This window comes from Grampus griseus (assembly GCF_964374135.1).
Source record: "Grampus griseus genome assembly, chromosome: 1".
In the NCBI taxonomy this organism is placed as follows: Eukaryota; Metazoa; Chordata; class Mammalia; order Artiodactyla; family Delphinidae; genus Grampus; species Grampus griseus.
The window spans coordinates 61,236,242-61,306,960 of NC_139017.1; the positions used below are offsets into that span (position 1 = coordinate 61,236,242).

The window sequence follows — 70,719 nt, forward strand, 5'->3', positions numbered from 1 at the left end:
GCACTTTAGTTCTTCTAGGTCTTTGTTAAACGTATTTTCTCCATTCTATTTCCAAGATTTTGGGTCATCTTTACTATCATTACTCTGAGTTGTTTTTCAGGTAGACTGCCTATTTCCTCTTCATTTGTTTGGTCTGGTGAGTTTTTATGTTGCTCCTTCATCTGCTCTGTGTTTCTCTGTCTTCTCATTTTGCTTAACTTATTGTGTTTGGGGTCCCCTTTTCACAGGCTGCAGGTTCGTAGTTCCCATTGTTTTTGATGTCTGCCCCCAGTGGCTAAGGTTGTTTCAGTGGGTTGTGTAGGCTTCCTGGTGGAGGGGAATGGTGCCTGTGTTCTGGTGGATGAGGCTGGATCTTGTCTTTCTGGTGGGCAGGACCACGTCCAGCGGTGTGTTTTGGGGTGTCTGTGACCTTATTATGATTTTAGGCAGCCTCTCTGCTAATGGGTGGGGTTGTGTTCCTGTCTTGCTAGTTGTTCGGCATAGGGTGTCCAGCACTGTAGCTTGCTGGTTGTGAGTGGAGCTGGGTCTTAGTACTGATATTGAGACCTCTGGAAGAGCTTTCGCCATTTGATATTACAAGGAGCTGGGAGGTCTCTAGTGGATCAATGTCCTGAACTCGGCTCTCCCACCTCAGAGGCACAGGCCTGACACCCGGCCAGAGCACCAAGACCCTGTCAGCCACACAGCTCAGAAGAAAAGGGAGAAAATAAGAAAGAATGAAAAAAAAATAAAGTTATTAAAATTAAAAATTTATTAAAAATAAAAAAGTAAAAAAAAGAAAGGAAGAAAGAAGAGAGCAACCAAACAAAAAACAAATCCACCAATGATAACAAGCGCTAAAAACTATACTAAAAAAAAAAAAAAGGATAGAACTCTAGGACAAATGTTAAAAGCAAAGCTATACAGGCAAAATCACACAAAGAAGCATACACATTCACAAAAAGAGAAAAAGGAAAAAGATATATATATCTACATATTAAAAAAAAAGGAAGAGAGCAACCAGATCAATAAACAAATCTACCAATGATAATAAACTCTAAATACTAAACTAAGATAAACATAAAACCAGAAACAAATTAGATGCAGAAAGCAAACCCCAAGTCTACAGTTGCTCCCAAAATCCAATGCCTCAATTTTGGAAACATTTGTTGTCTATTCAGGTATTCCACAGATGCAGGGTACATCAAGTTGATTGTGGAGATCTAATCCGCTGTTCCTGAGGCTGCTGGGAGAGATTTCCCTTTCTCTTTGTTCGCACAGCTCCTGGGGTTCAGCTTTGGATTTGGCCCCGCCTCTGCGTGTAGGTCGCCTGAGGGCGTCTGTTCTTCGCTCAGACAGGATGGGGTTAAAGTAGCAGCTGATTAGGGAGCTCTGGCTCACTCAGGCCGTGGGGGGGGGGGGGGGAAGGGGGAGGGAGGGGTATGGATGCGGGGCGAGCCTGCAGCGGCAGAGGCCGGCATGATGTTGCAACAGCCTGAGGCGCGCTGTGTGTTCTCTTGGAGAAGTTGTCCCTGGATCACGGGACCCTGGCAGTGGCGGGCTGCACAGGCTCCCCGGAGGGGAGGTGTGGATAGTGACCTGTGCTTGCACACAGGCTTCTTGGTGGCTGCAGCAGCAGCTTTAGCATCTCATTCCTGTCTCTGGTGTCCGTGCTGATAGTCACGGCTCGCGCCTGTCTCTGGAGCTTGTTTAGGTGGTGCTCTGAATCCCCTCTCCTTGCAAATCCCGAAACAATGGTTTCTTGCCTCTTAGGCAGGTCCAGACTTTTCCCCGGACTCCCTTCCGGCTAGCTGTGGCGCACTAGCCCCCGTCAGGCTGTGTTCACGCAGCCAACCCCAGTCCTCTCTGAGATCTGACCTCTGAAGCCCAAGCCTCAGCTCCCAGCCCCCACCCGCCCCGGCAGGTGAGCAGACAAGCCTCTCAGGCTGGTGAGTGCCGGTCTGCACTGATCCTCTGTGCGGGAATCTCTCCACTTTGCCCTCTGCACCCCTGTTGCTGCGCTCTTCTCCGTGGCTCCAAAGCTTCCCCCTTTCCACCCCCCCCCCCACCGTCTCTGCCAGTGAAGGGGCTTCCTAGTGTGTGGAAACCTTTCCTCCTTCACAGCTCCCTCCCACTGGTGCAGGTCCGGTCCCTATTCTTTTGTCTCTGTCTTTTCTTTTTTCTCTTGCCCTACCCAAGTACCAGGGGAGTTTCTTGCCTTTTGGGAAGTTTGAGATCTTCTGCCAGCCTTCAGTAGGTGTTCTGCAGGAGTTGTTCCATGTGTAGATGTACTTCTGATGTATTTGTGGGGAGGAAGGTGGTCTCCACGTCTCACTCCTCTGCCACCTTGAAGGTCCTCTCAAGGGTAGTTTATATTTTTCTAGTTGAACTTAAATATGCAAATACACACTTAGCCACAGAAACACAGAACTCTCTGTCCATGTCACCAGACAGGTTAGGCAGAAGACGAAGTCATCTCTGCCATGCTCAGGTCAGTAAGCTAAATCTAACCTTCTGCCTCCTCCCCCACCCCCTCCCCACTTCCTGCTTCAAGGGTTCTATGGGCTCTTCTAACCGTGGACTTATTAATTTATAAAGTCAACATCACTGAGAGTCTGTTTATGCCAACCAGTCTTCTTGGGATACAAAGATGAATGAAACGAAGCCATGGAACATAGGAGCTCAAATCATAGATGCGGGGGGCAGATAAGTACAAGGGTAATCATGATTTAATGAGATTATGCCTGTGATATGGAAGTAAAATGTGCTGCTGGAATACAGACGAAGGGTAATTTAATCAGTTTGGCAGTGGAAGTATGGAGAAGGTGTGCAAGATGAGTAAAAGTTCATCACGTAAAAAAGAGGAGTTGTCATTGGGGACCAAACCAAGCCATCATCCATTCATTCATCCATTCATACCTTCACTCACTAATTTTTAGGACTGTGATAAGCAATAAACAAGACAGACAGACTTTACTTTTTTTTTTTTTTTTTTTGCAGTATGCGGGCCTCTCACTATTGTGGCCTCTCCCGTTGCAGAGCACAGGCTCCAGACGTGCAGGCTCAGTGGCCATGGCTCACGGGCCCAGCTGCTCCGCGGCATGTGGGATCTTCCCAGACCGGGGCACGAACCCGTGTCCCCTGCATCAGCAGGCGGACTCTCAACCACTGTGCCACCAGGGAAGCCACAGACTTTACTTTTAATGGAAATTTTAATACACATGGGAGTGTTCTGGAAAGGGAAGCTGAGTGAGATGAACCTCTCTAAGGAGGTGACACTTAGGCTGAGACCTAAAGGAAGAATAAGCATTAGCTAGGTGAAAAAGAGTGGAAATATGTTCAGGCAGAGGAAGGAACATGTTCAAATCTAAAAGTGAGAAAGAGTTTCATGCTTATGAGAAACAGCAAGACGTCTGGTGTCATTGATGCTAAGAGACACGGAGGAGAGTGCCATGAAATGAGGCTAAGGAAGTAGGAAGGTTCCAGACATATTAAGGGATTCCCCCAACACACACACTTCCTCCTGATATGGCTGTGTGCAGAATTAGGGGGAACACTAAGAAGACAGAGCCTGAAGTTTAACTCTATGAGTTGAGTTCAACTCTATGAGATTAAAGAGCTTTGGGCTGGGAGCTCCTCTGCATCCAGTCACTTGGTATGGGAGATGTGGTCTAGGAAGAATACAAGTGTAAGCCAACAGAGCTGCAACCTTGGTATACTGTAGCCGTGTCACATGAAGGCATGGGATTCTCCTCCCTTAAAGACTCACCATCATGGCTGGTACAGGGCCATGGATCAACACAGATGTCACGCAGCATCAGATAGGAATACATCAGTCAAATGTGACCATCCTACAAATAAGACGCCATATAACACTCAAAGGTGGCCAAAAGAAAGGACCCGATGGTGGCCTGGCATATTCTCAAGTTCCCCCCTTCTTTTGGCCTTTGAATGCAGATTGACTATCTTGGACTAGGCGACCACTATGGTCCTTAGGCCCAAAATGGGTACAGATTGAGGCTCAAGTGGTTAGTGTGAATAGTAAACAGAGGCAAGTCCTTATTTTTATTTCAAACTTGTAACATTAATCATACAAGTTACACTAAATGTTTTTGATGCGACACCATCAAAAGCATTTAGACTAGGAAATGTAAAGATCAGAATTACGTTTGTAAAAGATTACTTTGAATGCTGGTGAGTTCAAAGTATTCATGGAATACTTTGGAATGCATTAAAGGAGAGAAAGAGAATAAAGCCTGAGAGACTAATTAGGAGGTTTTATTAGTTAGAAATGCTTTCAGCTTCAAGTAAGAGAATACCCAACATAGTTTAAACCTTGGTTTAACAACAAGAAGTCAGGAAATCAGGCATCCCCCAGGTATGGTTGGGCAGCTCAATAATATCATTAAAGACCCAAGCTTGTTCTATCCTTCCACTCCACCACTGTCCATGTGTTGGCTTTTTATTCTCTTGCTTGTCCCCTCATGTTTGCAAGATGATTGTCTTACCTCAAGACACAATAATCTTATTGAAGGCAGAGAAAAGGAGGAAGGAACAGTGCTAGCCACCATCTGTTCCTTTTCTCAGAAAAGCAAAACTTTCCCAGAAGCTCATCACAGATGTCTCCTTACATCTCATTTGTCAGAATTGGATCACAATGCCCCTCTAACTGCAAGTAAGACTGCAAAATTGAAAATCTGGATTGTACGTTATAATTCAGTGCCTGAAGCTAGAAACATTGCTGCCTGGAGCAAAATTGGGGTTCTCATAGCCAGGTGAAAAGAGAAATGACTGTTGAGTAGGAAATAAACAGCAATGGTCACAGAGGCAAGAGAAGAGGGCCCCAGATAAGATACATTGGAGATAGAGATATTTAAAAGGTGGAAGTTACAGAACTTGGTGATGGGATGAGGAGAATAAAGGAGGGAAAGAGGAAACCGTTGATTTCCAGGTTATCTGCCAGTTTGGGCAGCCAATGGATTATAATGTCATCAGAAAATATGAGGAAAAAACACAGATGTGGGGAAGATGAAGAGTCTACTTTTAGACATTTTGAGTTTGAGGAGTTTGCATATATCCAAGTATTAATATCATGTATGTAGGTGGATATATCACTCTGGAGCACAGAAGTAAGGTCTGGGCTATAGATATGGATTTGGGAATCATTGGAAGCCATGGGAGTAAAGGGGTTTATTTAAGAGGATGCCTTGGGTTACACAGAAAGAAATACAACTCAAACAAGGTTAAGGAGAGAAAAAGAACAAATTTGGCTCACACAGCAGGAAAAACATAGGATGGGGCTAAATTATGGTCCAAGAGCATCTAATACTGATACTCAGATCTGGAAGTTGGTTTTTTTCTCTTCCCTCCAGCTCCCACTTTATCTTTTATAAGATAACAAACCATTTCTGTGTATATTACTTCATTATATCCTCATGACTATCCCTTGAAGCAGGTATATTATTATCCCCACTTTAAACATGAAAAATCAAAGCCTAAAAGATTAAATGTCCTGTCCTCACTCAAGAAGGGAAAGGAATTTAGATTTGCAGTCTGCAAGGGACATGAACCTTTGACTCTCAGAGCTCCTAGACCTTTAGCTATGGGCAGAAAGAGCCTTTCAACGAAGCTGTAAATTATCTCCTTCTTGTTGTCATGTAGACAAGCATGAGCGATGATTGTCTCTCTCTTGCAACAACTCACTGAAGGTCAGCAGGAACTGACCAACACAAGTCAACATCCCAACATTTTTCTATCAAGCCCCCTAAATCACCACTCCTGGAGTTGTTTGACTTTTGTCAACAACAATCATGGGAATGATTTGAGCATGTATAAAAAATGAATAAGATCCAGGAAAGCAGAAAAGATGGAAGATATAGAAAACAGAGGTGTGAAGGCGGTAGAGCGTGGGATCCGTAGCGCCAATGGAAAGACTGGCCTCACAAGCTGCCGTCCATTGTAACAGGAAGGCCAGAAGAGAGAATGGGAAAGGATGCAAGGAAGATTGTATATGTCTATGTCAGCTTGCTCTACCCCATTTCAATACCTTTCTATATTACCTTACTCTGTTATAGAGGCTGGAAAGAGCAAAACTAAAATTGCTGATGTCCCTTGCAGAGTTCTAGTCAATGGGAGTAGCTGAAATCCTAGAGGGGGCTTTCCCTTCCTGAATAAAATGGCAAAGCATCTCTAGCAGTGGGCTTTTCCTTCCCACCTTTTTATTTCCTCTCTTTTTCTTGACTGGGCATTGGCTTTGATGCCTGGATATCCAGCAGCTATATTGCAACCATGAGGAGAAAGTTCACACACTAAGGATGATGGAACAGGAAGACAGAGCCTGGTACATTAATGATCTCCTTGAGCAGCTGCACTTGGTACTATCTATCTCCACACTTTTTGTTTCATTGAGGAAGGAAGGAAGGAAGGAAAGAAGGAAGGAAGAAAACAACTTTCTTAGTTAAGCCATTATCTGTCAGGGTTACTATTACTGATAACTAAACATAAACCTGGTTTATGTATACCCCTGGGGCCTCTGGGTTGCCTCCTTTTATTCCTGGATGCACTCCCCTGACAGCTGTGGACACAATACTAATGGCAGTAGATGCTGGGGCTCACTGGGCCATGCCATAGAACATGTGGGTATCAAGACTCCTGTATAAGTATGACAGGAGAGTGGAAGGAGCTGGGTTAGCAGACCTAGAGGAGCTTCTCTTTGGAAGGGAGTAGGGAAGGCAAGAGAGACACGCTGTGTAGCAGAAAGAGCAGTTGACTGGGATTAGTTATCCTGGTCCTAGCCCTCAGCCTGCCACTATCTGTGTGACCTCTCTGGGCCTCAGCCTATAAAATGAAGGATTTGAGCTAGATCAGTGGTTCTCAACTTTACCAAAAGGAAGAAGAACCCTATATTTTTTGAAAGACTTTCGATCTACCTAACTGCATTTATCAAACTATTCATATTCCCATGAGAATACTCTTGATATAATTCCAGCCAAAAGCAAAGAAAAACAACTTTTAAATTTAGCCTGTTTAGTCTTATCATAGGATAAAATTTCCATTAGTTCTTTAGAAAGTTGTAAATGTTTCTCGGGTCCACATTATTATCTTTGAGGACTCGTCATAATCTAGGGATTCGCCTAGGAGAGCTCTGAGGTCCAATTCCCTCTCCCATGATGCCGGAGCCCTGTGCCCCTTAGCAGCCAGTGGAGGTACATTTTCCATTCTGCTCGTAGGCTCAGTTCTGATTTCCAGTGCCAGGAGCTATCTTATTTCCTTTATGAAAAACAAGCCTGTCCTAATGGCCCATTCCTGCTGGCCTGAGAGTACCTCATTTGCCCTGAGTGTCTGCCAGCCCTCCTCAAAGGTAATCTTTCTCTACCTTACCCCACCTTCCTCCTCATGCCAGGAGGGAGCTGTCTCACCTAAACCTTCATCTCAGTTACCCTGCTGTGCAACTTTCTGACCTGAGAGACCTGGAGACCCTCTCAGCCAGTCTGAGGAATGAGCCCTGATCCTTTCCCTCAAGTAGCTCCCTCTGCTGCTGAAGAGAGAGGGGCAGACACTCTCAATCCAGTTGAGTAGATGCTGTCATGGAGAATCCAATTTGCTGCTGAAGCACTTAATGGTCAGTTCTGCTTGGACGTGGGAAGGCCAGAGAGAGGTGGGAGAGAAGGTGATATCTGAGTAGAGCCTGAAGGGTGAAGGGAGAGCCAGGGCAACATTTGAAGATCAGTGCCACAAAGGAAGGTTGGGTTGGGCTGGGGAAGGGCGGGGCTTGCATGCTAGTTCCTAACTCATTTGCCTGACAACTTTATTTAAGGCCTCCCTCCCTCCCTGCCTTCCTTCCTCTCATAAATATTTATTGAGCATCTTTTTTGTGTCAGATATCCTTTAGGTGGTAGAAACAAATGAATAAGACATGTCTTGTCTTGAAGGAGCAGACACTCAGGAGGCAAGGATATATCCACTCTATTCCTGCTCCTTAGAAGGGACTGATAAGGATTGTTCCTCCCACCCTCTCTGACCCTGACACCTCACTGCTCTAGAGGAGTCCAGGCCTGGACAGAGGATGAGTGGCACGCTCAGAAGGCATGGGCAGTTAGTGGAGAGCCTGTGGTGGGATCATCATAAAATAATCCTCAGTGAAGCTGTAATCCTAGTGGATCCTGGAGGAGAGAGGCCAGCACCAATCAAGTCTGTTCAACAAACTTTACCAAGGATCTCCTTAGCCCAGTGCTACTATTGGAGTTCCCGGGGAGAGGAAGTATTCCTTTCCCCTCAAAGCATGCACATTAAAGTTGTTGAGACAAATACACAGTGAGAATGTTAGGGAGAGTAAGATAACTTCCCTGGGAGAGGTACAGAAAGCTCAGAGACAGGGAAGAGCCTACCCAGTCAGAATGGTTAAAAATGGAGAGAGCAGCTGTTGGGATGAGCCTTCTCATCAGTTAGGACAGCCTTTGGCTACATGTGACAGAAACCTGATTACTGAGGTTTAACAAATAGGTGTTTGTTTTTCTCTTGTAACAAAAAGTGTGGAGGGAGGCCCGTGCAGGTCTCAAGGATGTCGTCAAGGACCCAGGCCCCCTCTGTCTTCCGGGCCAGCATCCTTAATATGCAGCCTTCTTGGGTTGGAAGTTGGCTTCTCCGCCCCCAGGCATCAATCACATCATAGACTTTCAAGGCAGCAAGAAAGTGAAAAGCAAAAACACATGCCAGATATATTACCGCTCTGCCTCCTCCTTTTTTGTTAAAATAAATGTCTATCTCATTGGCCAGAACTGTGTCACATTATCACCTCTAGCAACAAAGAAGCCTGGAAAATCATTATTTTTAGGATGGCCCATTGATCTCCCTTCTCCAAACAAAATCAATGTACTGTAAATGAGGCAGAAGGGGAGCACAGGTACGGGCTGGACAGCAAGCAGTGCCTGCCACAACCCTAAAGAATCAGTAGAACTCGCTAGAATGAAGTGTGGAAAGACTTCCAGGCAGAGGAAACAGCAGGAGCAAAGGCGCAGGGTGGGAATGTGCCAGGCATGTTTGGGGCACCACGAATATTCCAGTTCAGCTGGAACATAGGGAGTGACTAGTGGGAAGAATGGACTCTCTCACACCGTCCCAGCCCACCCTTCCCCCTCCCCGTGTCCTCAAGTCCATTCTCTATGTCTGCGTCTTTATTCCTGTCCTGCCCGGGACTAAGTTCTTGAACAAACACTAACATGGCACTCACTATGTGTCAGACACTGTGCTAAGCACTTTCTATATAGTAACCAGTTAGTCCTCATAACAGCCCCATGGGTTAGGTACAATATTAGCAATGTGTTACAGATAAGGAAACTGAGGTACAGAGAGGTTAAGTAACTTGCCCAAGGCTCCACAGTCACTCACAGCAGAGTCAGATTTTGAGCCAGAGTCCATGTTCTCAAGGACCTCAGTGTGAGGCCACTGTGTGGAAGCTTCAGGAAGTTCTCTGGGTCACAGAAGACATGCTCTCTAAGGGGATGGTCAAAGATGCCAAGGGCTAGGAGGGAGTTAAGCATGGACATGGCTGACCTCTGTGACCTCCGAGGACTGTCTCTCACCTTATGCCCTATCCAGGGCTGCTAGAAGTCTAAAATGGATTAATGGAAATGAAGGTGCTTTGATAAAGTTGGGCTGTGCTCCCTAAATACAAGGTCATGCCATTCCGCAGGTTGGCCAGCACTGGAATATCAATGAGGTCTTCTAGTGAGACTGAAGGTCAAGGACACTGAGAGGCAGGGAAATTATTTCCCTTCTGGCCCTGCCTGCCTGCTCTCCATTCCTGCCCTTCCCCAACTCCAGAAGGGTGAGTGGAGAGAGTGAGGCAGAAAGGAGTAAGGAGGCAGTCAACACAAGAAAAGACAGGCTGCCCTTAAAACGGCAACCAAAAGTCCCCTCCTGACTTAGAGGTTTGGTCTATGCGCTGAGCTTTTGGATTAAACTGAAACCCTTTGGCCCATCCTGCCTGCTGGGCACAGGGTTTGTTTTCCCAGCAGATCACTTCAGCCTGACCTGAAACTTTTCTAGCAAAGGGTCAGTGCAGACCAGGAAGAGGGCCTGGGGCAAGAAGAGATAGTAGCACCCATCTTGCATCATGGGCGAAGGCCCCGGGGGGTCTCTGGCATTTTGTCAGAGGAGCCAGGAAGGCAGCCTCGATTCCTACTTCTCCCCAAGCCGACAGCTGGGTGAGACAGCTCCAGGGCCCAGCCTGCAGACTCACTTCAGTTGTTCTGTTTCCATCTGTCCCTGACTGACTGCCTCAGGAGCTGCGGTGTGGTAGACAGAGATAAGCTCTCTGCCAGAGGCAGTATGGAGCGTGGCTGGGAAGATGTCTGGGTCCAGGAGGGGCTGTGTACAGGAGACATTATGTAGCCGCCGTCTAAAGACAAATTACAGGGATGGGGAGGATGGAGAGAAGGGACGGAGGTGGCTCCTGAAGCCTTGGGGAAGGAGAAAGGGAAGCTAAATTAGGACAGTGAAGAAAAAATAAACACAGAGAGTAGAAAAAGGAAGGAAGAAAGTAAAAAAACGAGCTTTTTGCATCCTCTTGGAGGGCGAAATAGAGAAGATAGCTTCACTGCTAAACTTCAGCAAGAAGCATTGGGTTAGATCTTAGATTTCAAGATGGGGGGGCCACCCACCCACTTTTATCCACTGGCATGGTTGCACAGTGAGACGTCTTCCTTAGAAGCTGGAAGAAGGATGGGTTCTGAATACATCCAGGGAAACGGGCTTAGGGACCTCCAGAAGCCGTTCTAAGTAGACTTCACAGTTTCCTCAGAGCCAGGGAAAGAAGAGAGAAGCAAGAACTGGGAGGAAGGAGGGCAGAACTGACATTAATTGAAGGCCACAGTGTAGACTGTCTGCTGACATTCTGTCACTGAATGCAGACACTGGCCCCCGTGCAGAGGCTAGATCTCTCTTTCACAAGAGAATAATCTGAATGCTATACAAGGTCAAATGGCAATTAAGTAGCAGAATCAGGATTTGAACTCGAGTCTGGCACAAATGCCCACGATCTTTCCACCAACGTACTTCTTGGGAAAAGGCAGTAGGAGGAGGCTTAGTGGGAGTCGAGGAAGAGAGCCTGCTATAGTGGAAAGAATGCTGAACCTCAAAGACCAAGGTCAAATATCTGGATCTGACGTGCAAGAGATGTCTTATGACCTTGGGCAAATAATTTCCATCTCCTAGTCTCAGTTTCGCATCTTATAAAGTGAGAGCTTGGGCTAGGTGCTCTCTAAAGCCTTTACTGTCTCTAAGCACATAACGTTTAGTTGGGAACCTGCTTCCATTTACCACAGTAGCCTTCTTTTTCCTACTTCTGGTATTATGTTCTATTCTGGGCATGGGAACTAGGGGTGGGTACCCCTTCCTGCAGCCCATTCGAGATTGAGGGCAGAGACTAGAAATTATGATGACACTTTCTAACGTGGTGTGATCAATTAATTAACCAAATAAATAAACAAATATGTATTAAACCTACCATGTGCTTGACATGGTGCTTAGTTGGTGATACAAAGGGGAATGAGACTTGACTTCCAGGTCCACGGAGCTTACGGGCTAATGGGAAACCCACATCCACAAGGGATATTGGCCGAATGTGATCAGAAATCACTAACACTTTATGGAAAAGCTTGGTAAGCCATGCCCATTTCAGCCCAGGCTCCTCCACTCAGAGACGTATGTGAGCCAAGGTCAAGGGTGTTTGGGACCACACCTTCTCTATTTTGTCAGCTGTACCTTCGGCCTCTTGGATGCTGGCCACCTCTGACATTGGCACCCACGTTGAAATTGTAGTCAATTGTCTCTGACTGTGGTTGGCAGTCTCTGGGGGAACCTGGGACAACTTGTTCATGGCCAGTGGACGGTGATAAGGGGCAAGCATGGAGCAGTGTGGCCGCACTCAGGAGGGCTTGAGACAGGCTGGGACCCAGGAAGGACCCTTTGCTGCAGTGCTTGTACCTGGACACACGTCTCCTCGAGCAACAGAACACAAAGAAACCATAAGGGACTAAAAATAAATGTGTGCATGCACAACTGGGGCAAATTCTGGACAACGAGATATAAAGAGACCAAAAAACCCAACTGCCACTTCCAAAGAGCCGGGAGCAAAATCAGGGGGTTGGGAGAAAAGCCCGGTATTGCGCGTGACCCCTGCACACACCACCACCTAAGCGGTGGGCAAACCGCTTAAGCCACCCCTCAGGCCTGACCCCTGGACACACCCCTACCCTCACCGCATATTAGGAAACAGCTTGCCCCGCCCCCACCCCAGCAAGCGAGCGGGCAATCAAGGGAACCTGTTGTTTGTTCTCGTTACCCTTGCTGCAGGAGGGGCCCCAATAAAGCCTTGCCTGAATTTCTTGTCTGGCCTCTGATCAATTTCTATTGATTAAGGAGGCCAAGAACCCTGGTCGGCAAAAGGCTGAACAACCTGACTGTGGAAGGGAAGACCTTGGGAGGACAAGACCACTGATGCAGAGGTAGAGGTGGAGGGCCTTCCTGCCAGAGGGGATGAGAATGTTTACAGGCCTGGAGGAGAGAAAGCAAGAGTCTTGTTCCAAGGATTGCAAATAAATACTTGAGTGGGCTGGAGGGTAGAGATAGTACTGAAGCGGAAGGCAAAACCAGCGGCAAAGGGGCTCAGAGGTGATGCTGGGGGTCTGCACTTTATCCTGAGAGTAACAGGGGAGCTGTCCCTCCTGCTCTTGTCCACAACAGCCCTTCTGTGGCCACTTCCCTTTCCTGCCTTTCTTTACAAGGCTCCCAGGTGCCTAGGATAAACTCCCTTTAAGCTTGGCCTGGCTAAATCTTGCCCATCCTCCAAGGCCCTGTTCAGATTCCCTTTCCTCCAGGAAGCCTTCTTGTACTACCTCATTTCATTTATTCATTCATTCAACAAATGTGCATTAAGGTCTTCCAGTGGGCCAGGCACTGTGCTAGGCACTGGCCATGAGCAAGCAGATATGGTCCCCATCCTTGCGCAGTCTGTGGAGCACAATATTTTGGAAACCTCAGTGATATCTCCTCTAGGTGCCCTGCCAATGAGGCTGTCAAGGACCCTTCCATGAGAAGTCTCCTCCCTCCTAGACAGACAGCAACTCGGGGCAGAGACCAGGCCTCCTCATCTCTGTATTCTGGAGGTGGTTGGCACAGTGCCGGGCACTTGAGACGCTCAGCCCGCGTTGTAGAAATATCTGGCTTTCCAACAGCTTTAAGCAAAGTGGAAAGTTCCCCTGGCTGACACCCACCCTTTCCCTATCCTCCCCAATTCCAGCACAGCTCCTCTGCAGAAAAAAGAGATGGAAGCTCCAGCTGAACCTTTAGCCCCAGGATGCAGAAAGAGAACAGAGAAAGGAGGAAACGCCTGGGCTGGATGCCAGCCCGGATGCCTTGGGCCAAGCTGGGGGTTCTTGGTCCTCTGCGCTCTGGAATGTGGCAAGGGCTTGCCAGGGTGGCTTGGAGCAGCTCCTCCCCAAAAGCCACTGGCTCCTCACCCTGAACAGAGCCACGCTGGCAGCTCCTCCTGGGCCCTCCTCGCAGTGCACTGGTGCCCCATGCTGGACAGAAAGCAGGCCCTGATCTCATTCCCTCCTGAGGGTTTGTGTATCACTGATGAAGAGGCCTCAGAAGGCCTTGCATGGGGCTGAGCCTTGGGCATGGCCCCTGAGTTTTCTCCACACTGACCTCTGACCACTCACCTGGACTCTCTGGGGTTTTTCCTGACAGTGTGGCAAACTCATTGTCAGGATAGGCTGACCCCCACCCCAGTATTGTCTTCCTTTCAATCAGGCACAGACCCACCACCTGCTGGAGGGCATATCCCAATGCAATCTTAAATTAAAAACAGGCTCCTCGGAGGTCAGTCCAAATGCCCACAGCAGGGCTGGGGCACCCTGTGTGAGCCTCCCACCTTCAGGGGTGGGGGAGATGAGAGTGATCATGCCGACAAGAAACCAAGGCCAGCCAGCAGCTTGCCACCTCCATCTGGGCAGAGGATGGAGGGCAGAGTCAGGGGGGATGGCGACTGAGGTGAGGCGGAAGACTGGAGGAGGATGGGGTTCTCCTGGGGCTGAGACAGAATGCTATGGAATGTAGGAGCATCCGTTTTTTAATTTTAATTTAATTTCCCCCCTAATAACAGGCTGTGTGCAGCTGCCGGAAAGAGAAAGGCGTTAACCTTCCAGAGCCATGGAGTGGACAGTCCTATCTCTGTGACTCTGTGACTCTGTGCTGGCCCCTCACCTCCCAGGGCATGAGCCTCCTGGAGGGACACCGCCACAGTCCTACCAAAGAGACCAAGCAGGGCTAGTGAGAGAAATGCTGAAGGGAAACAGGGTCAGGGAGCAGTGACCAAGACTGGAAGACGTCAGGAGGAAGCAAGGTCAGAGACAAGGAAGAAAGTGCAGGAGGGCAGCTTGAAGAGATAAAGTATAAGGAACGGTCAGATCAGTCAGTGAACAGGACTGAGTTTATCCACCAGAGAAAGGAAGAGCTGAGTGTCCTGAGACCCATGTGCTAGGGGTTGTGTCAGGGCCTTTTAGACACATATCATTTAACCCTCATTTCAGCCAGGACATGACCTCTTTTACAGCAGACTGAAATTTTGTAAGGAATTTCAGTAACTTGCTTGTGGCTCCATGGCTGAAGTGGTGGAGCGGGGATTGAATGCAGTCTATCAGATTGCAGATGGCTTCCCCATCACTCTGTCTTCGCTGTGAGAGGAGGCGTGGCTGGATCAGAGCAGACAAAAGGAACTCCAGAACTCTGGAAAATTAGGACTGACATCGACGTCTTCTACAACAACTCTGCCTCCAGGAGAAATTAGATTTCAGTGAGAACAGTGTCATGTCTTAATTAGGTAGCCAATTAATTTTGAAGGGAGGTCACAGAATCAACCAACCTTCCTTCCTTCCCTTCCTGCCTCTAACATTATTTATAGAGCAGTTACAACCTGTCGGGCATGGTCTTAAGTCTGAGGAACAAACACAACTAAGAACCAGCCTTTCCCTTGGGGAACTCACAATCCTTTGAGAAATTCCAGGAAACTGAGGCAGCTCTTTACACACACACCCTTACTCTCAGGACAATCTTTCCTGGTCTTTACTTCTGAGCTCCTAATTGGGGGCCCAGCAAAGCTCCTGCTTCTCCCCCCAGCCCAGCTCCCTCTGTTTTGAGAGACAGATGGTCAAGCTCTGGCCAAGCCTCTCCTTCCCCTTCTTCTCCCAGAGTTGCTCCAGAGGCTACAGCCAGAGTAGTCAGTGACACCACAGACAGACAGGTCTCTAAAAGCCCCGAGAGTCTTTGAGCTCCTTTCACATATCTGGACACAGCTGGGCCTGGGGCAGCCTAAATTCCCCAGGCCATAAGTCACACAGACTTCTAAGCCTGGAACAGATGAACATTTCTTTGGCTTTGAGCCTCTTCCCTTCACAGTCACTGACCCAACCGTCTCCTACACATAGAAACACTCACCACACCCCATTCCTGCTCTGCTGTGAAATCACAGCGCAGCCCCCAGAGAGTTATCACCCACATGGTCCACGCTCAAAGCGGTTGCCATCAGTAAACTCAGTCTGACAACCAAAAAATGTTTCAAAATAACTCAAGTTATTTGTAGTATTCTCAAAACAATACTTCTCAAAATCCTGTTTCCCCTCTCCCATTTATTTCTCTATATACCAAATCTGCTCCTGTAGCTCTCCTTTCCAAAATTCCTACCTCCCAAACTCCTTTTCCAGCTCTTCGTCTTATCTCCACTTTCCTCTTGATTCTGTAACACAAAAGCCCCAAACACAGAGACCACCCCTGGAGAGAGGGGAGGGGAAGAAGATGACTGGGTAAAGCCCTCTCTCCTGGGTAGGGGAAAGGGTGAAGGTTGGAAATATTCATGCGGTCATCACTTTTTCCCCATCACAGTAGCTGTCACTACAGATAGCCCTTACAGATCACACCAAGCCACAGCTGGGCAGGACAATTGCTGGACAAAGGGACCATACCAACCTGACTATCCTGGTCAGCCCTGATCTAAATATTCTGTTCCAATTCTAAGCTACAATGGGTTACCATTAGTCAGTTGTCCCAATTCTGAGTTGGAAAAATATGGTCACCATATCTCTGACCCACATTTTCTCTTGGTGACCCTAATATATCCTGACTGTATTAAATACTTTGTATATTGCTATAGACTGAAAGTTTGTGTCCCCTGCCCCAAGTCATATGTTGAAATCCTAATTGCCAATGTGATGGTATTTAGAGGTGGGGCATTTGGGAGGTGATTAGGTCACAAGGGTAGAGCCTTCATGAATAGATTAGTGTCTCTATAAAAGAGACCCCAGAGGGCTCCCTGGCCCCTTCTGCCATGTGAGGACACAGTGAGAAGACAGCTGTGTGTGAGTCAGGAAGTGGGCTTTTATCAGATACCAGATCTGCTGGTAACTTGGCGTTGGACTTCCCAGCCTCCAGAAAGATGAGAGATAAATTCTCATTTATGAGCCACCCAGTCTATAGTGCTCTGTTACAGCAGTCCAAATGGACTAAGACATATACATTGTTGATTCCATTAGTGTCTGCTTGGTCACCTGGAGACTGTAGGTTCCTTAAGGTCTCAGACCATGTTTATTCTCATTCTGTCCTAAGCCTCATGAACAGGTCTGTAGTGGTTAGCTAATGCTGCATAACAAATCATCTCAAATATTAGTGACTTAAAACAACAACAATCATTTATTACCTTTCATTGTTTCTACAGATCAGGAATCTGAGAGTGGCTTGGCTGGGTAGTTCTGACTCAGCTCTCATGAGGTTGTGGTCACAATGTCAGCCAAGGCTGCAGTTCCTAAAGGTGTGATTGGGTCTGGAGGATCCACTTCCAAGGTTGCCTAGCCACATGGCTGGCCAATTGGTGCTGGCTGTTGGGGGAAGGCCTTAGCTCCTCTTCAAGGGGACCTCTTCATGTGGCCTGGGCTTCCTTACAACATGGCTACTGGGTTCCAAAGGCAAACATCTTGAGACAGAGTGAACCAGGCAGAAGCTGAAGCTTTTTGTGACCTAATCTTTAGAAGTCACACGGCATCACTTCTGCTGTGTTCTGTGGTTCAGGGAAATCCCGAGACCCTGCTGATTCAAGGGAGGAGGGAACATAAAACCTGCCTCTCACTGGGTTCTAGTCAGCTGGTAAGGAGAGCTCATGGGATGGGATAAATATACAGATGTAGCCACGTTGGGATAATAGAGTGTGACCACGTCTCTGGCCCTTGTGAGCCCAAAACAAATGCTCATGTGTGGACTTTGTATTCAGGGGCACTTGGAACTGAAACAACCATGTCACTGGGGGGGGGGAATTAATTCAGAGTCCAAATTCTTCACTGCTCTCTGTGTCCACATCCTTTGCCGTGAAATCTTTGGTGTCCTCCCTACCCTGACCCTGGCCCCAACCACATGGCTTGCCTTGGCTAACAGGTTGTCAGCAGACGTGAATCCAGCAGAGGCTTTATAAGGCACTTGCATGTTTCTCCTGGGGCTCTTGCACTTCTGCCCTTGCCGTGAACATAAGCCTGAGCTAGCCCACAGAGGATAGGAGACATGCAGAAAGGAACCGATTTGTCTCAGCTGTCCCAGCTGAGGAGGAGGGCTGACCTACAAACATGTTAGCAGGGCCAGGGAAGATGAGAACCACTCAGAACCCCACAAGCTTGTGAGCTAAATGAACACTTCTAGTTTGAAGGCCTGAGTTTTGGGGTTGGTCAGTTATGCTGCATTTTTGAGGCAATAAGTAACTGACATAGCCCTCTCCTACTATCACAGAAAGCACCTCATGAGCTGGGAGCCTGTGTTCTAGGTCAGGCTCAGTATCTGTTGTAGACAGAATTAATGGCCCCCTGATGTCCACATCCTAATTCTCAGAGCCTGTGAATATGTTACCTTACATGGAAAACGGGACCTTGCAGATGGAATTAAGTTAAGGATCTTGAGATGGAGAGATCATCTTTCATTATCTGGGTGGGCCCAACTTAATCACAAAGGTGCTTATGAGAGGGAGGCAAGATGGTCAAAGTCAGGGAGAAGGTGTGATGACAGCAGAGGTTGAGTGTGTGTTCCTGCTGTGGAGGTCAGAGCCACAGCCAAGGAACGCAGGCAGCCTCTAGAAGCTGCAAAAGGCAAGGAAAAAATTCTCTCCTAGAGCCCCCAGAAGAAACACCATTCTGTTGAAACCTTGATTTTCACCTATAAGACACATTTCAGCCTCCGGCCTCCAGAAATATAAGAGAAAAGATTAGTTGTTTTAAGCCACTATGCTTATGGTAATTTGTTACAGCAGCACTAGGAAACTAATGTAGTGTCTAACAGCTATATGCCCTAGAAGCAGTCAGGTGCCACACTATGAGCCTCACCTACTCTTCTGGCAAATGAGGACGCGTGGTAGATTAAAGCTGGCCACAGACCTTGACTACCCCTCCTTTTGAGACCTGGGTTGGCCTTAGTGGCTTGCTTGACCAATAGAATGTGACAGAAGTGACATTCTGGAACTTTCAAGGCTTGTAACAAGAAAACTTACCTCCTCTCAGGTCTCTCAAAACACGCTCTAGGAGCCTAGCGGCCAGCTCCTGTCTTAAGGCAGGCCTATCTCCTAGGCAGCTGGCTACCTGGCTCAATTTTTAACAAAATGTCTACGGACGCCCTCTCCCCTAGTCCCTTCACACCCTGCAGGGGGGGTCCCAGATCAAATCTTTGGACAAGTGCCCACTGATTAACTGGACAGAGAGTCCATCTTCCCACCCAAGTAACAGCTTGGCTCTCCTACTGTCTGTATCATTCTTTCCATTGGCTTCTGGAGACAGGGCAGCACTGACTGCTTCCCTTGGAGCTGTCATCCCAGGCTCTGCCCCAGCCTGCCATTTCCCTGGCAGCCAGTGGGTTAGGCCTAGAGTTTGCTGGGGTTGGACAGGGTGGGGAGTATTGTTCAACAGAAGGTCTGGGAATTAGAGGGCCTAGAATTGGAGCTGGACTGGGACGAGGGAGAAGGGAACAAGCTCCTGCCTTTACTGAGAGGAAGCGTTGGTGCATTCCAAACCTTCCAACTCATTTACTCCAACTTCCCTTTTCTACAAGCTCTTTACGGCCAGGACCTCCATGTCTATATTTGCCAAATGTAGGAACACAGCTTCACCATTTTCAACAATGAAATTTTCAACCTTTCCCAAAAGATGCTATCTATAATTTAAAAATAGGTTTTCCACCTCCCCTCTTTTCATGCACTAGTCTAGCTATTTCCCATATATATATGTTATGCGTCACTCTGCATTCTCTCTAGGAAATGGCAGAGTCTAGGAGTTAAGGCTGTGGGCTCTGGAGTTAGACCTGGGTTTAAATCCCAGCTTGCCTCTTAACAGCTATGCAGGTGAGTTACTTAGCCTCTGTAAGCCTTGGCTTCCTTTTCTGAAGAATGGAGTGAATTATTTTCCTTACCTCATAGGGCTATTTGAGGAATTAAATAAGACAGACCACATCAAGGACATATAATAAGTGCTGTAGCAATTGTTATTTAGACTCTCATTGCTTGGTTAGCTCTGAATAAGTCATTACACAACTGACTTCTTCCCTGGTTCTTTATCGAGAAGACAAGAATCTGGGGAGATGGGGAGATAGGCACGAAGGACCTCGACCCAAGGCATTTCTGTTCTCCATTTCCACTGTGGGTAAGGTCAGAGGGGTGGGCTAATGAGTTCAGAAATATACCTGAATTTGACAAGAGACCCTGGGGCTTGGGGTAGGCTGTCATCCTCTCTGTTCTGTTCATTTCTCTGCTTTAGTGACAAGTCTTCCAGCCTCAGTCTCATACTCCACAGGGTAGGAGAAAATTTCTCAAGGGAAGGCTTAGAGAGAGCTGGCTTTGGAGCACTGAGCACGATTTAGAGAACCGGGAGAATAAAACTGTATGCCCATGTCCATATCTGTGGGTGTATTTGAAAGTGGAAGACACTTGAAAAAATGCAGAACTGAATGATGGTATTAACTGAGTCACCCCCTGCTTGCAGGCACTCCGACCTGACTCCCGACAAATAGGTAAATCCCCAGTTTCCCTTGGGACATGAGCCAGTATTTTTTAGCCCAGATGATGTGGAAATGTTCCCCGATGTTTAATGTAAATCCCTCCTCCTGCAGCCAGCCTAAGCCCTATTCTTCCTTCCAAGAGGTCAAGACAGTGAGCAGGCAGTCAGAGGGCCCCCTCTTCCTCAGCAAGAACATTTTCCAAGTCCATGGCTGCAGCTCATCCCAGTGGGAAGCCGCTGAAGGCAGGAGGTTCCACGGCTCCACCTCACAAAGTGTTGGGGGAGGGGTGGGGACAGGACTCGCCAGGCCCCCTTCAGAGGAGCGGGTGAGGCAGCTGTTCCAGACATCAAGGCTGCTAGGGCGTTAAACACATAAAGGTCAACGGAGCCTGTGTCTGCAGCCTCCTCTGGGCTCCCCTGAGCAGCAGGCACCAAGGCACACTGTGTTCATGACCCATTTCACCACCCAAGGTGGCGACAGCTATGAAATTGCAAAACATTTTCCATCCTCAGCCCTGTTCTGGTAACTTCACTCTTCGTGGCTAATACTTCTAGTTCTTCCATATTTGCCTGAGATGAATGAATGACTAGATTCAGGAGTTTTGTTTGGTTTTTTTGTTTGTTTGTTTTTTTGGTGAAATGTTTGGAAAATTACTGCTAACACTACAATGATCCTCTTTCTCCCTTTTATTTATTTATTTTTTAAGGGAGTGGGGTTGGAATAATTTTTTCTTCTTCTTCTAAAAGGTACTAGAGATTTAGATTTGTAGTACAGTGACCACCTGTCTTATATTTTCTCAGAAAGCCCCAGTTTTTAAAATGTAATTTGTGTAATCTTTACATAAATATGATTTAAATTTTATGAATCATTATTCACAAACTCATGTGTATGAGAAGTGTGACTCATTTCCTTTCATTTCTGTTTTGACTTTTTATTCAGTTGGGTTGGCAGAATCTTCAAGAACCACCTCCCTTCCCCAGGGTGGTGTCTAATGTGCCTGGATCTGATTCTCAACATGGCCTGTTTGCAGAAGAAACCTCCTCTGAGACCTCAGCCACCCTACCTGGTCTTGGTGGATGGGACCCTCAGGTAGTGAGTAGATGTCCTTTGTTCTGCCCCATGGTCCCTTCAGGCTGATGGCTTTCTCCGTTATTCCCTGCCACTCTCCAATGATTCTGGAGCTCCAACCATGTGCTGGAACAAACAGGAGCTTCTATAAGGCTTTTACCTGCCTCGGCGGTCCAGGCAGCATTTCTCTACACACTTGTTGCTGCCTGGAGCTGCCCCAGTCGATGAGGCCCATACCCCCTGTTCTTGGATTCCTCTTATCTCCCTGGTATTTTCCCCTCTCTGGGGTCATTGAGTGAAGAAATGTGTGCAGGGTCAGCTTTTCCAAAACTCATTAATATCTGTGCTCTCTTGTCCCCCTCCCCCAACCCCATACTTCTGAATTTTAGGAGCCGTCCCGCTGAGCAGGGTGAGGAGAGTCTTATATTTCTTACATAAAAATATATAATATTATTAATATATTTCTCTCCCAAGTCTTGTATCTAATCTATGTTCTAGTCAAGGGGACAAAACTTTGCAGAGGGTGATTTTTGCTCTGCTGATACAACACTGCCCGAGGTAATTAAAAGCCCTAGCTTTGGAGAGGAAGGGCAAAGAGGAGATGGAAACAAGGGGGGTCAGGGGGAGACATGTTAATAGTTCTGAAAGTTTTCCTGCTCAGCATAAAGACTCACAGCTCTTTAATGTGTTGACCATATGTCCAGTATTTCCTATGACAGTCCCCAGTTTGAGTAATTTTATTCTTTAAAAGGAGACTCATTGTTAAATCTGTAGCTAAGTTTGTTTTAAACTGCATCCTTTGGGAGGGCTTTCCATATAGATACATTAAAGATGGGAGAGGGTGGGAGGACCCTGAGGTCTGCCTCACTTTCTTCTGCAGGTGGAATGCATCATGGCCAAGTGGAGGTGTCCAGAGTTCCTTTGTGCCGTCTGGATTGGAATAAGACACTGCTCAGAAACACTTCCAAAGAATTGGGGAGTGTCCCTGAGCACCTCCCACTCCCAAAGGACAGTGCATGTGTTCCCTGGTTCCCCAAGCCTAGCAGGGCAGCCCGCATCCAGAGAACTGTAGGATCCTATCTGCTTCAAGGACTCTTTCCAAAATGATCTCCCAAGCAGCTCGTGCCTGAACTTGGAGTAGTGACAACTATATCTCTCACACTCCACTCATCTTGTTCTCTTCTTGTCCCTTCCTCTCAAGTATAGCATCCTATACTAGCATTTCCTAGTATGTAAATAGCTTATAATCAGGGCTTGGTTTACCTAATATGTTCTTAGAGTAATAAAGGTAAGTGTCATGTGTATAAGAGTCACACCCAAGCCCCCCCTGCTTTTCTCTCCCCCCACACCGCCCCAGGGTCATCCCAGCCACTCCCATGACTTCAACTACCACCTATCTGCAGATGACCCAGTCTCTGTGTCCAGCCTACACGTCTCACTAAACCCCACACCTAACCACCCATCTGCCGAAGGACCCACCTTCCACTTGGAGGTCAAATTTGAAACAACTCAAATTCAAGTTCTCCAAAAGTGAACTCCTTAATTTCTTCCATAAACCTGAGGCTCCTTTGTGTCCCATATTCTGATGCATCACATTTGACAGTGGTTTTCGGTCCATGTATGTCAGTGGATGGATGGGTGGGGGGGAAAGGGCGTGTCTATGAACCTCTTGAAATTTTATGCAAGATTTTGTGTGTACATGTGTTTTCTTCCTGCAGAAAGAGATGGCAGGTTTTTCAGAACCTGACTGTGACCCCTGAACTAAAGAGTCAAGCCCCCGTCTGTTTCTCTGGCTTCATCTCTTGGCAGTCCTGCTTTGAGCCCCAAGCCCCACATCCCCTGAACCTATGCTCGTGGGCAGTGACTGACTCCTGGAGTTCCTGGAAAATGCCATCAGTTTGATGTATGCTGGTTCTTCTACTGAAGGGTGTTCCCACCCTCTTTGTCTGCAACCTTCAGGCAGCACCTCCTCTGGGAAGCCTCCCTTGCCTGACCCAGGCAGAGCTGATCAGCCCTTCCCTAATGCCCCACCTCCACGTGGCACCCGTCATACTGTAGGACAGCCTCTTGCACCCTGCGTGTGCCTCGGAATCCCCTGCGCATCTTTTAATGAAATACAGATGCTCCAGCCCTGCTTCCTCCCCAGTGAATCAAAACTGTGAAGGAGAGAGGTCCCCCAGGGGACTCTGAGGCACATGCTGCATGCTAAACCACAGTTGTAGGGCCTTTTTCTCGGATGCACCGGACTATGAACTCCTTGAGAGCAGGGATCTTGTCTCAGCCACTTCCCCAATCCCCGTGGCACTTAAAACAGTGACAGTGCACAGTAAAATGAGCCAGTCTCAACACTGGTCTACTGGGTGCCAGGTAACATTCTAGAGATTTCCATATACTGCCATTCAGCACCTACAATTTTCCCATGAGTTACATCATTGATCCCCTTTAGAGATGAAGAAATATTTGTGAATGAGTGAACAAGTGAATCATACTTTCTAGAAAGCTGATTGGTTTAGAGAAATCTGAATATGATTTATTTCATAAACATGACTTTTTACAGGGGCAAGAAATGTCTCACTCTGTTCTGATCATGTCCAGGGACGGGAGAAAGAGAGAATCCGGGAAGAGATGTGATGATTTTCTGGAAAAGAGAACTACTCGGGTGATGGCAGAACCAGACCAGCGCTGCCAGAAACTCACGCAAGAAGCCCCAACACAGCCCAGGCTGAGTCTGCCTCTCCCCACACATGAGGGGCTTGGCACAGGGCAGACTAAGAGGGCCACCAGGGGAGGGAGGGCAGCATTCCTGTCTCCTGCCTCCTCCTTTTCATGGCCGTTAGCCCCAAGGCCCAGTCTCTAGCTGCCATTTGCTCCCTTGGGAGTATAGTTTAAATCATGAAGTTTAAATCAGAGGCAGGCCTCTGTGTCCATTCACAGCCACCTGCAAGCTGAACAAGGCCTCTGAGATCACAGAATTCTGCTCCTTACCACGGAAGTGATGGGAGGACCACTCCCAGCCAGAAAGGGCAAGTAGGATTCAGAAAACAACGCAGAAGGGTGGCTGGCAGGACCTCAGTCACACCACAACCATGGCACTGGGGTGACCCAACCCTGTTCTCGTCCCGTTTTTCAAGGTCCTGCTCTTCAGGGACCACCTTAACCCTAACCCTCCAGAGGCCTTCCCAGAAATTGCACACTGTGTCCTCTCTCAGGCATCCACTCCCAACTCAACCCCAGGGCTTTCCCTCGTAACACTTCTCTCTTCCCAGGCTGCTAGTCCCAGCTTCCCCAGGGAGCCATGAGCCCCTCAGACATCACAGACCTCCCATAGGAGCTAGCACCCCACTGGGAGCTCAAGAGTAAACAGCCTGACTATTCTGCTTACCAACAAGTCTTAAAAAATTAAAACCCTCCCAGTAAAATCACATCCAGTTATTTGAGTGAACAATTTGCCCTTACATTTTAACATAGATTTTAGAGTTGTCCCAGCACAGTTTTTTAGAGATGTAACACAACAAGAGTTTAAAATGGTCTTGAATTCTAGACCTAGATCCCTTGAGTTCAAATTCCAGCTTTGCAACTTATTAGCTGTAAATTCACAGGCAATGTCCTTAACCTTGCTGTACCTCAGTTTCCTCATCCCTAAAATGGGTATAAAAATAGCACCTAGTCATAGGGCTGGTGTGAGGAGTGGATGAGTTAGTATAAAGCACTTAGGACAGTGTCTACCACACAAGCAGAAGCTCCTAATGTGATCTCGCATTAATTAAATTGATGTGATTCTCCCATGACCTCTTGTGATTATCACAACACTAGAAAGTAGGGAAAGATCTCTCCTCTTCACAGAAGAGGAGACCAGTCTCAGAGAAGTTATGTTACTTGCCTCCGACAACACAGCTAATACATGAGCACATGGTTACTCAAAGCCAGGATTCTGAGCTCCACAGACATGGCATAAAAAAGCCCTCAACTCTGGCGTCCCTACCGTCCCTCCAACTTCCCCTCCCCTGGCATTCCTGTGGCCTTCCCACACATTCTTGAAGCTTCCCAATAACAGTTGGCTTTTCCACCCCAAACCCACTGTGGGCTGGGGGAATGGTGTCCCCCTCGCCCGCCACACTCCTACCTTTCTGATCATGGGCAGAGAGACATTCACGAACCGCTCTGGGCTCAGCTGACAGTGCTGGTGGGTGCTGTGAGCAGGCAGGAACCACGGTCCTCATTTGGCTCTCCCAGGACCCAACCTACACAGGATCCTATAGATTATCTCCTGGTGTCATCCTGCCAGGCTTTGCTGACGCAGCTGCCCAGGGCCCAGTGCAGTGGAGCCTGTCAGAGGGGGATGTCCTAGAACACAGGACTCTGCCCCTGAGGCAGCTTGGTAGAGCTGCTGTGCCAGGAAGGTGGCTGGGTAGGTGTCCTTGGACAGGCTGAGGACAGAGGGTAGGTTGAGGACCTTGCTCTGCATGGGAGCCAGATGCTATCTGAAAGGCAGAATGATGTTGCATAGAAGCTTTGGGTGGGATCCTCAGACAGGAGAGACCTGGACACAGACCTATCAGCTGTAGCGTGAATGCTGATCCCTTCAGGGTGTCCTGGACTTTGCAGCTCACCCAGTCTCTTCAACACAGATGTTGCCTCACTAAGTCTCATAACTGTCCTCTCAGGTAGATATTGTTATTATCTCCATTTACAAGTGAAGAACTGAAACTCAGAGCTCCTGTCTCCAATTTAGGGGTCTTGCTATTAACCTCACCGTTGAACGACACAAACCTAAGCCAGGAGACCAGGCAGGTTCCAGACGCATATGTGAGCAGGTGATGCTGGTGGGGAGTGGCGTAGAGACTGGAGAGCAGGCTCTGCTCAGTGCCTTCTGATCGTTGCCAGATGGGAATGCAGCCTCAGGATTACAGGATCTTTGGGGTTTTTTTCCGGAGAAGCTGGAAATCTGGATTTTTAAAATGTGAAATTTCCCATTTTTTTATGTTGGCAACTAATTTTTTTTAGGTTAAAATGTCTAGCAGGCTTCTCTGCTGGCACAGTGGTTAAGAATCCACCTACCAATGCAGGGGACATGGGTTCGAGCCCTGGTCCGGGAAGATCCCACATGCCGCGGAGCAACTAAGCCCATGCACCACATCTACTGAGCCTGCGCTCTAGAGCCCATGCTCCACAACAAGAGAAGAAGCCACCACAATGAGAAGCCCACAACAAAGAGTAGCCCCCACTCGCCACAACTAGAGAAAGACTGCGAGCAGCAACAAAGACCCAACGTAGCCAAAAACAAATTAATTAATTAATATTTTTTTAAAAGTCTAGTGGGCTAAACAAAACACATTCTTGGGCTGGATTCGACTCAGGCTGCCAATTTGCAGACTTGGGCCAGCACACTGCCTTTAAGATGCCAGTAAGGCTGGGATAAGCCCTATCCTCCTCAATTGAATTAAAATGTTCAGATGCCCCAGTAGGTCATACCCATGTAAGTCAACACAAACCAGTGAGTGAGGAATTATTTACTGAATGCCTGTATGTCAGACTTTGTTTTAGGGATACAGGATGTATCTCAACAAAAACAGAAAAAAACACCAAACTCATGGAGTTATATTCTAATTGGGAGACATATGATAAAGATAAATGTGTAAAATTTATGATGTGTTAATAACAACTGCTAAGGGGGAGAAGAAAGCAGAAAAGGGACTTACGAAGTTTTGTGCAGGTATTTCAATTTCAGACAGGGTGGCCAGAGACAGCCACTGAGAAGGTGAACTGTGATAAAGACTTGAAGTTGAGGGGTGAGGGAGTTACGTAGATATCTGCAGGGAGAACAGGCAGAAAGAGGGACTAGCACGCACAAAGGCCCTAAGGCCCAAGGAGAGTACCAGAGCGGCTGAGAAACAGGAAGGGGGCAAGAGTGGCTGGGAGAGGTGTGGATAGTAGTAGTAGAGGTGAGAGAGGTAACAGGTAAGAGGAGTGAGGAGGAGAAAGCCAAAGTACCTAGGGCTTTGGGTCTCACTTGGAGTGAGACTGGAAGCCATTGGAGTGACAGGGTCATTCTTGCTGCAGTGTTGAGGATCAGTTGAAGAGAAGCAAGGAATGAAGCAGAAAGAGCTTTTAAAACACCAGTGTGATAATCTGGGTAAGGAGATCGTGGTGGCTGGGGTCCCAGTGCTGGCTGTCAGGGTAGTGAGAAGTGATCAGATTCTGGACATATTTTGTGGGTAAGCCCAGTGGTGTGCTAGTAAAGGCTGAACAACCAGCTCTTGCAGGGTGGTGGCTGATTTCCATTCCTAACAGAGGTGTGTGAGAGCACCAGGCCTGGAGCCCTCCAAGGGGCAGGAAGGGTGCCAACCCCACTCTTGCTGGATTCAGCAGGGGCCCGGAGGCAGAGTTACGCTTCCAGGTCCGTTCTTCCCCACCAGCTTGGTTACCCAACTCCTTTTGTGGGATCTTGTGTACCCCTGCCTATGGGGCAATGAAGAAGTGTAAGACACAGACCTATGGCTGGTAGCTGTGTGGCTTTTGACAGGTTATTTAATCTGAGTCTCAGTTTTTTTGTATTTAAAGTGGGGATAAAAATGACAATGAGGCAATACATGAAGGTTCTTAACATATTGCCCGGCACATAATAGCCATTTAGTGTGTGAAAATTATTATTATTATTAATATGATAAGACAAAAACAAGGGGAAAAAGTGAAAGATTAATTTAGGATATAATTAAGGATATTTTTAGGTGGTATAGACCAGATCAGCCTTCATTCTTGGAAGCAAGTAGGGCCAAGAAAAGGGGAAAAAAAAAATTGGAGTTAATGCATCATTCATGCATTACATAAATATGTATAAGGGGCCTACTCCGTATCTTTTTCTCCCCTTCATAGTACAACCATTTATGATATACTTAGATTTATTTATGTGTTTGTTTATTTTTTTTCCAGCTCTATTGAGGTATGATTGACAAATAAAAATTATATATATTTGGGTTACACGATGTGATTTTTTTGAGGTTATTTTCTGTGTCTCCTGCTAGACTGAGCTCTCCAGGAGGGCAGGGACCATGTCTGTTTTGTTCACAGCTGTGTTCTCAGAGACTAATATAGTGCCAACCACATAGTTGGTGCTCAATAAGCATTTGTGGGATGAATGCCAGGCCTGGGCAGGGTGCTGGGATACACTGTAAGACTTCATAGAGCATTTCGTCTCAAGGGGAAGCTGGAATAACTTAAATAATTCTCTGAGGGCAGTTCTGAGCTCTTTGTGAGAGCAGAAGGTATCAGGCAAGGGGCCTGAGATGAGGAGAGAGGGACAAGGCAGTGGAGGAAGATGACAGGCACACGAGCACTGATAGGGAGGCAGCAGGGGCACCAGAGATGGGCTGGGGCGGGGCGAGCAGGAGAAGGGGCCCAACGCTGGGCTTAGAAGCCAGGACTGGGGCCAGGAGGGTGAGGGTGAAGCTTGCAAGAGGGAGGCTGAAAAGGGAGTGACCTGGAGTCACCTCCACCCCAACCCACCGGGGACTTGGGTTGAGGGAAGGGACCCAGCTCTGGGTCACAGGGACCAGGTGGAGTGGAGGCAGCCTGGAGCTTGCACTGAGGGGTTGGGAGAGTCCTGGCGGAGCTGCAGGGCTTGGAGGAACCTGGGGCTCAGTGAGGGCCTGGTGGAGAGGAGAGTGCTGCTGGAGCGGAGCGGCCAGGATGATTTAATCCCACGGCAATGTGACAGCTAATGAATTTCATATCTCCTCCCTGAGCTCAGCCACAAGAGGAGCCCAAGGCTGGGGGAGAGAGGAAGAAGCTGGGAGCAGGATGGGAGAATGAAGTGAGCAGCCTGAAGAGGAAAAGGAGAGGAAATGGAGGGATGGGTGAAGGGGAGAGAGGACCAGAGGAGAAAGGAGGGGGAGAGAAGAGTGGGAGGGAGGAGTAGGGTCTCCTGACAACAGGAATCAGTGTGACAGCCTCACGGACCAAATGGCCCATATCACACCCTTGTACCTCCACGGGTGGTGACCATCATAAATCAGGTTCATAAATGCCAGTCTGATGGGGTGACACAGCCTCTTTCTGGGGGAACATGTAGTCTAAGGGCAGAGCCACGTTATAAGAAGAGCATAGGGCTTCCCTGGTGGCGCAGTGGTTGAGGGTCCGCCTACCGATGCAGGGGACGCGGGTTCGCGCCCCGGTCCGGGAGGATCCCACGTGCCGCGGGGCGGCTGGGCCCGTGAGCCATGGCCGCTGAGCCTGTGCGTCCGGAGCCTGTGCTCCGCAACGGGAGAGGCCGCAGTAGTGAGAGGCCCGCGTACCGCAAAAAAAAAAAAAAGAAGAAGAGCATAGCTGGTTCCCCTCTGAGCCCGTCCTTGCCTTCCTCCTTCTGCCCCCTCCTCACCACACCTCCCCATCTCCCCTCTTTCTTCCGCTCCCCAGAACAAACGGGAAGGAGGGTGGCTGCCTGCCCAGAGACCTACTGCATTCAGAAGGAGCAGACAGACGAGTAATGTTCATGATATAATAGCCCTAATGACGACGCCGCGGTTTACCCAGCACCTGTCTCCAGAACCCAAGGCTCTCTTTCAAATCCACGTTCCGCTTAAGGCGGGAGGGGGCTTCTCCGTCCTCCAAGAAGGATCTGAATATAAAAAAGGGGGCTTCCCTGGTGGCGCAGTGGTTGAGAGTCCGCCTGCCGAGGCAGGGGACACGGATTCGTGCCCCGGTCCGGGAAGCTCCCACATGCCGCGGAGCGGCTGGGCCCGTGAGCCATGGCCGCTGAGCCTGCGCGTCCGGAGCCTGTGCTCCGCAGCGGGAGAGGCCACAGTAGTGAGACGCCCGTGTACCGCAAAAAAAAAAAAAAAAGGGAACCTGAATTCCAGCATGAGAGAGGCAAGGTAGACTGAAGGAAGAACTTCCTCACAAGGTCATTTAAGCTTAAAGTGCTAGGCTAATGAAGGCTCGGTGTATGAAGGCAAGGTGGGGTGGAAAGCCTTCATCTCTGGGGGTATCTAGTGAAAGCAGAGCCACCGCTATCCCAGCCTGCCTCCTCCCAGCTCACCACACCACTTTGCTAACTCCAGAGCCTCTCATTGAGCCCTGGCCCATGGAGCAGACAGTCGGGGCTGCCAGCCACCTTCCAAAACATGTTTTGCCTTTTTGCCTTCATTCTGTGGCTTGGCTCAACTGGGCCTGAAAATTCCCCACACCTGGGGTAGGCCAAGATGGGATGCTCCACCATTAACATCACTGTTTCCAGCCTGAACGCCCTGCTCTGTCCTCAGAACAGCCTTATGGGGTGGGACAGCAGGTCTTCAGTCCCCAAAAGCAGCGAGGGGCATCTTCCAGGGCCACGTGGGGGGAGGGGCATCAAGAGGCCATGGTTCAGAGTCTCTGGGGTCTTGCTGCACAGCCCCTAGTGCCACCCCCAGAGTGCCTCCCAAGAAAGAGCATCTACGGTGGGCTTCTAAGACCTGGCTGGAGTGGCCCCATCAGCTCACTGCCAAGAGGTGACTGGATTGAAGGGGCATCATTTGTGCCCAGTAAATTTCTTCCCAGCTGCAGCCCTCGGCCCAGAGCTCCCTTGGCTAAATCCTCTGTCTATGGCCGCCAAGGCCAGTGTAAACACTACAAAGGAAACACAGTGTCTCTTGGCAAGGACACTTCATAACAAAGCTCGGGATTCTTCCATGATGCTGTTTCATGAGCTACGGCCATAAAAAGTATTTATTAAAAAATAAAAAGTATTTATCCTTTACTGTGAATCTTTGGGTTCAGACAGTCGTTATGGGTCTTGTTGCCCTGATTGTCCTGTGTGTGTATTGCCCATTTTAGACTGAGAGTCAATGGAACACTTCAAATAAGTCCTAAGTTCCCCTGCTACCCTCCCTGGGCACTGACTGGGGAGGGAGAACAAGGATGAAGCCAATCATGGCTCCTCTTTCCCACACCATCAGCTGGGAGAATCCCTTCTCACACTGCTCTTGGGAAATGCCAATGCCAGGCTGATGGGGAGACGCAGCCTCTGTCAGGGGCAGAACCACACCATGTGAAGAAAAGAGAAAGGAGATCCAGGAACAAGCCACAGGCACGCAAACGTGAACAGAAGGCAGGGTGACTGTAGGAACAGAGGGGTTCCAGGAATCTGCTCGGGTGGGCCGCTCTCCCTTCCGGAAGGTGCTTTGACACAATTTCCAGGGCAGGATGGTGACTCCACTCCGGAGAACCAAGCTGGGGCCCACAGACCACTACCAGAGGGCGTTCTCTCTCTCCCTCTGCTTCAGCCTACAGAGGGAGAGCCCCTGGAGGCAACAGAAGTCTCAGGCAGCGGGTGGGAGTGCATGCGTACAGTGCTGTGACATCCTACAGTAGCACTTCTGAACGCTGCAGGCTGAGAAAGGAGAAAACTGGAGCCGAGAACATTGGCTTCCATCTTTGCCTCTGTCTGGATCCTTTCCCTCTGGTGGGGCCGGAATCAGGAGGGAGCTAAGGGTGGGCAGCCACGTGGCTCAGCCCCTGAGCCCTGTGATCTGGCTCTGAGTGAGGCCAGGGGTGTGCACAGGAGGTAGGCGGAGGAGGGCCAGGAGGCAAGAGGGAGATGGGGCACCGTTCCCTGAGCTGCAGGCCAACCAGTCGTTTTTCCTGACTGGGCAAGCAGAGCAGAACACAAGAAAAATAAAAAGAAAGGAGGCTGATGCTTATGGGGATAATGAGAGGAGTGGACGAGCATTGTGTCGGCTCCTGGAAAAGAGATGACAGCTCTGTTATCTCCGTAAAAGCCACAGACCAGCTCTCGGGAGACCAGGGTTCCAATGCAGCCTGACACCGGGAGTAGTGTGGGTAGGAGTCAGGTCATATCATGTTTTATTAACTAACACCGCCCCCCACACTCCCACACACACATAACTCACTGTGGATTACCATTCGTTCAGCAAGCATTATCAGTATAGTGTAGCATGGACCCTGGAGCCAGGCTGCCTGGCTTTGACACTTAGAGACTGTATAACACTCTGTAAAATGGGGATAATAATAATAGTACCTAGTCCTCTGGTTGTTATGAGGATTAAATGAGCTAATGCACTGTAAAGTAGATGCATGGTACATAGTAAGCTCTTGGAAATGTTAGCTATTCTGACCATTATTACTCCTCTGCCAGGTCCTTTGCCAGGAGCTGGGTTTCTGCCCTGGAGACCCTCCGATCATACAAAGGAGGTACAAGCAGTAACTGCACCGTGCGGTAAGTGCAGTAAGAGAGCTGTGGCCCAGGGGAGCACGGACAAGAGCAAGCTCACTCTGCCTGTGGAAATCAGGGAGAGCTTCATACAGGAGATAATATTTGATTTGGGTCCTGCAGGGTGAATAGGAGTTCCCCAAATGACGAATAAGGGAAGAAGGACATCTGAACCTAGATTGGGCAAAAGCTTAGAGACATGAAAACCTGGGATACGTGACCCTGTGAATCTGGCTCTCAAGTTCTGTAGGAATTATAGAAGGAAATGAGAATGGCAGGAAAACCAGGTCAGACTGCAGGGCCTCGTGTCATGCTAAGGCATTTGAATTTTGTTCTGTAAAAAACTGAGACTCACTACGGAATTTTAAGCAAGGAGATCGCATGATCAAGTTTGTGTTTTGGGAAATAACACACTTGTGGGTCATGAAAAATAGATTAGAAAGTGAGAAGACTGCAGAAAAACACACACAGGAGGATTTTGCAATGGCTCGGGCAAACACAAAGGAGGAGAAAGTATTCTAATGCTTCTGGACTGGCTGGCAGATTACACTGAGGCCAGGGTTCAGGGTACTGACACCTACTGTGTGTCAGAACTATGCCAGGTCCCAGGGCTCCAAGAATCAGATTTGACACAGGCCACTGGGGAGTTTGTAGAGCAGGCAGAGAGGAGAACAGAGGAGGGCAGGGAAGTGGCACAGGTCCTGGGCTGGACACACACTAGGGGGATGCTGGAACACATAGACAGAGTGCTTATGGCTACCCATGGGGTTGGAGAGGAAAGTGCTGTCAGGAGATCATCCTAGAGGATGCAACAGCTGGCGGACAGAAGGGTCAGAGAGCAAAGATGTGGAGATGTGAAATAGCCTGGAGGATTCTGGTTGCTGTGAGACAGTCACATGATTAGGGTCTAGAGTTTGAGAAATGGGGCTGGAGAAGTAAGGAGGAGTCAGAGCTCAGCCAAAGGTGTGGATCCCAATCTCTCACAGTGGCAGCCTTTAAAAATACAGATCTAGGGCTTCCCTGGTGGCGCAGTGGTTGAGAGTCCACCTGCCGATACAGGGGATATAGGTTCGTGCCCCGGTCCGGGAAGATCCCACATGCCGCGGAGCGGCTGGGCCCGTGAACCATGGCCGCTGAGCCTGCGCGTCCGGAGCCCGTGTTCCACAACGGGAGAGGCCACAACAGTGAGAGGCCCGTGTACCGCAAAAAAGAAAAAAAATACAGATCTATTTGAATCAGCATCTCTAAGGCGGGGGGCGGGGGGGGGGCTCAGACATTTTTAAGAGCTCTCTGGTGAATCTGACCTGCACCATAGGCTAAGAACCATGGTTATGGGGACAGGAAGTCACTGAAAGGTGACCTGGTCAGATCCACGCCTTAGGAAGATCCAGGTGGAAGGTGGAGGCCAGAGGGAGGGGTGAGGCAGGGACACTCGTTCGGGAGCCCCAGTAGTGGTGTAGTACCATGGCAGGTGAGAGGGGAAGCTGCCAAAGCCACTAAGGAAATACGACTGACAGAACTTAGGGAGTCCATACGGTTGGCGGGGGGAGAAAGAGAGGAGCTGAGGGTAAATCTGTATTTTAGGGATGAGAAACTGAGGCCTGGATCAGTGGTTCTCAACAGTTTTGAGTGTGAGGATTTCTCTTCAACATAAAAAAAAATGTGATGATAGTTAAACTTGCATTAATAGAAAATACCTAAGGACACCAGCTACATGGATTTCTAAAATGATCTCTAGATCATTTTAAAGAACTTGCATTTTATTCATCACAACAGCATAGATATATACATGAACAAGAACATTGGAAGCAGAACAACCTGGATTCCAGTCTTATCTCTACCATTACTAGACGTGTGACCTTGGGCACATGAACTATCTGTGCCTCCGTCCCTCACCTGTCAGATGGGTGTTTCAGCAGTACCGCATCATGGAGTTGTACTAGGATTGAAGAGTTGTTCGTGTAGAGGGCTGAGAAGAAGGCTTGAGGTATGGTAAACTTCAATGAGCTTTAGCTATTACTATAATTTTTATTCAGGTTAAAGATGATGCTTGGTGCACGTGTGGATGTGAGGATGCCCAAGGTCATGTGTGGTGGCCCCAGGTCGGCCTGAGTTGCTCCTGCCCTCCTGAACTTTGCAACATGGGGCATAATTAACTACATATGTCCACGTGTCATCATCACATGGCGGCAGTGTGACTGTGCCTATGTAAGGCAGTGTCATTACCCAATATTCCATTGCATGGAGCAGGTTGCCATCTGTGACTTATCAGAATTATATCTGGAACTTGGATATTAGATCTAGGTGTTGTGACTTGCAAAAGGCAATTTTTACAACATAAATATTAAGTTAGACTGGAGTTCCAGGATGATGTAATTGGAGGGTGGAAGAGGCATCCCAGAACCTTGGAGGACCTCACCTTGGAAGGCAAAATGCCATTACCACTCCCCTGAGCCTGGCTTCTCGAGGACCTGAGGAACTCTGGAAGCAATGCTGACTAAGCAGCCCCCTGACCAGTATTGTCTGGTCACGCCAGCTGATGGTGTAGCAGGACTGCTCAGCTGGCCCACAAATTGACAACCTCTGGACAGGATCATGAACAGTGAGCAGAAAGGGATTTCAGGGTCCCCCAGTACAACTGCACTCCCTGTGTGGCTGCAGACATGGTTCATTTCTCCCCTCCCTGTCTTTCCCCTCCCTTTGGTTGACAACCAGAGCCCTTGGGGGTTTCCGAGTATACATGCAATGTCTTGGCCAGAAGTAAAGAGGATAAGGAAGCTTCTTCCCCGAGAAGAAATGGTCCCTGGTTGGGCCAGGCCAGGGTAGAATGTGGGGTCTGGTGGGGGGGGGGGAGGGGTTGAGCCCCTGGCAGAGTGCCAGGAGCCAGCATGTCTGCAGAAAGGAAATGACAGCTTGCAGAAGGTTTCTGTCCTCAGTACACAGCCTTAGAAAGCGTCAGAGGGCTGCCAGGCCAGAGGGGCCTCCCAGGATGAAGGACGTGTCCTGTAGCACTGGAGGTAAAACGTTAACTGCCTCAGCAGCTGGACAACCCCAAGGGGAGGGACACCCAGGACTGAGGTGGAGTTTTCCACTGTCCCAGTGACAAGAGTGCTCAGATTCAGAAACTAAGTTAAATTATAGAAGAAAGTTTAAATTGTAAAATAATTTAACTACTTAGTCAGTAGACTGCAATTGATACCTGCCACACACAGATGAGAAAACTGAGGTTCAGAGAGGGCAAATGAGTAGCCCTCATTCAGGTTAAAGGCCACAGTTAGCATGGAAAGGAGGTAGAGCCAGAACTGGACCCAAGGTTGTGAGACTCCAAGCCCAGCACTGCTTACCTTAAAAATGGGTCAGGAGGTGGCAGCAAGCCCAAATGTCCATCAGGAGGGGCTGCTCAGACAAATACGGGGCAGAGAGTGAGACAGAGCCTTATGCGTCAATATGGAGTGATCATCAAGATATCCTACTGAGTAAAAATAAAAGGCTTAGTTGCTTGAACCTATCGCTGGTATGTGCGTTAAGTTAAATCTGGCAGCACGCAAGAAACTGGTATGCTGGTTGTGTCCTGAAGGAAACTGGGTTACGGGGAAACAGGCAGGGGGAGAAGACTTTTCCCTGGTGCAATCTTTCGTACCTTTTGGATTTTGAATCAAGAGAAGGTATTAGTTTTTCATATTTTTACAGCAATAACATTTTTAAAACAGAGATCGAGGGGCTTCCCTGGTGGCGCAGTGGTTAAGAATCTGTCTGCCAATGCAGGGGACACGGGTTCGAGCCCTGGTCTGGGAAGATCCCACATATGCTGCGGAGCAACTAGGCTCGTGAACCACAACTACTGAGCCTTCGTGTCTGGAGCCTGTGCTCCGCAACAAGGGAGGCCGCGACAGTGAGAGGCCCCCACACCGCGATGAAGAGTGGCCCCCGCTTGCCACAACTAGAGAAAGCCCTCGCACAGAAACGAAGACCCAACACAGCCATAAATTAATTAATTAAAAAAAAGGGCTTCCCTGGTGGCGCAGTGATTGAGAGTCTGCCTGCCGATGCAGGGGACGCGGGTTCGTGCCCCGGTCCGGGAAGATCCCACATGCTGCGGAGCGGCTGGGCCCGTGAGCCATGGCCGCTGAGCCTGCGCGTCCGGAGCCTGTGCTCCGCAGCGGGAGAGGCCACAATGGTGAGAGACCCACGTACCGCAAAAAAAAAAAGAGATCGACAGAGAATTTCCTTGTTCAACCCTCTTAAAATGTGATGAAACAGACTGCTACTGAGCACCCAGGCTGTGCCAAACCTCAAGTGGGTGCTGCGGGTTATACCATGATGGGCAGGATGCTGCCTCTACCCACCAGGAGCCACTCACCCCAGGCGACCCAGACCCCCAGGCTGGCTGAGGGGTACGCTACCACAAGACTCCCACAGCTCCTCCCTGTTGCGTATTTGCCCGGACTCCCAGCCACCCAAGGCTGTGAGCCTCAGTTTGTGAGGGGTGAGGGTCTGACCCAGATCCAGCCCCTGTGGGCCTGATGACCACAGGGCAGTTGAGCCCAAACTGCTCAGGGCCACACCTCTCCATCCTGGCAGAGTCTCCAGACAGGGCAGTGGGGAGGTGGGGAGCCTGAGCTGCCTCCCTGTGGAAAGGATCATAGACAATCGTGCCCTTTCTTCTCTTGCTTTAAGCACTTACTGTGCAGATCAAATAAGCAGTGAGCCCCCAAGATGGGATTTCAACCTGGGTGGGAAGTGTGAGCAGGTCCTGACTCTCTGAAAATGTAGCTGTAATCCACCACATTGGAGAGCCACCTCCCCACTGCCTCACCTTCCCTGCACTTTTCTGTCCCCACATTCCGCCTCCTAGCTCCATCCTAGGAGTCGGCAACTGCAGCAGCAACCCAGGTATCTTAACTTCCCACCACTTTTCCCAGCCTTCACCTCATATTGTCCTTGACACACCAAAAAGAGATAAATACCTCCCTTGGGGTGAAGCTTCGACAATTGGTGTCCCCGAGACTCCAAGAAGGGAAGCTCTTTCTGGAGGAGGCTAAGGGTCTGGCTATATGAAGCCAGTGAATCGCAAAATGCTCTCCCAGCCAATGCTTCCAATGAAGCAGCTCTCCAGGGACCTGATGATAGAAAAACTAAACATCATCAAGTTTTCTAAGTAATCAGCTGAGGCGGCAGGCACTTTCGATGGGCTGTTACTTAACACTTAGCTACAAGTGTGTTGCAGTTTTTTAACTGAGGAGAATTGTTAGAGGTGATGGTCTTACTTGAGTGGGTCTTCTGGGATGACATGGACAGGGGACATTTGGGTTTCCTCATGTACTTTGTGTGATGACCATACAGCCTCCAACTCTCTCCTGAGTGTGATATACATGGAGAAGCTGAAAAAAGATACTGACGTTGTTCACACGGACAGTGACTTTAGGTCTTACATAAAATCTTTATTCTGCCTTACCTTTGCAGTGTGATCCCAGGCCAGACTTTTCCCTCTCCCTCAGAGCATCCTGGCAGCCAAACCAAGGCTGTCTCTTGTGCTAACTCACACGCAGCAAGACTCCATTCCCTTAGCAACCTCCTAGACAAGATGACCCAGGGAAGGACTGTCACTGCTCACAGGACACATCCCACACCCCTCACATTTGGGAACGTAACAGCAGGGGAGTGAGGGGCATTAGAAGAAAGGCAATTGTTAGGAGGAGGAATGAAAGAGTCTGACGCTTTTCATTCCTTTTCCTCTGTTAATTTGGCCTGTTTTCCAAACATGGGTCAAACAATCTCCCTCCCAGAAGCAGCAGCAGCAGAAGGAAATGTTATTAAAAACGGGTCCGTTAGTGGGCATGGTGTGTGGATGAAGTCTTTGGGAGTCTTGGCTGCTAAATAAAGACTTTATTGTTGTCATTCCTCCTTTCCCAAGCTCCCTCCCTCTCGTCTCTCCTCCCTCCCTTCTCCCCTCCCTTCCTTACTCCTCCCCTCCCTCCTTACAATTTGCCCGGCCCTCCCCCAACCTAACCTCCCCACCCCAATAGGATCCGGTGGAAGAAAAGCCAGGCAAACACAAGCAGGCACACACCACTGAGAGATCAGAACTTCTAGCTGGCTCTCTGCTGCCACAGCTCCACCAAAGGGCGGGGGGAGACGAGGGAGCCTTGCCGACTAAACCCAGAGCTGAGAGGAGAGGCAGGTGGTGCAGGTAAGTCCAGTCTGGAGATGGGGAGGAAGGCTCCTGCCTCCAGCCAGTTTCTTCCTGCTCTATCCAAGCTAGTTTATTGATCTAGTCTGTATCCTCTCCTTCCTTCCTTCCTTCCTCCCTCCCTCCCTCCCTTCCTTCCTTCCATCCTTCTTTCCTTCCTTCCACCAAATTTTTCTCCTTTCGAAGGAGCTCAAATTAGTCTTCCTCATTTCTTCTCCACCCTCTTCCTTCTCTGCATCATTCTGTACCCATGTATTTGCTTGTTGCAAAAGCTGAACTTTCTTGGTACAGATGTTTGTTGTAGCGCAGAGTTATGCTGCACACAGTATTTCTACAGATCAAGTTCCCATAGAAACCCTACTCTAGAACCCATTTCTCTGCACCTTTCACATTTTGTCACACACTGTCACAGGCACACACACGTGTCACACAGAGGCTGCACTCTCACTCCACATGCACACCCACGAATACGCACACAACATGAAGGCATCTTGTCCATTCACCTCCACTCTTCTGCATTTGACATGCAGGGCTAGAGCACATAGTGATGAGACACTGGCAGGGACACACACAGGCACGTGCACACACGCTGCATCTTGTCTCTTGCCCTCTCACACGCCTCCCCAGCTGTAAGAGAAAAGAGAAAGTGTGTTTCCCCACTGAGATGGCAGAGCCAAAAGAAATCATGTGTCCTGAGTCCAGGCGGAGTAGGAAGGGCATGAACAACTGCAGGAGCTGGAAGGATTTCTTCTTTCTTCAGAACATAATTGAGTGGGAGAGAGAAAAGCAGGTTTCCAACCTGCACAGTGTCTTCCTAGTAGCTCTGACTTTGGAGGTACTAATTCCCAGCTCTGGGGGCAATTCATTTCTTTTTTCTGCAGGCAGCTAGAAAAGATTTCTCTTTAAAGCCACTTCAAAATTATCCCACATTGGTAAGGGGTCCCTGTGGGAGAGGAAACAAGACAGTAGTTCCTTAATCAGTCAGGGAGGGGAAAACTGAAGTGGCCAACCGAATGGGACTTGTTTCCAAATAGGGTGGTCCCTCTCCATCTCCCCAACTCATTCCTCTGTGACGACACAGAGTGCTATCCCAAGGCAGGCAGGGCATGGGCAAGAGCAGGGTCTCCAAATATGGGTGCTCTTCCAAACGCCCTGCGTGCAGGGGAGGGGGAGAGCGGTGCTTACTAAAAATGTAGATGTCTGGACCCCTTGCTCCAGACCCACTGGATCAAGACCCAGGAATCTATTGTTGTCTCAGGACTTGAGGGTCAGCTAGGGCTTGAGAACCTGAACCAGGGGCCTGAGGAGACCTGTGTGGAATTGAAGAGCCCAGGCAGTTAGCTGCGCAGAAGGGCTGTGTGGCTTCCTGGACAAGGACTGTCTGATGGAGGAGCTCCCGAGGGTCCCAAGTGGGCCACCCTCTTTTGCAGAGTAGAAAAAGCACCTGAGGGAACAGGGAAGACCTCCTGTGAACTCTCACCCTCCTTCTCCTTGTAAGCACTGACAGGTATGTCGTGGGGGTACATTCCAGAAAGAAAGTTCCCCCAAGGTAGCTCCAAAGAGTTTATGTTTCCTCTTACCTGCTAATCTGCCTTCCCTGGGCCCCCAGGGGCATGCGTGGGGCTCGCCTCCATCCCTTCTAGATGCCCCCCTCCCCTGCCCAACAGCTGTCTGTTCTGACGGGCTCACACAGAGGATGGGCTGAACACTCCCCCTTCGCCTTCCTGGGAGAGGGGGCGGCAGCCCTATTTATTGGGCCTGTGGGAGAAGCTGGAAGGGGCAGAAAGGCCAGGTGCAACAGGTTGGGATGGGAAGTCATGGGTCACAGTGGGACTCCACAGCCTGCTGAGGACAGGAGGTCAGCATCCCCTCACCTGCTTCAGAAATGCTAGGGGTGGGGGTTACTGAATTGGAGGGACAGAGTAAACATTCCCCGAATGGCCGGGGGCATCTCTGTTCTCTCTAATTTGTTGGTTCTGAGACCCAAGTGTGGTCTCACAGGCCCCAAAGAGGAGGAAATTGCTCTATGTAGGAAGGTTGGGAGAAATCCATGTGCCCGCCTGCATAGATCAGCCTTTCGGTGGAGGGCAGGGCTGTCCTCTGGCCAAGCTGGAGGGAAAGAGACCACATTACTTTGAAATAATGTCAATAATAGCTTAACATTCACTGAGCCTCACTTTTCACACATTTCCTCACTTAACCTTCAAAATAATCTGATAAGAAGATGTTAGTATGCCCATTTTACAGATGAGGAAACTGAAGCTTAGTAGAGGTAAGAGATTTCTCAAGCGTACCCAGCTAAACAGCTGATGAGTTGCAGGGTTGAGACCCACATCTACAAGCACCCAGTGCATCAGACAGATTCTTTTATGCTTTTTTCAGGGCTTGGAGATGTTAGGGGATGGAGGCAGAGAGAAGGATACGGTGAGGTGACAGGCTGTCAGAGGACTAGAGCCATTCTCACGCTTGTTTCTTCCCCAGGCCCTTGGAACGGAAAACTTGCTCTTCTGGACTAGTGGCCTGAGGCCAAAAAAACACTGTGTTTACACTTTGCCTGGCGGTAGACACTGGGGAGACAGATTGTCTCTCCATAATAGTGTTATATTGATTTTTAGCACTTTCTGATCTGTAGCACATTTTAAAGTTGCTTATCACACTTCTGAAAACAACTGGATGAGGAAGATAGGGATAGGGAAAACTTCGTTATCTCCATTTTACAGATAAGGAAACTGAGGCGAGAACAGGGTCACGTCACTAGGTCGAGGTAGACGGGCTGTGACCCCACGTCCCCTGTCTAATACGCACCATGATGCACTCCCTGCCTCTGCCCCAGTCAGGCTCACCCTTACTCTGATTTCACTCCCCAGGAAAGGGACAGTGCATCAGTGATATGCTGAATTTACCATGCCTCCATGTCAACCCTTTCCTTACCTCAGAACCCCACAAGCCCTACTTGGAGGCCTTGGAAGAGTCTCAGGCAGCCTGGCTGGGCCTGCCTCTCTCCTCTGCTAACAGCTGGTCAGAGACCACCTGATTCACCTAGCTTCCAACTCTCTTCTGGGCTTCAGGAAGAGGTTAAGGGAACAGGATAGCTTTCAGAAGTCTGAGTTTAGGACAGAAGGAAGGGAATAAAGAAAGAGGGTCATCCCAATGTCCATGGGTGTGTCCAGGGGCAACCCCATCCTCCGTGGTAGGGTCACTGGCTGTGTTAAGCCATGGAGGCTCAGGGGTGACAAGCTAGATGGGAGATCTGACAAGAAAGAAGAACACCAGGAAGTAGCGTGGAGTCATCCTTCTTTAACCCGGGGAGACACACCCAACATCACTCCCAGCCCAGCCCCAACCCTAGACTCTCTCCATACAAAGCCAATTACCCGTAAACCTGCCCTAATGACTTGGCAAACCCATGTGGACCTCAACCCTGCCCCCAGTCCTGAGGCTAAACACTGCAAGGATCCTGGGAGTTTGAACCTTAAATGAAGGAATTTATGACCTAAGCAGGGACAGGGCTATCTCACTTTAAAAATCAGAGTCTCTCGGACTTCCCTGGTGGTCCAGAGGTTGAGACTCTGTGCTTCCAGTGCAGAGGGCATGGGCTCAATCCCTGGTTGGGGAACTAAGATCCCACATGCCACACAGCACGGCCTAAAAAAAATAAACAAATAGGTCAGAGTCTCTCTAGAGAATATGCCCTTTTATAAACAAATAAATGAATAAACGAAATCACTGCCATCTGTAGAGATTTTATGCTCTACAACATGCCTTAACGTGTGTGATCCTCACACAGTTGAGGAGCCTGGGGCCTGAGGAAGAGGGTCAGAGGCAGGATTCAAGCCCAAATCTCTAATACTTGGAACTGAAATTTGAATTTAAAACTCTCTTAGAAAATGTTCTTAGGGCTTCCCTGGTGGCACAGTGGTTAAGAATCCACCTGCCAGTGCAGGGGACATGGGTTCGAGCCCTGGTCCGGGAAGATCCCACATGCCGCGGAGCAACTAAGCCCGTGAGCCACAACTACTGAGCCCGCGTGCCTAGAGCCCGTGCTCCGCAACAAGAGAAGCCACCGCAATGAGAAGCCCGCGCACCGCAAAGAAGAGCAGCCCCCACGCGCCGCAACTAGAAAAAGCCTGCGTGCAGCAATGAAGACCAACACAGCCAAAAGATAAATAAATAAATTTATTAAAAAGAAAAAAAGAAAATGTTCTTAAATGAGGGAGTGAATTTTGGGTCAGTCAAAGCAATTGCTTTCCCCCCACAAACCAGCAGCTTTTTGAGAACCGATGCTGGTGAACAGGCTGCAGGACGAGGTGAGTGGTTCTAGGTGGTCCACATGCGTTCACTGAGCAAGCAGTGAGCACAGCCTGGCAGAAAGCTGGGAGGCGTGCTTGCAAAGGCATACAAAATTTAAAACTCACACACACTTACGACCCAGCCTAAGGCACTGTTATGACCGGACAGAAGGTTCTGGAAGACAGGAACATAAGAAGGTGTGACTCTGGGCTTTGTGAGGAAGACTGTGGCTCCCCTTGGAGTCCAAGGACCTCCAGTCTGTCACAAATTCTGGTTTGGAGACTTAGACTCTGGGGGCTGCCCAGACTCCAGCAGGACGGGGCACTGCCTGATGAGAAAAGCCTTAGAAATGAGCACTATTTCCTAAAGAAGGAAGTGTGTGCGCGTGCAAACACACACACACACACACACACACAGACACACACAGAATGGTTCAGCCACAGGCTAAGAGAAGGAGAATTGAACAGATCCAGTTTCTCCACAGAACAGGCCCAGGAGCTTCTCCGTGGGAACCTCCTCTCATCTCTGAGAGGAGCTTGGCCAGCCCCAGAGGTCTAGAGTGTAGAAGGGTCAGAGGACCCATGGGAAGATAAGAGAAGTTCCCAAAAGGTCTGGCATAGGAGGTGGGGATAAGGAAGTCCTGTGTTCACGTGGATGGAAGGAGTGGAGGACAGGCCTGCCAGGTGGAGCTGTGACTAACCCGTGATTCTGTCACCCCTGACAATGAGGCCAAGTGCTGCCCAGGCCCTGAACCACCAAGAAACACCCCTGAGCGAGGGCCAGCTGCCTGAGTCACAGTGCCTCACAGAGCAGGCTTCCACTCTGGACGAGCTTTTCTTGCTTCCCTCAGGGCCCAGCACCAGGTAGATGCTCTTGGTGACAAAGGCAATGAAGGGATAGAGGGCCCAGCCAGCCTGGGAAGCCTCCCCAGGGCAGGGCTTCTCACACCATGAGAGATCTCTTGCTTATTGTCAGGCTTCTGGGCGATCAGGAAATAAAAAACGCCAAAGCAAAAAAATTCAAGGTCACAAAAATTGGGGCTCTTAAAAATGTTTGATTTTAGTACACTAATGTTTTAACCACCTGTTTAAAATCTATGTGCAATATGGTTGTGCTATTTTCAAGAAAATTACAGGACTTGTAACATATTAATTCATGGTTCACCAGTTACAAGTGGTGTGGGGTCCGGCAACAAGACTCAAGTTTGGTTTTACAATGAATGTCTTTTCTTCTCAGTCCTTTTGGTGTATCCCCAAAACTGTTACATCCTCAACTGGAGATAAAGACAAGAATCTAACTGCAAGGTCCTTTGTGATGGGAGGCCCAGGGGACACGGTACTCCGGGACCCCTTGGAGAGGTCTGCCTGGGAAGAGACCACCTTAGAGGGAGGTGAAGAAGCAACAGAAGCTGCAGGGCAGTCTCCTCCCTCCTCCGTCCTCATCTGCCTTCCGCCTTCTTCCTCTCCTTCCTTCCCATACTCAGTATCCTCTATGAGGATTCACTCATGCACACAGACGACAGGGGAGCGTGCGTTTGCTTATGTGTGTGGTACGGGGAGAGGAGTGGTGTGTGTGTGAGAGTGTGCAGGCTGGGTGTCCAGGGGGTATGTGTGAAAGGTGTGGGGAGATGCCCTCTGCCCCTCCAGGGTGGGCTCTGCCCTCTTTCCTGTTTCTTGTCGCATTCAGCTCCTCCCGAGCATCGGACTCAGGACTAAGCAGCTGGTGAAGGGCTTCTATCGTCTTCCTTTGAGCAAAGCCAGCAGGAAGCCGGCACTGGGTCACACAAGGAAAGATGTGGGCTCCAAGGAAAGAGAGGGGAAGCCTGGAACAGAGGCTTCACAGGGTCCAGATGCAGCTGGGGATACACTCCAGCCCACTCTCTTGCAGGGCACCCCAAGAAACCTGCATCTCCAATGTGTCCCAGACCCCAGGAAGGAGAGGGACAGACCACCACAACTGTGAAGCAGCAGCAAGGAGGGCCATTGGGAGCAATGAGGAAACAGAGACCCCAGAGGGAGACCAGAGGGGCTGTCACAGGGATGATGGCCCTGGGAGGGGAAAGTACAGGTAACCCAGCCAGGCCAGGGGAGCAAGTCTATGGGAGAAGCCAATTTCCATCTGCAGACTTGGGTCTACTGCAATTTCCCCAGCTTAATTCAACTCAAAGTACATGGCCCTGTCTGAGGTGTCATCAGGACCAAGGGGAAGGGCAACCCGAAAACACCCTTTAGCAACCTATTCCACTATGTCTCTGAGGCAGGAATTTCTTCTTTATATCCCACCTCAATCCCACCAACTCCAATGGATATGGAAAGCAGCAATACCAGGTCAGAAGAAATGACCCCCACAGCCTTTTTTTAAATTGAAGTATAGTTGATGTACAATATTATATAAGTTACAGGTGTACAATACAGTGATTCACAATTTTTAAAGGTTATACTCCATTTCTAGTTATTATAAAATATTGGCTATATTCTGCGTGTTGTACAATATATCCTAGTTTATTTTATACATAATAGTTTATACCTCTTAATCCCCTACCTCTGTATTGCCCCTTCCTGCTTCTCTCTCCCCACTAGTAACCACTAGTTTGTTCTATATACCTATGAGTCTGCTTCCTTTTTGTTATATTCACTAGTTTGTTGTATTCCCCATAGCTTTCAGTTCCTTCCTTGTTTATTTCCCCAGGAGCCTCCACATCTGGGGAGAAATTCTTGGTGTGTATCCTGCTGGCAAAGACCAGCATTCTCTGAGCTGAGTGCTGGGGGTGAGGGGTGATCAAGGTCAGACACAAGGGTATCTGCAGCACTTCCTTCCCAAGAGCGCTGTGAGCCCATGGAGACCTGGGGGTTTGTCCTGGGTCTGCTGTTACATAGCTTCCTGGCCTTCACAAGCTACTTCTTTCCTCCAGTACTCAATTTTTATAACTAGTCAAGTCTGGACTTGATTGGTGGATTTCAAAACATTTTTAGCAATGCAACTTTTTTTTCAAATGAATGCTTTGGCTAAACCCCCTTATATATAACATATTAAAAAAACACAGAGCTGCTCAGGTTGGCACAGGGTGGGTTGGGGGTACCCCAGGGCCACCCCCTTGGTCTCCCTCTCTCAGGAGGACTCCACAGAAATGGGGGCACAGTTTGAAAACCACCGAGTTATGGGATCCGTAAGGAGCCTGCAGATGTAACACCCCAGGACTCTATGGCTCACATATTCTAACATCCGTCCTATAAGGGGAGTATAAGTGGAGGGATGATTTTCTCATGGTGCAAATGGGGACACCGAGGGCTAGAGAGGTTAAGGGTCTTCTCAAGGAAACCCCGGGACTCCTGATTCACAGCCCAATGTGCTTTCTGCCAGGATGGCTCACACCCTCCAGAGCAGGCTTAACACATTCAGTGGCTAGGCCTCTGGGAGAGGGTCCAGACCCTCCAGCCCTTGTTACTTTCTCACCTGCTGGATACAGGCAAACAAGGAGATGCTTCCACAGGTCCCTCCCACAGCTGCCCCTGGAGCCCATCCTGACCAACTCTAGCTGCAAAGACATGTCCTCTCATTACTGAGGTCCAGCAGGCTGATGACTTCCTGTATTCCTCCCCACAGGGGCGTCACCTGGATCATGAGGTCATCCCTCTGCTGGCTCCTCCCACTTCTCCTCATCTTGGCCTCAGAGGTCCAAGGCCAGCCAACAAGACGACCAAGACCCAGACCAAGGCTCCAGCCCAGACCCAGACTCAGGCCCACACCCAGCTTTCCTCAGCCCCATGAGCCATTGGAGCCTACAGACCTGCCTCCTCCCCTCCCACCAGGCCCTCCATCTATCTTTCCTGACTGTCCCCGGGAGTGCTATTGCCCCCCTGATTTCCCGTCTGCCCTCTACTGTGACAGCCGCAATCTTCGAAAGGTCCCTCTCATCCCATCCCGCATCCATTACCTCTATCTCCAGAACAACTTCATAACCGAGCTCCCAGTGGAGTCCTTCAAGAACGCCACGGGCCTGAGGTGGATCAACCTGGACAACAACCGAATTCGCAAGGTGGACCAGAAAGTGCTAGAGAAACTACCCAGCCTGGTGTTCCTCTACATGGAAAAGAACCACCTTGAAGAGGTGCCCTCGGCTCTGCCCCAGAACTTAGAGCAGCTGAGGCTAAGCCAGAACCATATCTCCAGAATCCCACCCGGCGTCTTCAGCAAGCTGGAGAAACTGGTGCTCCTGGATCTCCAACACAACAGGCTAAGCGACGGCGTCTTCAAGCCCGACACCTTCCAGGGCCTTAAAAACCTCATGCAGCTCAACCTGGCTCACAACATCTTGAGAAAGATGCCACCCAAGATCCCTGTGGCCATTCACCAGCTCTACCTGGACAGCAACAAAATCGAGACCATCCCCAGCGGATACTTCAAGGGCTTCCCCAACCTGGCCTTCATTCGCCTCAACTACAACAAGCTCTCAGACAGGGGCCTCCCCAGGAACTCCTTTAACATCTCCAACCTCCTCGTGCTCCACCTGTCGCACAACAAGATCAGCAATATGCCTGCCATCAGCAACAAGCTGGAGCACCTGTACCTCAACAACAACAGCATCGAGCGTGAGTGGGGGCAGGGCTGGGGTGCAGCCACTGGGAGGGAAGCTGGAGTCTCTTCTGCCTCAACACTTTCTCATGAGCCTCACGGTGGGGGGTGCAAAACGCACCCAATGGGGCCCTGGTCTTCAAACCTTGGTCTTTCCACTTACTATCTATGTGACCTTAAAAGGATATCCGACCTCTCTGGGAAGTTTCCTCATTTGTAAAATGAGAATGGCACAAAGTTGACGTGAAGATTTAATAGTTTAATATGGATAAAGTGCCCAGAATACCATGCTTGGAGGGTAATAGCTTTTCTCCCTCCACCCCTTCCCATCAGCCCCAGCTCCTTTGCCCTCCAGATCTATAGGTAAGGTAGACATGGAATATAGGCCTGGACATTCTCCTAAAAGCAGAATGGTGACATTTAAATGTTGACTCTGAAATGTCCTGGGCCTGTCCACTGCAGAAACTGGCAGCTGTGAGGAAAGAGGCTTCTTCCCAAGCCTAAGCCTAGGTTTTAAAGAGTCTGTAAAAAGCATACACAGAGAGGCAACTATATACTCAGCGTATATACAACTGGTAAACACGTGCAGCCAGAAGGACATGTCCGTATGCAGGTGCTTTCTGAATCTATCTGGAAGGCTGGAAGATTTACGCATATAAGATAGTACACTTGAGGCAGAATTTGCCTAAGCTACATTTACAGGGTCCCGGGCTTGGGATAAAAGATTGCAGGCCAGAAAAGAGGCTCGAAGTCACAGTTTTACTTCAATCAAAAATGTCAGGTCTGAGTAGAGCATCAGCAGAACAGTTTGAAAACAAAAGAGAAAATATTATCTGGTCCGTGGACAAAATCAGGCTACGTTCACACAAGGAATGCAGCAGCTGTGCAGATAAAGGACACCACGAGGAAAGAGAAGCAGTCCTAAAATAATATTAGGAATCCTTAGTTTTCAAGCCAAAGGATGAGAGGGGGATTTTTGAATTTCTATAATAGTGAAACAAGCAGGTGGGAGAACAGGCTTATTCACTCATCTGAGATAATTACACAAAAGTAGGGGAAGGCTTCTTAAAATCTTGTAAGAAACAAATTCAGGAAAAGGGAAAACTACTGTCTAATTTTACCCTGCAGGTAGCAAACTAATGGAACACATTACCCCCAGGAGGCTGTATAGGCCACAGATCTAGACAGAAATGATACCTTGATTAATCCATGGCTGACAAGTTTCTACCACACTGTGGAAGAACAGGCTGCAGGGGTGGCGGAGGGGGGGGCAGTGTATTATCCAGCCTTCTGAGGTTGAAGACAGAAAGGTCGCACCATTTCACAGATTTGAGAACTGAGCATCAGGGTGGTAAAGTCCAAAGTCACAAAGGTCATAGGAAGAAAATCCATCTATGTCAGGGCTCTTTCTGCTACTCCAGTGTTGAAGAGAGAAGAAAGGGGAGAGAGGGAAGACGAGGAAGTGGAAGAAGGAGATGAAGAGCAACCACAACAACAACCGACAGAAGATAAAAGAAGCAAGGCTTCGGGAGAATCAAAAGCTCCATTTAGAAGATGCCATACCTCCTGTCATCTAATAAGAGGGGAAGGAGAAAATGGAAACTCATTTTCCATTTGAAAGCCTACCACAATTGGGCCATAACTTACCTTTCCAGCTTACCTTCCCCAGAATCGGTAATCAACTTCAGAATCAACAGATTCATCATGTCCTAGGGCTCCATGCCCTTCCCAGGCCCCCTTTCCTCTTCCTGTCATCCCTATTTCAGTTAATGTAACCACCTTCTGCTCATCCTCGTGCCTCACATTCTGTTCTCAGGAAAACCTCCAGAGTAACCCATCCACTGGCTGGCTTCAGATCTTGCTTCCCCCTATTGTTTCTCCACACTGTAGCCAGATTCATCTTTCTATAGTACAAACGTGATCATAGGACCCTTCCAGGTTAAGCGCTCCAGGACACTATGGTTCATATATCCCACCATCCATCTCATAACAACAGTCCTGCTCAGTGCCATTCCTCAGACTGAAATCAAAGAGCCCATCCTTAGTGAAATATTTGAAGGCCTACCGTAACTGGTGGCCACAACTTACCTCTCCAGCTTAGTCTTCCTAGTACATCACATTGCACTGTTTACTGGTCCCAAACTCTGCCATGAGCTTCTTGGCCTCCACAGTATCATTCAAATAGGTCACAGCATCAGAACACAATCCCCAGGTCTCTACCTGCTGTAATCCTACCTTTGAAGGTTCAGCTGAAAGTTTACTTCCTCTATGACTCTTCTGAGTAAATTTTCAATAACAATTGTTGATCAATTCCAACTTAATTTGTTTCACAAATGGGTAAGTGGAGCCTGGAGGTTACGGTCGACTCATTCACGGTCACACGTTCCCAAGAACTGGTCAGCCAGTTCCAGAGAGGAAAACTCTAGAGTCCTTGCCCCTGTCTACCCTCTTCTTCCTCTTTGTCTTTTACTCCAGCCCTGTCAGGCCTGATCCCCTGCCCATCTCTCCTGCTGACTTCTCCCCTTTTTCTCCATAGAAATCAATGGGACCCAGATTTGCCCCAAAGATCTAGTTGCCTTCCACGACTTCTCCTCGGATCTGGAGAACGTGCCACACCTCCGCTACCTGCGGCTGGATGGAAACTACCTGAAGCCACCCATCCCGCTGGACCTCATGATGTGCTTCCGCCTGCTGCAATCTGTGATCATCTAGGCCTTACTCTGCCCCTGGAGATCCTCTGGCCGCACTTGAATGCAGTGGCCCAGGTGCCTGTGCCCACCATTTGTTTTCTCTGTCTCCTTTTCTTGCTCTCAGCTTTGCCTTTCTTAACCCACCCTCCTGATGCAAGGACAAGCCACGTACTCTGCTGCCCCTGCAGCTTCTAGAGCAAGACTTCCAAAGGCTTGATTTGGTCCACGCAGCTCAAAGACACCCACTGCACATCCAAACTTCTGGCCCCAGAAGCACAGAGGTGTGTCTAAAGACTTCATATTCTCTTCTCTCCCCTCCTCCCCTCATCACTCCTGGGTAAGTCTGGGCTATGAACTGACATCTGGATCTTGTCCTGGCCAAAGCAAGCAGAAGATGGTCAGGGGAAGCCTAGAGGTGAGGTTTGGGAAGTCCTGCTGGAAACTCCTGCATGGTGGGCAGCTCTGGCCCAAAGAGGCTGAGAAACCCGTGTCTCCCTGGCCGAGGATCCCATCTTCCAAAACTGCTGCTCCACCACCCCATTCACTGGCACCAGACAGTGCACCAGCTCTGTGCCAGCCTGTTTTCTCCGGAAAGGAAGTGCAAGGGAACGGCTGAGGGAGGGCAGAGGGTCAGAGATTCACACAAGGGCCTGCATCAGGCTGTCTCTGCATAGGGATGAGATGGGGCCCTCCTTCTCAGCACACAGCCTCCTGGCTGGTCCTCTCTGTTCCAAGAGTAAGAGCAGGGAGGAACATTCCAGGAGAAGAATGGCTCAAAAAACTAGGAATCAGCTGGTGGGAGAGGGGTGGGAGTCATAGACCCAGGCTGGGCCCCGTGTGGGTGCAGATGGATCCTGCTGCCCCCTTGGCCACTCTGGATAAGAGGCCTGATGCCCTGGGGAACACGGCATCCACGGTGGAGTGTACAGAGCCACCAACCCCGCCCCGCCATCTGTTCTCTATCAGTGAGGATGGCCCAGTTCTTTCCACTCCCGGGAAGCAGTTCCTGAGAAACTGCTCAAGAAGGGGTGGAGCACCTGGAAATCTCCCAGAAGCCTCTTCCACTTATGCAGATCGGCCTCCCCTTCTAAGACAGACACAGCAGTGACACCTGGTGGCTGGTCCTGGCCACATCCGGCTCCCGTGTTCCTGCTCCTCTCTCTGGTGTGATTTTCCAAGATCAAGGAGTTGGCCTCAGGTTCCAACTTGGAGAGCCATGGGCGATGTGCATGGTCTCTCTCTCCTCTGGGGTCTAAAGGGCACAAAGGTACAGAGGCCCCAGGGTGGGGGATCTGATTCCCATCATGAGTGAACAAAAGTGAGAACCTTCAGGAAGCCAGTTGAGGATACAGTTTGTTCCGATCTGCTCTCTTACCTTATGGGTCCCCTCTGCTCTCAGCTTTCATGTGGTACACCAAGGAGGTGGATAAGATCCCCCTCCAAGGACCCTCTGGCGCTCATGTTCCTGTATGCAGCTCCATCCTTTAGACCGTGTTCTAATGCAGGACGAGTCCTAAATATTATCCCTTTCCCTTGCAATAATTTATTCCCTGTATGGACTCTCCTTCCCCCAGAGTTCCCACCCCACCCTGTCTGGCCCAGGTGAGCAGTGTGTCAGGCCTCTAAGGGAAGCCTGGGTTCCACAGGGCTGACTCAACTTCATCTTTCCCTTAACTCCCTCTAGGGGATGCTGCCCCTCTACAGCCTCTGAGTGTATGTTGGTGGGGGTGGGGGCGTATGTCCTAGAAATGATTAGGATACAGTGCCCACTCCCAAGTTAGGTTGAAAAAAGTTCCAGAGATGTTTAAGAAATTGGATTAAGCTAGGTCCCTAACTTCAAGAAATTCCCATTATACTCATTTTTCCCTTTTGCTAATGTACAGAATATGGGCCCATTTCATTACAGCCTCCATCCCCCATGCTTGCATACAACTGCTTCATTCTTCGAGGCTGCAGCTGGTTTCTCCAAGACTTCTGCTTAGAGTCAAGATATTATTGTGTCTGTAAGCAACCTGTTGCTATGGCCTGGATAAGCCCCTTCTGCACCTTATCCCCACCTTGCGCCCTCAGCCCCTCTGATGAGGCCCTCAGGGGAGCCCAGCTCCTGGGGCTCCCCGGGGAGGAGGGGTCATTCCCCAGCTCCTGCCAAGCTGAAGTGTTTTGATTCAGCAGCAGCAAAATCACCATCATCCTATTGCCGCATCTAGCATATTTCTGCTTTCTCCATTGCTCCCTGTATCTGTAAACCAGAGGAAATTAAATTGGCTTTACAGCACCACCCTCCCACATACAATGTGCTGTTTTCCCTTGGGCTTAAGGAAGCCCCCCTCCTCCATATACAAGTTAATTCTCTCAGTGCTGCTGACATATGCACATACAGGTGTGTAGGAAGGTGTGTATGTATGTGTACTCTGTACATATATCTGTTCTTTCTTGAAGACCGTATTAACTTTGTGCAACAACTTTGACATTCCAGCACGCTTCACAGCAGAGAAAATAAAGTTATATGAAAAATACCCTGCTTGAATTTGACAATGTAAACAGATGAGAATAGTACCTTAAAGTCACTTTGCCACCCCTCTCCCCAGGCCTCCCACCTTCCTTGCTCTGAGAAGACTGGTGGAGAAAGGATCCTATCCTTAAGAAGCTCTAGGAAAATGATTCCAAAAGTTTTTCTGGTGAATTTCCCCCAAACTCACAATCGTTACAAAAATAATCCCTAAAGTCAGACAAGTAATCTGACAGCTACATTTGAAGCCCAAATCTCCAAGTTCTTTTTAACCCACACATACCAAATTGTTGAGGTCTCCCAAATGCTCAGTACTGAAAGACACAAAACAGACACCATTCCTGACCAGGAAAAGCTAACAGACTAGTTGAGGACAGGTAGTGTAAGATACACAAAACAATGGCAGAGGTGTATCAAGGGCAGTGAGCAAAGGGCCAGCCACATCATCTGGAATGGTCTACATGCTATGCAGATGTTCACAGAAGGGCTAAAACAGGGTACCCTGGAATCTCTCTTCAGGTGGAAGGTTTGTTCCAGAGCCAACCCCGTGATCCTCCCGGACTACACCATCTTCTTTTGAATGAAAACTGCCGGATGCTGTCCCACGCCTCCCACCCTGCCCCCTAATTTCCTGCTTCAGTTCAATTCAGCAAGTTTTCAGCGTATATCAACCACGTGCAAGGTTCCCAGCTAAGAATTCAAGGATAAGTAATATATACGCCACGCCACTGAGGAATTCATAAAGGGAAAAATCCATGAATTAGTAATTGCATGTCTTAAGTGTTTGCAATAATGTTGGGTACAGAAAGCATAGTGGAGAGGGCCTCTGCTTCTGCCTGGGAGAAACCAGAATGGCTCCTATCATTTAAGCTGGATCTTAAGGTTTGAATCAGATTTTGCCAGGTGGGAGAAGGAGGAAAAAGCACATAAACAGGAAAGAAGGGAAGCAGCATGAGAAAAAGATTGGAAGACATGGAGTCTACCCTGTATGAGGGGTGTGTGTGTGTGTGCCTGAGAGAGGAAGAGAAATGAGTTCCAGCCGTGCAGTTATGTAGCTACAAGCCCTCAGCAGGGAATCTACCCTTGCTGTCCAAAAAGCAGGAGGGTTCCTGAAACGTCCACCCCTGCCTCTCTCTCTGCCCACGAACAGGGAAGCAACAGGGTCAGCTGGCCAGACTTCTGTCCCCAGGGCCTGCCACCTCCGTTCCATCATCATGCCCTCCTGCTTCTCCTAATGAGATTCGGATTAGACCAGCTCCGGCACCTCCCGCCACCTTTTCCGGGCTCTCTGGGGGCTGAGCTGCCTGGAACAACAGCATGATCGTTAGACGGTTCCCACGTAGGTCACACACACACACACACACACACACACACACACACACACACACACACACACACACACACACACACACACACACACACACACACACACACACACACACACACACATCCCATGGACCCTCCCTGAAATCCATGGTAACCAGAATGTGTGCCGGTGTGTTTGTGAAACCGAGAGCAGAAGCTGGGAGAGGGTCTAAGACGTGCAGCCTAAATCAGAAGCTGCTCCACTGGGGGCCGGGGGCCGGGGGCGGGGGTGGGGGGGCGGTCCGGGGTGGGGGAGCCGGCGCATGCGTGGCGTGGCCGCAAATCTGGCCAAGCTGGCCGAGTGCGTGGGAGAATACCGATTGCAGGGGGCACAGCGATAAGAGCCCAGAGAGCAGGAGGGCTGGCGGGTGTGCGTCACCGAGAAAGCGGGGAAGGAGAGCGGGAGCAGACTGCAGGGGGGAATGAATGAACAGTCACATCTGCATTCTTCGCAGGGAATAAATGGTGGGGGGTGGGGACGGGTGACGCCCAGGCTGACTGGGGGGCGGGGCGGGGGCTCGGGTTTCTGGCTGCAGAGCCTAGGCTGTAGAGAGAAAGTAGAGGACAGCCCACCACATATGCATTCTGCTTCCCGGGCACCTTCCTGGCTCCAGGGGCTCCCTCCCTCCACCAGCAGAGCCCTGCGTGTCTCTCCACACGCGGGGGGGCTGTCTGGGGCACAGGAACAAGTGTTGCTCTGGTGACAAGGTTCTTGAGCTGGGGAAGCCCCCTCCACACCAGCTGGTGCCCAGGAGCACTGCAGGCTGAGCACTGCCCCTGGGGCCAGGCTGTTAGCTCTGACCCTTCACCTGTTGTGCCAGGGCAGAGATGAGTTCTGCCAAGGCCATCTCTTCTGAGGGCACGGAGATACATGGCCTCAGGACCTCAGGGGTGAGGCAAAGAAGGGGAGGGTCATATGAATAAAGGAGAACTCTCTGGCCTGAGAATCAGGAAATCTAGGACCTGGCCCTGGCTCTGTGTGACCTTGGGCAAGTCACCTCACCTTGCTGGGCCTCGGTTTCCCCACATGCACTATGAAAGGTTTGGATTAAATGATCCTAAGGAGAACTATGCAGCTGGGATTCGGTATCTGGTTAGTGGGAGGAAGGATGGAGGAGCCTCACCTATGAACCTGGGCAAACATGTATGCAGGCTGGCAGACTCCTGGGGACAATGTCTTAGCCCCTTACCCGTGCCTTCAGCAAGGACTTGCCCTGCAGCAACCTAAGGCACCAGGGAAAGGAGTCTCTCCTGACACATGCATCTTTGGTAGGGGACCATGGAGTGGGGGGGAGTCTCCTCGGCCCCCTGAGGACCCCACACAATGCCTCCTGGTGTTTATGATCAGGAAGGTTTTTTCTAGGGCTCAATCTTATAGATTTGGGAGAATTTCCTGTATCTTCCTCCCCATCATCGTCAGAGAGCTTGAAGTTGGCTATCAAATCCTGCTCCTTCCCCCATTCACCTTCTCTTTGAATCTCTTTCCCTGTGGTGATCTTTGTGGTCCTGTATTAGAGGTCCAGGTGGCGGGTAGTGGTGCTGGTCGGAGTACCTCAGCTGAGCCTCTTTTAATCTTTGGATTGCATCTATGAAACCAAAGCCTTATCACTCGCTGGCTGGAGAAAAAAGCTGGAAAGCCAAGCCCCATCCCTCCACATACCCCCACTGCTGCCTTCTCTTCTTGGAGAGTACAGAATCTGAGGGGTTGGTCTCCCCTCAGGAGGTGGGAACCACCTGCCCCCTCAAAGACGGTGGGCCAGAAAGAGAGAGATGTAGCAGACAGAGAAAGAGAGGAAAAGATGAGGGGAGGTGGGGAGGGGTACGTATAGGGGGCTGAGAGTAGAAGAGGTGGAGGGAGGGAGAAAAAAAATCTTTCAAACCAAGCAAAGGAGTGGGATGAGGGACCCGCTGAGGAAGGAGGAGAAGAAACAGCTGGACATCAGGAAAAAGAGAAGTCTGATTGGCTACACGCCTGCCTTGGCTGGCTCCCCTGCCTTCCCCAGGCGACAGTCTACCCAGACCCCTCCGTGGGTCATGACTTCTCCATCAGAGTCCCCACCTCTCTGGAAGCTGTGAGCCTCCGTTTGGAACCAAAAGAGTCTCCAGGGGTAAGGTTCAAGGCTTTGAGGGGTTAGGCCCATTGGTATGCAAATGAGGGAGAGTGCTTGTGGGGAGGAGAGCAGAGGGGTGCAGTGAGGTGGAGTGTCTGGGTTGAGACAGGGGATTGAGGTTGGAGGGAGGCAGTAAACTGTCTTAGGGCTTTTGCTTTAAGATTTTTTTGATTATATAATTTGGTTTGGAGTAACGTATGGGAGGTAAGATGAAGAGACACCTCTTGCTAGGATGGGGGCTTACCCCATTGCCCAGCAAAAACTAAGAAAGGGAGCGTGCTCGCTTTGGCAGCACACATACTAAAATTGGAACGCTACAGAGAAGATTAGCATGGCCCGTGCACAAGGGTGACACGCAAATTCGTGAAGCTTTCCATATATATATATATATATTTTGCTGCATTGAGTCTTTGTTGCTGCTCACAGGCTTTCTCTAGTTGCGGTGAGCAGGGGCTGCTCTTCGTTGAGGTGCGCGGGCTTCTCATTGTGGTGGCTTCTCTTGTTGCGGAGCATGGGCTCTAGGTGTGCGGGCTTCAGTAGTTGCAGCACGCTGGCTCAGCAGTTGTGGCACACGGGCCTAGTTGCTCCGCGGCATGTGTGATCTTCCGGGACCAGGGCTCGAACCCGTGTCCCCTGCTTTGGCAGGCGGATTTTTATTTATTTATTTATTTTGCGGTACGCGGGCCTCTCACTGTTGTGGCCTCTCCCGCTGCGGAGCAACAGGCTCCGGACGCGCAGGCTCAGCGGCCATGGCTCACGGGCCTAGCCACTCCGCGGCATGTGGGATCCTCCTGGACCGGGGCACGAACCCGCGTCCCCTGCATCGGCAGGCAGATTCCCAACCACTGCACCACCAGGGAAGCCCGGCAGGCGGATTCTTAACCACTGTGCCACCAGGGGAGCCCCATATTTTTTATAATTGAGTCACTTTGCTGTACAGCAGAGATTGGCACAACATTGTAAATCAACTATACTTCAGTTTTTAAAAATGAAGAAAAAAAGAGGGAGAGTCTACTAGAGACTTGTGTAGCCAGCTTTGGGGAGAGCTGCATTATCAGAAATACACTGGGTACCTCACATCCACACTGCACACATTCCTTGACCCATCTGTGCATATGTGGATGAACATTTGAATTCACCTGTACACAGAAACCTAAGGAACTTTCCGAGTGTGTACAACCAAACACAAAGAGCTCTTTTGTTTCCATAATCATTTGTTTCTAAAAAGCTGCATTTATAAATAGATTTTAAAACTAACATGCTTTTTTACACTGTAATCAATTTTTAAGCCTATGTTCTCTAAATGGACTAGTCATTCCTGGAACTAGGCATGCCTTATTTATTTCTGTGCCCCCAGAGACAAATCCAGTGCCTGGGACTATTAAGATATCTCATAAATGTTTGTCAAGCAAAGGCATGAATGAATGAATGATCTTTTTAAAAACCACAGGATTCCTTAATGGTGAAGTTTCTCTGAATCTAGTTTAGTGGCTAATGGTTGTACTCTGAGTGGGTGGCTGTATAAGAGAGAACATCTGTGTAAATTCACAAGTGTGTGCCTAGTTAGTAGGGAGGCATGTAGACAAGGGGACATGCATGAGTGTGTGTGTGTTAAGTAAATGAGCCTTTGCCAGGTGCCTGCACATTCCTGCGTGAGTGAATATCAGTGTGTGGATGAGCATGTGAGGGGGGCTGGCAGGAGATATCCCCCTGGATGTAGCCCCAGCCTTGAAGGAGCCTGCACATGCAATGAAGGCACTAAGTGTGTGACAAATGGCTTAAGAGTCTGCAAGTGTGGGGGTGGGAAGTGGGGTGAGTTTGTGAGCTGTTCCCCCAGGACTGGATACCTAAGTGATTCGGCCCCATTCTCATCCCATCCCCCACCTGCCAGGACTTCCATGAAGCTCCTGGCCTTACTCAGCCTGCTGGCCCTGATGCTGCAGGAAGCAAGGACAGCATCTCTCCCAAAGACGGAGAGGGAGAGGGAAGGAGACCAGCCGCACGGAGAAGGCGATTCTTATGCAGTTCTGCAACTGGGGGACTATGTCCTGAGCCTAGACAACTACGATCAAGTCGTTGACCTGAGCAACTATGATGAACTCACAGACTACAGGGACCAGCTCCCCAAGGTGAGGGGCATGCAGCAGACCCATTGCATTCCCTGCAAGAAACTGGGAGCCTGAGGCCTGGTCCCTCTCTACCTGTTCCATAATGCAGGTATCTCAAGCCTCCAACTTTCTCTAGGAGGTGGAAATTCTTGTCCCTCCACAGGAACTTGTCGTTTAGATAATACTAAGAAAGAGGACACAAAACTTCAAGTTCTTTGTCTGTTTGTAGCAAATTTTGTGGGACTTCCCTTAGAAGTCATACATCCCTCCTTCCCTCTGCCTTCAAGACCATAAGGTGTATCTCACTGGGACAACAGTCCTCACATTCTCCCTTGGAAAAAGGAATGCTACAACCTGTCTTTTCTTAGACTATCTTCAGTTCTGAAGTTCATTTTTCAGCCCTTTCTGGCCTTTGCAGGGACTGATCTGAAGCCTGCACTCATCTGCTGTCTGACCTTGGTCTGTGCGGGCAAGGGAAAAGCCCAGTCTGGGGGGTCTGGAGATGGGGTTCTGGCTCTGCCACCAGATGGCCCCTTGAGCTCAGTCCCTCCCCATCTGGACCTCAGTTTCCTCATCCACGTCATGATGAGGGACCAGATGCTCAGAAGGCCCTTGCCTTGTTCACTCTTCCTGCCGTCCCTCCCTCGTTTTCCACAGTGACTCTTTGCAAGCTTGAAATTGGTCGCTGAAGTTCCCAGAATCCAAAGTGAAGTCCCTCTCAGCCCCTCAAAGCTGGCTTACTGTATACTGTGTCTCCAGGTTAAAGGGACCAGCCTGGCTTCTCCAACCAGGACAAGTTTCACTCAGAGCACAAGGGCTCCAAGGACACCCCCTTCAAACCCCACAATGGCCAGGCCTACGACGCGGGGCCTGCTGGTTTCCCTGACCAGCCATGGTAAGTTCACAGGCACAGGTCTCAATAGCCACAGGTCATGGGCCGGCAGCCATAACCCAGCACCAGGGGTGCCAAAGAGGAGTGCAGTCAGAGCTATATGGAGTGGAGGATCAGGGAGAGAAGGGGAAACAGCTGCAGGGGAGGAAAAAAGAAAACAAAGGGAGAGGCCGGCTGTTCCTAATGCTTCTTCCTGAGTGCACAAACTGGATAGGAAGCAAAGAAATGCAAGAACTCCGCTGTGCCTAGAAAAGCCACCTACCTTAATTAATAGCGTCGCTGGGGGAGCAGGTTGAGTGATAATTAGATTAGAGACAATTAAAGGCCTGTAGAGAAGAATAAATAACTTTGTGGCCGTCATTTGGCATGGGGGCAAATGAAGTAGTCATACTGCTTTTCAGCTTGAGTTCCCTCGTTAGCAGCTTTTCCCTCTCCTTGAGGCCCTCCTGGAGACTCTGGGATGCTGGCATATCCGCCAGTAGGGGGTTGGCACTCTGCTGGGGATCAGAACTGAGGCAGAGGAGGATGCAGTTAATTCCTGACTTGCTTGCTCTCGGTTCCTGTTCTCTTCTTGAGATGTTTGCCTTGGATGGGTATAGGGTAATGGGGCACCTGTAGAGAAAACACTTCTGTCAGGAATCCATGACGTCCCAGGCTTAAAGAGACCATAAAGGGCCTCAGCTGGACCTGCCGTTCAAGGCCTGGGGATAAGTACACTGTCTGGTCACGACTGGTGAAGAAGAGCTATCTCTTAATCTTGGGTCTGTGTCACTACCAACAGAGTTCCGCCTTGAGTTGGACGAGCAGTGATCTCCAGTAACCTCTGTTCTTTCTAATAACAAGGGATGGAAACCTCCTGCAGTATTCAGTAAAACCTTCCCAACTTTGTAAGGCCAGTCTGAGCTCAGTGGTCTGGCCTAAGTCTCATGACCACTGGTCATGGACTGAGAACAGGGGAGGGATGTTTTCCAATAGAAAACTGAGATGCTGATAACGATGAGAAGGGGAAATGAATCCTGGGCAGGCAGTGTACACTCCACCTTGGCTCTATTATGCTTTTCAGAGCCACACAGAACATGTCTAACTCCTCGCCCACCAGGCAGATGGCAGAGCCGGCAGCCATTGGCCATTCCACTGAATCTGGCTTTATTTCATCTTCATTGCACCTTTTAGGACCAGAGAGGAGCCCTATGGAAAAGAGACTGATAGATGTCCTAGAAATGCCCACATAGGCCCAGAAAAACCTACACAGGACCAGGGTCTGATAAAGGCACTAATGGGCTTGGATTGTAATGGGTAATAACTGAGGGTGGATCTGCTTCTCTTAGGTCAAGGGCTGAGTGCCAGGCTGGCAGCGGCCAACAGCACTCCTGGGTACATTGTGACAGTTGGTCTGGGCAGCAACCCAAGAAGACACAGACAACCACGGCTCAGACACTCCCTGGGGCCGGGGCTATTGGTCCCAGAGGCTGAAGGGAGTCTGACTGAGGAGGGGGGTCTCCCTTTGTTCTGTCTTCCACCTGGGCCAGGCCTGCCAACCTGTCTGATCTGCGTGTGCCTTGGTTCCTCTGTGTACTGTGATGATGCTGACCTAGAGAACATCCCTCCTCTTCCCCAGACAACCGCTTACCTGTACGCCCGCTTCAACCGCATCCGTCATATTCGGGCTGGAGACTTCAAAGGGCTGAGTATGTAATGTCCTGGCAACAGAAAAGAGTGGGTGGGCAGAGGGAACCCCCAGGGTTCTTTCCCTTGCCACCCAGCCACATTGAACAGTCACCAGCCCAAGTGCCTTTCCCTGTTGGCTTTCAGTCTCTCCAGCTATCAAACAGAAATAGCCCCAGTCTCTTTAATTCCTTTGCTTGAAGATTTTTAGATGGCAAAAGTGACCTGTTCTTGTATGTTCTCCCCGAAGCTATGGGAAGCAGGGGAGGAGAAGGTATGATCAAGCCTACGTTTTCAGGCTGTCCCAGCAACTGTAGCTCTCTGCCGTCCTGGCCTCTGGACAAGGCCATGTTAACTCTTGTCTCTAATCCAGATTCTTCCACTAATTACTGACAGCCTTCCTGGGCCTCATTGTTCTTTTGTGTAAACTAACAGGTAGAAGTGGGATGGATCCAGGGATTCCTGAGCCTGTTGGGTCTTACCCTCAAAAAGCTTCTTCCAAGCCAATCCACATAGGACAGAACTCCAGGGAAAGGTATCACAGAATCTGAGGGCTTTTCCAGATTTATAAAGTTACTCCTTCTGGTTTGGACCTGGTGCAGGTGGAGAGCTGGCTAGCATCCCCTATCCTGAGAGGCAGGGAGCAGGGCACAGGCAGCTCCAGCAGGAGCAAGGGAAGATGGTATGTCCCTCATCTCTCTGTGTTCTGCCCTGCACCTCTTAGCAAAACTGAAGAGGATTGACCTCTCTAGCAATTTCATCTCCTCCATCGATGACGATGCCCTCCTCCTGCTGCCTGCTCTGCAGGATCTGATCCTCCCTGAGAACAAGCTGGCAGCGCTACCTGTGCTGCCCACTGGCATTGAGGTCCTGGACATCCGCCTGAACCAGCTCCAGAGCTCAGGGATACAGCCTGAAGCCTTCAGGGTGAGCCAGGGCCTTAAGTCCCCCATCTACCACATGCCACCCATGCCTACAACCACACACACACACACACACACACACACACACACACACACACGGCCCTCACAGGATATCTCTGTTCCAACCCTGTTCTGGGGCATGAAAATCAAACCCAATTTTCCTCATCTAAACCATCAGCAGCTCCCCCTCTCCCTCTGTGGGGCACCTGGTCTCTTGGCTTCTTTTTGTGCAACTGCCCAGTCACCTCTCTGTGCACCAACATCCTCACACACTCAGTTTCTGCTCCCCTAAAACTTTGACTTACATGTGACTGGACTTGCAGTGGTACTGGCTCCAGTTCTCACTCTACATATTCTTTTATTTCCAAAACCCATCACTAACTGACTGATCACTGTCTTTCTAGGAGCAAATTCTCAAGAGAGAAAATCTGGTCACTGGCTGGCCAGTTTTGATGGGAAGGGCTCAACACATGGCACAAATATGGCCCCCTGGGCTGCCCACTCAGCAGGGCCAGGAAGAGTCCTGGGGACAGTTCCAGTGAGGAAGTGAAGAGGGGTGTGGATGAGATTGACACCCCAGCTCTGTCACACTCACATATGCAATCTGCTTCCATTGTGCCTGTGGCTCTCATTACGCTGGTCCGAGTGTTTCCCGACCATGCTCTCCACAGCTGCTCCAGATGTAGCATCTGGAGACTTTTCATTTGGGAAAGTCCCTTCTGATAGCAGAGATGCTGAGGCTGGGCCGAAATGTCCTGCGTCCTGCCTCCCACCCATCCCTGCCCCTTGCCTGCTCTTCCCAGAGTCGCCACTGACACTGCCGAGTGCCTTCACACTCCCCCAGCTGCCGGTGCCTCAGTGGCAGCAGCTTTTCCTTCTGCATCCAGTGGGAGGAAATGGGCCTCCCCCACAGCACCCAGCGCGGAACCTGGCACCTGGCTGAGGCCCGGGAGACCCTGAGTGAGTGAATGGGATCACATCAGCCACCCATCACTGCCAGGGCCCCACAGCACCCACCAGCCTCATGCACCCTTTGCCTCCTCCCCAGGCGCTGGAGAAGCTGCAGTTCCTCTACCTGGCCGATAACCTGCTGGACTCCATCCCCAGGTCCCTGCCCCTAAGCCTGCGCTCACTACACCTGCAGGTGAGCGGCCTCCCCAGAGCAAGGGCATTGAACAGCACAGAAAGCGGAGGTCAGATTGCAGGGAGCCTGCCCCCTTAGGCAGCGGTGGGTCTACGTCACTGAGAGCTCGTGGGAGACAAGGATTGGTAGGTGTTGTTCAGACCACTGTCCACAGACTCAGTTTGATTTCTTCCCCTTCCTGCTCTTTGAAACACTTCCCCTCCATGTCCTTATCCCATCTCACCCAATTGCTTGTTCCTTCTCCCCCTTCCCTTACCCTCTGTCTCCCGTCTTCCCTTCCTCCCTCTCAATCTCCCCTCTCTCTCCATCCGTCCTCAATGGTCTCCTCTCCTCTTTCCTTGCATGGGGCGTTGGCTTTCTGTGCCTCGGCTTCTCCAGTTGTAAAGGGGAGGCAAGCTGGTAGGGAGAACACACTGAGCCTGCCTTCAGTGCGGCCTGAGGGCAGAATCTCCCGGTGGAGCAGGCTTGCAGCTGTCAGTGTGTTCTTTCCAGAATAACATGATAGAGACCATGCAGAGGGACACCTTCTGTGACCCTGAGAGGCACAAGCACACGCGGAGGCAGCTGGAAGATATCCGCCTGGACGGCAATCCCATCAACCTGAACCTCTTCCCCAGTGCCTACTTCTGCCTGCCTCGGCTCCCCACAGGCCGCTTCACCTAGCTCACCCCTTCCACTGCTCCCAAGTAAGAGCCCTTGGAGGACCACCAAGGGCACGGGCCTCCTGGGCCACAGGGCCCGATCCCTGTCAGTGGTGTTTCATCCCGGCACTAATCATCCTCAGGATGCAATTGCAAAACTCCACACACACCCCTCCCCCAACGCACACACGGAAATGTCCTCCAGGAGCCAGATTTGTATTTCTCCATCCTCTTTCCTGAACACCTTATGGCGCCTGGCTCAGAGAATAGCAACGTCTGCAGCAAAACTCTTTCCCATATCCCCCATCCCTCCTACCCATACAGAATGCCAAGAAAATCATGTAAGAGGAAGAGGAGGAACAGAAAGAGAAGGAGGAAGTGGGGAGAAGCAGTGGCATGCTGGAGCCAGCTCTTACTACTAGGCTCGCAATAACTGATCATTAAAATTTTCCAGAATTTTGCAAACCAGTTGTTAAATACAGCCATTATTAAAAACTAAATTATATAAACTCACAATTAGATATGTTGAAAACAAATGTAATAAATACTCAAACTCATCACTTCCCAATTACTTTACTATGTTTTACTATTAATCATGTTCTTGAACTTACTTACGTCCACGGTACCTGTGTGGTGGAACTACTATATAATGACAGGCGACTGCTGCCCATCTCTTCCCAGCTCTGCTTTCAGTGATATCACATTGGTAGTTTGAAATTGGCCATGATGGGAGTATTTACACCACGCACATCGGTAAACACTACACATTAGGATTTTTTTGAGAAAGAGAGAGAGCCTGTTGTTAAGCATTTGCTAGCACACCACTGAGGAAAAAGAAGAGCTATTTAAACTACCCCTCCCCGTACTTCCAGGCCACCCCACTGGGGGTAGGGTGGGGTTTCTGTGGGGCTTTTAAAATTTTCTTACTTTTCCTGTGCCAGGGCTTCCTGTTAGATTTGGAGGGAGCCATTCATAAGGATGGAGAACTGACATGAATCTTCATCCGGATGCCTCCTTGTAGCACTTACCTGTTCCTGGTTCAGTGACCAGCTTCTGAGCACGGGTGGCTCAGCCAGCTGGTTCCTAGCCATGCTCTCTTGATGTTTAACCACCAGAGGGCAGCCTTGTGCAAAGATAAATAAATAAATATAGCAATTACTCACCTTCTTGCAACCTTCTTGGATCCTGGGCTGGGCCTGCTGTACTGGGCGAATGGGAAGAAGGGCAGCTATGATCTAGCCAACTTGCCCCTTGAATTATAATGGGAAGAGAGATGTCATCTTTCTCCTTCTTATAAGGACATGTTGGGCAAGGGGGGGTGGTGTTATAGATCGGTGCTTGGCATCAGGTGTTGACTGGGGCATAGAAGAAGGGTGAGGCCAGAAGTTCATGTATTCATTCAGCAAGGATTTTATTGAGCACCTACCTGCTATGTGCAGATGGTATGCAATAGACATACTCCTTTTCTTCATGGAGCTTAAAGTCGAGTGTGGAAGACATGTGTGAAACAAATAATCACACAAATAACCACACTATTCAACTCATGATAAATACTGTAAAAGGAATATTCAAAACACTATGAGAACTTACAGGAGGGGGACACAGTTTAAGGGTCCAGGAGACCTTGAAGAATCAATGTCTAAGCTGAAAGCTGAAGGAATAGGAGTTAGCTAAGGCAACCACTCAAGGCCCCAGGTGGTCCCCAAGTCTGGAGGAACAGGTGTGTCTTGGGGCCCACCTGGAAGGGAACCCATTCATCCGCCTCCCCCACCTCTGTCTAGACCTCTCCAAGTACTGTGGGTGCTCCGGACAGTCCTGTAAGCAGACCAGTCAGAGATCATTATTCACATTCTTCAGATGAAGAATTTGAGAACTAGAGAAGACTCCACACACAGGCTGCAAACTAGGAGTGGGAAGTCTCAAAGGCGGTGAGAGCGGCCTGGTACAGTTGCTGCTGTGTTCACCCTCCCTCTCCCCAAGGACCCAAGGATTCCAGGACCCGGCAGGCTCCCTGTCTCTCTCTGTCTGTCTCTCTCTCTCTCTGTCTCTGTTTCTCTCTTGCTCTCTCTCTCTATCTCTCTCACATGCACGCTCTCTCTCATCCCCTAGTCCCATCCTCTTCCATATCCCACTGTATTTGATTATGACCAGGCCTAGGCATGCAACAGTTGGAAACCTCAGGATCCGCAAGTGCAAGAAACCCTGATTTGAAACAATCCAATGGAAAAAACAGAAGAAATTTTCCAGAACTGGGGCTCCCGTGTGCTAGAAGCCACATCATACCCATATGCCCCAAGGTTAATATGTGCTAAATACAGAAAGTCATCTGACCCCTGTTCTACTGTGGGAGAAGGGGACTCACAATTTCTGGACTCCTGGAATTTGCCAGACACTGTATTAGAAGTTTTTATGCACATCAACTCACTTAATCCCAACCACCACTTTAGATAGTAGAGATGTTTATCTCCACATTGTGGATGAGGAAACAAGTTTGTGAAAGTGTGGTACCCAAATTCACACAGCTAATAAGTGGCAGAGCCAGGATTCAAACCCAGGTCCCTCTAAGCACAGGTTACGGAGTCCTGCTCTCACAGCACTCTTCAATGTAGGCACTACTTTCAAGGCCAGCCAAAGTAGACAGGCTCCTTTCCTGAGGCCACAGCTGCTGTGCTGGGTAGGATTTCCCCAAGGGCCTGCTGCCTTTGCAGCTGTCTCCTAACTAATGCCCCGTTTTTGGCTAGGGAAACCCAAGGAATAGAAAGAACGCCCTTGTTGGCCGCCTCCCTGAAGAAATTATAAATAGTGCATCTGTCCCTCGGCCCCTCCCATGATCCAGGGAGTGGGGAGGGAAGAGAAATCCAAGTGGCTCCCAGCAGCTCTTATATCTTGACTGAAGGAGCTGGGGCTCTTCTCAGGGACCTAACGAAGTTAGGGTCGGACACCTGGCAGGGGAAAGAGAGAGCACCTCTTTATCCAGACTGAGGGTCTCCTGTCCGGCGGAATGGTAAAGACGGGTGTGAACCAGCCCTGAGGAAAAAAGGGAGAGCAGAGAGGAGTGGGCTGTGGGGGTCCAGTCAGGTGGGGAAGGGGCCTCACTGCTGATGCAGTGGGCAGTGCTAGGGGGAATTTAAATCCATCTCTTCAAAGAGCCAGTCTTTTCTGGCCTCACTCATCCAGGTCCTTAATGGCACTCAGCACCTGTGCTCCACCTTGGCAACCTTGGTGAGGACCCTTGCTCTTGGGTGGCTCCCTGGTGGCCCTCCCGCCAGCCCTGAGCAAAGGGGAGCACCTCCCCCACACCCCGTTGCACCCCATGGCCTCAGGGTGGTTCTAGCTCCAGGCAGGTGCCCTGACCAGTTCTGTGACTGTTGTGGGAGGAGGCAAAGAGGCCAGGGTAAGTTTGCAGTGATTGCCCGTCCACCTGCCGGTCCGCAACTCCACAGCCAGGCCCAGGGCAGGAAGAGGCTGGTAGGGAATGGAGGGAGGGAGGGGCTGCTGGAGGGGCTGGAGCTAAATCCATTCAGGAGCCAGGGAGTGTTTCCTCACCCTGACCTTGCCTTGCTGCTTCCTTTCCCCTTGAATTTCCTCCCTGAATAACAATCTCTTATGCTTATGCTGTAAATTTTCACTTTACAGATAGACCTCTTTGATATATGGGATTGAATTTATGGTCCCAATAACTCTGCAGACGGTAGTATTATCTCTACTTTACAGATAGAAAATGGGAGGCTAAGTGATTTGTTCAAGGGAAAGTTGACTTAATGTATAGAAGCACAAGGGAGATGGGGGGAGACAGCCATCATTTCTTGGGAATTCCTGCAAGAGAAATGGAAATCCCATCACCAGCTGCTGGAGCAATGGATTAGTATCCCCCTCCCCACTCCCCAAGAGCTCTTTGAAAAGCAAGGAACAGAGAGAGCCTCTCTCAGACTGGCAAAATGCGTGCCACCCACAGGGCTGTGGGCCTGCATCCTGATGGTGCACAGGAGGTAGTGAGGAGAAGGCAGCTTCTGTGAATCTCAGCTCAGGAAAACCCCAGGACTCAAGGACACACTGCCCCCCATCTCTGCCCCCACCCCAGCAGGCGCATGGACAGCCCAGCACCCACACGCCCCCATCTGTGTCCTTCTTGCTTCCGGCCAGAAGGAGGGAGGCAGACAGACAGGAGGTGCACGAGGCTCTGCCCTGCCCCCTCCACTGTCTGGATCTCTCAGCTTTCTCCTTCCTCCTGCCTGCCCCTCCCCTCTCCCCCACACTAGACACCAACCCAGTTTGGCCTCTCCTCTCTTTCAAGGTCATCTCTCTCAGCTGGGCCAGCTTCACATCTCCCAGCAGCCAACATCTCCCCATCTCACAGACCTCCCTCCTGTGGTTGCTGGCAGCTTAAAGGAGGGTCTCCATAAGGAGGGGGGATGCTGGCTTCTTTCCCCACGGCTCCCATGTCTCCCTTCTCCTCCAAGAGTGACAAGGCAGCCAGGGGACCACCTCCTTCCTGTCTCACTGCACAGCCCCCCAAACTCAGACCTCCTTCTTATCTTCAGACCAGCCTGTTCATCCCTCCCAGGCGTGGAAAAAACCTGTGGCCGGGACATGCATGTGCACACTGTCCAGTACGTGCATGCAGAACGCGCTACATCTGCTCTCTTCTTTCCTCCCCTCTGCAATCTGGTTCCCTTCCCATACCCACTGCTGTGCCCCAGGCACCGGAGCAAACAGTTCTTAGCCTTTTCCTGGCACTGCTGGTCCCAGCCCCATTGCCCTGAATCCCCGTCTCTGGTGTGTATCTAACACACAGTTCACACAAAGGAGGAAACGCCAAGTGTTCTCTGCTGCAGCCACCTGCGAAGGAACCATGGTTCAGGGAGCGAGCAACTGGAATGAGCGTCCAGAGCCCTGAGTCTGACCACCTGAGGCCCTGACTCGCTGTGCAACATGCGGCAAAAGTCATGCCAGCACCACAGTCTGCCTGCCTTCCACTTGGGGCCCCTCAGCCTACTTCTGTGGCTCAAAGCATAAAGAAGCCTGGTGGGCGTGGTGTATCTCCCCACCCCCATTACTTTTCTAGTCTAAGAACAAAGACCAGACCCTCCCTCACTATTCCCAGTAGCACAGGCCAACGTTGACAGAGACACCTAATGGTAAAGGAGAACGAAGGAAAACAAAGGGGAATAAGGACAGAAAATACACACCACACAGAATGTGTCTAGCCCCCAACTCAAGGTTTCTGATCCCAGATCAACTGCACTTTGACCCAAAAACTGGCTTAGCTGCAGGCCTTCCTGAGCCCCTCTCTGGTCCTGCAGAACAGGAAACAACCCAAGCTCTCCTCCCACTTAGGCCAAGGAACCTGGGACAGGGACATCCATCCTGACCCCTCTTGACATCAGAGGCAACAGCTCTTGAATCACACGTTGCCCATGATCAGTGTTCACCCACCTAAGGATGACCAGTCACCAAAGGGTAACCGAAACGCAGTCTCAGGAGAGGTGTTTCTCTCCCCCAGAGGGGACCCTGCATCCGAGGACAGGCTCCTGGAGCCCAGTGCCTGCAAGAAGAGCAGCACGTCTCTTGGGGATCTAAGAAATCCTCATGGAGCCACGTCCTGGGAGACAGGCATGATGGCAGATTTGAACCTTGGGGACAAGTGATAGCAGGTGAGACTGTGACGTTGGGGAAAGTGCTGGGGGATGGGGAGGTGGGGATTGGCATGGGCAGAGGAAAGGTGGGACCCTAGCCATGCATGAAAAATGCCAGGCTAGAGAGATGCCCACAGGCCCCATGCCCAGAACGCTCTGCAAAGTAGGAAGGTGTTAAGCAGTTACACAGATGTTTCAAGCTAAAGCACCCTGCAGAGGAGAAAAAAAAAACCAAAATGTAGTCTTTAGGGATTCAAGTCCTCCAGATCATCTGTATAGTTGGGTTAAAGTCACCTTGCCCAGGCAGATGCTGGTACCCCTTTGAACAAGTCAGTCTGAAAATAGGCTCCATTTTAAAGTCAGCAGATCAGAACATTATCCCTACAGAGATTATGGGAGGTAACGAAAGATGGGAAGAAATTCAGTATTCCAAAGGCCTTGAGATGGCTCACAGACCTTCAGTCCAAGCTCCTGTGTCCAGGCAGGTCTTTATCTAGTGCAGGTAAAACCTCCCCTGGTTTTAAGTAAGAGCCAGAGGTCCAAGCTGCAGAAAGCTACCCAGCCGCCATTTGCAGGACACCGTTGCCTGGCCTTGGCGAGCCCTTTGCATTGCACGCATGGTTACATTTAATCCCCGTAGTAGCTTGATGAAGTGAGCACTGCCCCAATTTTATAGAAGAACCCCGAGAGGTTAAGTTCCTTGTCCAAGGTCAAGGAGTTCCTTGTCCAAGTTATGCAGCAAGTAAGAGGCAAGTTTGAATGGAAATTCAAACTTGGCCTGACTGCAAAACCCTCTATCCCTCTTGGATTGGTGCTGGGTGTCTGACATTCCTGGTAAATCATGGGTCACCTCACGCTTCCCATAGGAGCCTTGCGTATGGAACACACCCAGTAAACACCATGCGGCCAGCTCCATGGCGTTGTGGTCCGAACGCAGGCTGGAAGAGAACTGCCAGACATAAGGCAGAACGTAAAGAAGATAGAATTTATTAGAGGGAAGGTCGCTGCCAGAACAGCAGGCCGACTTCCTGGTAGTCTGGGAGAGTTGAGCCCCGAACATGTGCTATTGATCAGTTTTTATAGCCTGAAAACAAAGGAATGGTCCGAGGTGAAAATTTCCTTTACTGATCTGTCGAGGCACATATACCTTCCTTCTATAGGGTGGGAGTGGGACAGGGCAGATGCCTTTCCTTATTTGGGACAGATCCCGTTGCCCAGGTGGGCGTTGCCCAGGTGGGCTCAGGAATTTCATAACCATCGCAACATGGTGGGGAGGGCAATTAAGAGTCCGGTAGGGGGTGTGACGCTGACACTTTTTCAGGCAGGGTCGTCCTTTGTCCTTGAAACACCATTGTCCTTGGAGCACCACACATGGCATGGGGAGGGAGGCAGACTTCTGCAGAAATCTGACCTTAAATAGCTGCTTTTCTGCCCCCTCCCTACCCCAGTGGTGGCACCCGCACACCTGGATTTCTCCTTCAAGACTTTCCAGTCTAGATCTCCCTTCCCACACCCCCTCCCTTCCTACCCATTGTCTCTGAGCCCAACTTCTTGGCCCCTGATATTCTATTCACCGATGTCTTCCCGCTTCTTTCACCCTGAATACAATAGGCTCCTTCCTGTGTGTGTTGGTAAACAGAATCACAACATTCCGAGGGCG

At 49.8% G+C, this 70,719-nt stretch overlaps 2 protein-coding genes across 4 annotated transcripts; both read left to right on the top strand.

The window, feature by feature from the left end:
* The first annotated feature begins 38,366 nt into the window (after window positions 1-38,366).
* PRELP (proline and arginine rich end leucine rich repeat protein) lies at window positions 38,367-53,233 on the top strand. 3 transcript variants are annotated; one of them, XR_014296996.1, is made up of 4 exons: window positions 38,367-38,513; window positions 46,407-47,392; window positions 49,912-50,346; window positions 53,094-53,196. XR_014296996.1 is itself a non-coding variant. In XM_082658550.1 (3 exons), exons 2-3 carry the CDS (start codon window positions 46,423-46,425, stop codon window positions 53,123-53,125), a joined length of 1,002 nt encoding a protein of 333 aa, XP_082514676.1. In that variant the 5' UTR covers window positions 38,367-38,513; window positions 46,407-46,422; the 3' UTR covers window positions 53,126-53,233. The 3 variants fall into 3 exon arrangements, 2 of the variants coding, with proteins under 2 accessions (XP_082514676.1, XP_082514675.1); XM_082658550.1 differs by lacking the exon at window positions 49,912-50,346 and having other exon boundaries at window positions 53,094-53,233; XM_082658549.1 differs by lacking the exon at window positions 53,094-53,196 and having other exon boundaries at window positions 49,912-52,581.
* A 4,715-nt stretch (window positions 53,234-57,948) lies between these two features.
* Window positions 57,949-63,786, top strand: OPTC (opticin; the record flags this gene model as incomplete). Its single annotated transcript, XM_082665413.1, has 6 exons — window positions 57,949-58,179; window positions 58,918-59,053; window positions 60,580-60,738; window positions 61,440-61,642; window positions 62,687-62,782; window positions 63,275-63,786. 6 exons carry the CDS (start codon window positions 57,949-57,951, stop codon window positions 63,443-63,445), a joined length of 996 nt encoding a protein of 331 aa, XP_082521539.1. The 3' UTR covers window positions 63,446-63,786.
* Window positions 63,787-70,719: the final 6,933 nt, after the last annotated feature.

What these genes read in the sequence shown, in the direction of transcription:
- PRELP (XM_082658549.1), top strand. Translation starts at nt 46,423, where the DNA reads ATGAGGTCATCCCTCTGCTGGCTCCTCCCACTTCTCCTCATCTTGGCC. An exon ending in CAACAACAACAGCATCGAGC is followed by an intron (nt 47,393 to 49,911) that starts GTGAGTGGGGGC and finishes TTTTCTCCATAG; the next exon opens with AAATCAATGGGACCCAGATT.